Source organism: Ornithorhynchus anatinus, chromosome 4 (assembly GCF_004115215.2).
Source record: "Ornithorhynchus anatinus isolate Pmale09 chromosome 4, mOrnAna1.pri.v4, whole genome shotgun sequence".
Taxonomy (NCBI): domain Eukaryota; kingdom Metazoa; phylum Chordata; class Mammalia; order Monotremata; family Ornithorhynchidae; genus Ornithorhynchus; species Ornithorhynchus anatinus.
In genome coordinates this window covers 116,698,622-116,770,710 of record NC_041731.1, presented here as the reverse complement: position 1 = coordinate 116,770,710, position 72,089 = coordinate 116,698,622, and the positions used below count along the sequence as shown (strand labels likewise).

The following is a 72,089-nucleotide window of genomic DNA, read 5'->3' as shown; positions in this document are numbered from 1 at the left end:
CCTTTCTTTCCCTGGCTCTGGAAGGACAGGGAGTAGAGGAGGGGCACGTGGGAGCTGTGAGGAAGTGGGAAAACACTTTTAAAACTCAAGAATAGGTCAGCAGGGAGAGCTTGATGAATGCTAAGGGGTAGTGAGGGAGAGTATGGGGACAGGGCTGGGAGGGTTACCTGATCATCAGACAGAGTATTCAGGGAGAGTTGAAATGCCAGTCAGGCACCTATTAGGGAACCTAACTCAATATAATAACAATAATAATAACAATAATAATGATGAGTTATTTGTAAGTGCTTACTATGTGCCAGACACTGTTCTAAGTGCTGGAGTAGATACAAGATGCCTGTCCCACATGGGGCTCACACTCTTAATCTTAATTTTACAGGTAAGGTAACTATGGCACAGAGAAGTGAAGTGACTTACCCAAGATCACACAGCAGGCAAGTGGAAGAACCAGGACTAGAACCCAGATCCTTTGGACTTCAAGGTCCATGCTCTGTACATGAATGAGCTATATTAATAGTGATAATAATTATTATGGTATTTGTTAAGCAGTTACTATGTGCCGAGCACTGTACTAAGCTCTGGGTTAGAGACAAGGTAATCAGATGGTCCCACATGGGGCTCATAGTCTTAATCTAAGTCTTAGAGAAGCAGTGTGGCTCAGTGGAAAAAGCCCGGGCTTGGAGTCAGAGGTCATGGGTTCTAATCCCGGCTCGGCCGCTTGTCAGCTGTGTGACTTTGGGCCAGTCACTTCACTTCTAGGTGCCTCAGTTCCATCATTTGTAAAATGGGGATTAAAATTGTGAGCCCCATGTGGGACAACCTGATCACCTTGTATCCTCCCCAGCGCTTAGAACAGTGCTTTGCACAGAGTAAGCACTTAACAAATACCAACATTATTATTATTAATAATAATCCCCATTTAACAGATGAGGTAACTGAGGCTTAGAGAAATGAAGTGACTTGCCTAAGGTCTAACAGCAGTCAAGTAACAGAGCTGGGATTAGAACCCATGACTTCTGACTCCCAAGCCCGTGCTCTTGCCACTAGACCATACACCTCTATAATGGACTGAGTGTATAGTTCTGGGTAATTTTGGTAGAATTGGAGTATCTGATCTTGATTCAGGAACAAATTTTCCATTTACAACATTTTTTTCTAGGAGAATATAGTTCACAATTTAACAATCTTTGACTGAAGACACAGTTTCGGGAAGCCAATTGGATCATAAATCCAAGGGACTCCTGTAGAGGAGAAAAAAGGGCAAAGAAAGGAGAGAGCAATTTTAGTATATCTGTTCCACTCCCACAGAATGTTTTTAATGAGAGGAACTTTTGGTGAAAGAATTGAAAAGTTTTGCAGTGCACTAAATTCCATCTGAATCATCCCCCAACTAACCCATTTCCTCATCTCAAACAGTAATCAACTGTCTTGTGCAAATTTCACTTTTTCCCTCATTTTTGTCAGATTCCCCACATTTTCTTCTCATTTTCCCAGAACTGCCTGTTTGTTTGCTGTCCGACTCAGAGTTCAAGAGGCTTGGGTGATATGGTACATGAATGGACTCAAAAAAGAAATTTTTCAATTTCATATCATCCTCCAGGCAAAAATATGGTTGATTGATAGGCATTTGCTGGCTCCCTAGGGGAACGTTCTCCAAGAATCAATGCTAGTTATTCAGGGTTGTTCTTCCTTGAATTATCATTTGACCCCACCTCATCCCACTTGAGACCACTCTACTAAACAAACAAGGAGCTCCCAGTCTAAGTAGGAGGAAGAACAGGAATTCAATCCCCAATTTGTAATTGAGGAAACTGAGGCACAGAGACATTGTTACCCAAGGTCACATAGCAGGCAAATGGTGCAGCCAGGATTAGAACCCAGGTCCTCTTGCTCCCAGGCCCATTCTCTTTCCAATGGGCCATGCTGCTTCCCATGAAAATAGAGTGGTGCACCTTTTCTAGGTTCTAGTTATTTGGGGTGAGCTTTGCTCAGACATCGAAGTTAAGAGGAACAAGGTATGTCCTACTTCCAGCAGAGCATGTGCTTGAGTTGTTTTAGCATTAAGGGTGATGTTGTGTATATCAGTCAGTCAATCAACCAGTTGATATTTATTGAGCACTAACTGTATTCAGAGCAGTGTTCTGAGCACTTGGGAAGGTACAATACAATAGAGTTGGTAGTCCCAGTCCCTGCTCCCAAAAGATTTACAGTCAATGGTCTCAGTTACTTGTCAATCTAGAAGTATTTAATCTGGAAACTTCCTTTCAGGTAAGGCACAACCAGCATCTCAAATAATCATTATTACCACCTCAAAAGGAGTGTTTGATAGAAAGTGTCATTTTGGTCTTCTTTTAGATGCCTATTCTTTCTTTAAAATTCAGTTGCTCAGAAGCAGGGCCAGAAACAAAACCACTGTAGAAATCATGAGGCTGTTTTTGGCGAATGCTCCGAAAGTTGCCCGATAGGAGAAAATTTGTTCTTTGAACATTTAGCCCTGTTATGGCTCAATGACTTTGTTAGGTCAGATAAAAAACAACAGGTTAATAAAAAATATAATAGGTTTGTGTGTTTGCTTGGGCTAAAATGTTCTGGAAAAGCTTACCCTCTCTGAAAAAGGCTGAAATTAATATATACTTAGTGGGATAAAAATGTGCAAAATTAAACTCTTATTTAAGAGATTCATTTGCTCTGCCAGCTTCTTTGGGTGGTTACATCTCGTTTCGAAAAAGCATTAATAGAAAACTAGTTCTGGCTGTGGGGATTCTGTTTTTTCTGAGAAAAATGTTCTGCACAGTTCTAATCAAGTCTGAATGCCATTATATAACACTGAAAGGGCAAACTGGCACAAGAGGTACTCTGCTGAAGGGAAACTGATGGACAAATAAATGTCAAATGTCCGAGCACATTTTTTTTCTCACCTAGCAACTAGAAAGGGTGGCTCAGCTAGGCAATCAAGAGATTTCCATCTTGAAATTGGATGATACTCTACAGCAATCAATTGTAACAAATTTCAAAGCCAAGAAACTCATTAATATAAAAGGAGAGTGGATGAAATGGGTTTTAGCACTAAAGGAACACCTGTTCTCAGAGCAACAAGTGGTGCAAAGGTGCTTGGTGGTTTTTACCTTCTCTCAATAAACAGCTCATCATTTACTTTAACATGCTGCAAAGGAAGTGTGAAAACTCTCTGATTTTAGGAGGAAAGATGTAACCCTTCATAACCCAGAGCACACAAGCTCGGCTCTACATGGTAATAACAATAATAATAATGTTGGTATTTGTTAATCGCTTACTATGTGCAGAGCACTGTTCTAAGCGCTGGGGCAGATATAAGGGTAATCAGTTTGTCCCACGTGAGGCTCACAGATAATCCCCATTTTACAGATGAGGTAACTGAGACACAGAGAAGTTAAATGACTTGCCCACAGTCACACAGCTGACAAGTGGCAGAGCCGGGAGTCGAACCCATGACCTCTGATTCCAAAGCCCACGCTCTTTTCACTGAGCCACGCTGCTTCTCCGGGCAGAGAGGAGGAGGTGGTGGAGCCACTGACTGACTGAATTTTAGTTAGCTTCGGATGGGAAAGAGAATGTCCTTCATCTCTGAAACTGCCACCTGTTAAAAAGTAACAGAGCCATATGGTTTATATCTTTAACTGCATCTGTCAATCTTTTGGAAAAATAGATTTGAATAATGATGGTAGAGAAGATAGTCTGTTGAAAGAATCTGTAGTTCTGAGAAAAGTAATTGTCAAATTCTACCCAAAGCATATTTTTCCTTCTGGAAAAAAAAAGAATGGTGTGAAAGATTCTGAGGCATACTAATCAATGTGACACAATGAATTAATGGTACTTACTGAATGCTTATTATGTGCATAGTACTGTACTAAGCACTTGGGAGAGTATGATATTACAGAATTAGCAGAAATGTTCTCTGCCCATGATGAGCTTACTGTCTATAGCGAGTCTTGAGAAAAGCCAAGGGAAGTTAGGTTCATCCAGATTATCATTTGTAAAACACAGAATATATGATTGATAGGACAATGTCCATTATTCTTTTCATTTTCATCATTATATTTCATTCTATTTACATCCATTATTGTATTGCAGTAATAATAATTGTTGTTTTAATCATAGCTACTTTACCTTTTCATGGTATTAAGTGCTTACTATGTGTCAAGCACTGTGATAAGCTCTAGGGTAGATACAAGCTTATTGGGTTGGACGTGGTCTCGGTCCCATGTGGGGTTCATAGCTTTAATCCTCATTTTATAGATGAGGTACCTGAGGTCCAGAGGAAGTGAAATGACTTACCCAAGGTCACACAGCAGATATGTGATGGAGGTGGAATTAGAACCCAGGTCCTTCTGACTCTCAGGCCCAGGCTCTATCCACTAGGCCATGCTGTGGTCAACAAGAAGTTTTTCTCTTCAGATGTACCAACTCCAGAGCAGGAGTGAGAAGATTTCACATCATCTTCTATGGCTACTTTAGAGTTGGCTCATTTAAGGTCCCAGTTTGTTATTATCATTATTATTATTATTAGTAGAGTAGTAGTAGTAGTAGTAGTAGTAGTAGTAGTAGTAGAACCACTGGAATTCACATGGTCCTGGCTGCAGAGATAGCTCTTTCTCATGGACAAAATGACCGTGAATACTAAATTAGATAGAACTGAATACCAAATTCTGGTCACTATCCCACCAATCCCCCGAGAAGCAGGATGGCCTCGTGGAAACAGCAAGGGCCTGGACAGGACCTGGGTTCTAATTCTGGCTATTCCAAGTGCTTCCTGTGAAACTTTGGGGAAGTCATTTAACTTCTCTGTGTGTCAGTTTCCTCAACTGAAAATGGAGATTTAATGCCTTTTCTGCCTCCTACTTAAACTGTGAGCTCCATGTGGGACAAGAACTATGTCCAACCTGATTAACTTGTATCTACCCGAGCAATTAGAACAGTGCTTGACACTTAGTAAACACTAAACAAATATAATAATAATAGTATTAGATGGGCCTGCTGTTAAGCAGTTGTCCTGTTACTAGCCATGAGTTAGGGCTGGAGGAGAGGAATAAAGAAACAGTAAATATCTGGCCTTGAACAAGCAGTTTTTGAGGGGAGGAAAGTATTTTGATCTGAACGATTTATCTTCTTAGTTTCAAAATGTGATCAGGCTACATTCAATCCCTCTGTTTCTGAACTCCTCCGATTAGACTAAGCCCGTCAAAGGGCAGGGACTGTCTCTATCTGTTACCGATTTGTACATTCCAAGTGCTTAGTACAGTACTCTGCATATAGTAAGCACTCAGTAAATACTATTGAATGAATGAATGAATGAATATTCCCAGCCCCACAGAGTGGGGAGATGAGAGGAGCCTGTCTGGAGTCAGGGGTGTGGAACGGAGCAATGGGAGGGGGAAGTGAATACCCCAAGAAATGCAGGGGTGCTGTTCAGAACCACCCACCCTTGCCCCACCCTTTTCTATCAATGCCGAAACTGAAGCTTAGTGCTCATGGAAGAGGGTATTTTGTTAATGACTACTGCTACTATTATTTCTGAAGTAACTTTAAAGAAAGATCTTTGGCCAAACTTCCTGAGAGCTCCTTCAAATGAAGATTGTGGTTTTAGAGATTATTGTTGTATTACAACAATTTGATATGGTTTTACTGAGTTGGTATTTCCCTTATTTGGAATGTGTCAATAAAATATAAATAGAATGATTGGGGATTCACTGTAGGGACACACATAGGGTCGTTGCAATCATATTGCTAAACTATTGTAATAATGACTATGGTATTAGTTGTGTGCTTATTATAGGCCAAATACTGTATAAGTACTGGGGTAGATACAAGATTATCAGGTTGGACTCAGTCCCTGTCCCACATGGAGCTCACAGTTTAAATAGGAGGGAGAACAGGAAATTAATCTCCATTTTACAAATGACAAAACAGGTGCAGAGTCGTTAAATGACTCGCCCAAGGATGTACAGCAGCCTTGAAGGCCGAGCTGGTATTAGAACCTAGCTCCTCTAACTCTTCAGGGCACCGGGATTCTCAGCCAGGAGAATATTGGTTAAAAAGTTCAAAAACCTGTAAAGTCAGTCAGTCAATCGTATATATTGAGCACTTACTGTAAGCAGAGCACTGTACTAAGCACTTGGAAGAGTACAATAGAGAGGATGGTAGACATGCTTCCTGTCAACAACAAGTTTATAGTATAGAGGGAGAGATGGACATTAATATAAATAAATTACAGATATGTACATAAACACTGTGGGGCTGGGGGGGATGAAAAAAGGGTGACACAGAAGGGAGAGGGAGAAGAGGAAATGAGGCCTTAGGGAAAGCCTCTTGGAGGAGATGTCCCTTCAGTAAGGTTTTGAAGGAGGGGGAGAATAATTGCCTTTAGGATATGAACAAGGAGGGTATTCCAGGCCAGAGACAGGACATGGGTGAAAGGTAGGTGACAAAGACAAAATTGAGGTACGGTGAATAGGTTGGCAGTAGAGGAGCAAAGTGTGTGGACTGGGTTGTAGTAGGAGAGTAGTGAGGTGAGGTAGGAGGGGGCAAGGTGATGGACTGCTTTAAAACCAATGGTAAGGAGTTTCTGTTTGATGCAGAGGTGGATGAGCAACCACAGGAGGTTCTTGAAGAGTGGGGAGACATAGCCTGAATGTTTTAATAGAAAAATGATCTGGGCAGTAGAGTGAAGTATGGACTGGAGTGGGAAGAGAGAGGAGGCTGGGAGGTCAGCAATAAGGCTAATGCAGTAATCAAGGTGGGATAGGATAAGTGCTTGGATTGATGTGATAGCAGTTTGGAAACTCCTGTAAACTCCTGATCTATGGAAGTCAACCTGATTCACTGTGACACCGTCTTAATATACATAAACACAAATACATATATAAATCCCAGAGTGTATCTAAGCATAATACATTTATTTACATACATATGCATAATGCATGAGGGTTTTGCTACTTCAAAAAGTCTTTCCTAATTGACACACTAAAAATCCTCCCTCAGGATGCTCAGTAAAAGAAGAGTTGAGTAAACGTTATTAGCAGAGCACACTGCTAGGGGTAATGTTTGCCCCTATCCTCAAAAACAAACAGGATATAGGCCTCTCATTTCACATTCAGGTACCAGAGTGATCATTCACCTCATATTTATTGGGAATCTTGTAACTGCACCCTTAGCACTTTCTCTGAAGGTAAAATCAACCAGACCACTTTCACTGTCTGCATACTAAGTACTTCTGACAAGACACGGGTTGGAAATCAGGAAGTAGTTAGAAGAAAAAGCCGACCTGGTGTGCAATCCATGAGTATTCAATCATGAGCATTTGAGGAAGAATTTTAAGTCACCCGAAAGCGATTCCCAGGTCACCACATCTTGGCTGAGGGAACGGGTGAGGAGATGGATAACAGCAGAATAATATGCAAACAAGATGCTGATGGGTGAGTGAAGTGGGGAAGCTGGAACAATGAAGACAGAAGAAATGCTTTAAAAATAATGAGGCTAAATCTCAGGTGATGTGGCATAGCAGTTTACAGTTAGGAGATGTTAGCAGAAAATGGATCAGTCTGCTATAGAGCAATTAAAAGTGGAGGGATCTCTCCTTCTACAACCCATCCCCTGCACATGGCTCTCCTAGTGTTAACCTTCTCACTCTGCCTCAGTCTCGCCTGTCTCGCCGCTGACCCCTACCCCACATCCTGCCTCTGGCCTGGAACACCCTCCCTCCTCTAATCTGACAGTTACTCTCCCCTGCTTTCAAAGCCTTATTGAAGAAGGCACATCTCCTCCAAGAGGCCTTCCCAGACTAAGCCCCACCTTTCCTCATCTCCCACTCCCTTCTGCGTTGCCCTGACTTGTTCCCTTTGCCCTTTCCCCCTCCCAGCCCCACAGCACTTTTGTACATATCTATCATTTTGTTTACTTGCATTGATGTCTGTCTCGCCGCCTCTAGGCTGTGAACTCGTTGTGGGTAGGGAGTGTGTCTGCTCATTGCTGTATTGTGCTCTCCCAAGCGTTTAGTACAGTGCTCTGCACACAGTAGATGCTCAATAAATATGATTGAATGAATGGAGGTGGCGAGAAGATTGCAACCGCAAGAGAGAGAATCAAAAACAACTCCAGGCACTGCAGGCAATAAATACAAAGATAATAATTATGGTATTTGTTAAGCTCTTACCATGTGCCAGGCACTGTACTAAGCACAAGGGTGGACACAAGCAAATCAGGTTTGACACAGTCCTTGTCCCACGTGGGGCTGACAGTCTCTCACAAACATTTTCTAAAAAAACATTCAGTCTATGTCTCTAAAGTGCTCAAGAACTTCCAATGGTTGTCTATTCACCTCTGCGACAAACAGCAACTCCTAAATTATGACCTGCAGAGCACTCAGTCTCCTCAGTCTCATCCCCTCCTACCTAATCTGGCTGATCTACTGTGCAACCCAGCCCCAACATTTCACTGCTCTAATGCCCGCTTGATCACTCTGCCTCAATCTTTCTGCCGACATCTCAGCCATGTTCTATCTCTGTCCTGGAACTCCCTCCCCTATCCTATAGGACAGACACCACTCTGCCCACCTTCGAAGCCTCACTAAAGCCTAGTGAAACGAGCATGGGTTTGGAAACTGGGGGACTTGGATTGTACTCCTGACTCTGCCATTGTGTGACCTTGGGCACTTAACTTCTCTGGGCCTGGGTTCTAATGTCGGCTCTGCCACTTGTCTGTTGTGTGACTTTGGGCAAATCACTTAACTTCTCTGGACCTCAGCTACCTCATCTATTAAAATAGGGATTAAGACTGTGCGGCCCATGTGGGACAACCCACTAAACTTGCATCTACCCCAGAGCTTAGAACAGTTCTTGGCACATAGTAAGAACTTAACAAATGCCAGCATTATTATTATTACTTTCCCAAATGCTTTGTACAGTGCTCTGCACACAGTAAGTGTTCAATAAGTACCACTGATTGATCGATAGAGTACAATCATCCTGTCATACTTCTTTTCAGGAGTAAAACGCATACTCCTAATTGTATTTTATTGGTGGTATTTATTACAGCACTCTCTCAGAGATAACTGCTGCTAAGTTTGCTTTGATTTAACCACCCCCTTCTCTTTATCCTCAACCTCTCCAAATATTGACTGATTTGAAAAGAGTGATTAGAGTTCATTTCAATTTAGTATTTCGATAATGGCAGATGTGTTTAGCGTTGTGACGATGTAGGTCTCTAATCAGTCAGTCCAAAGAAAAGAATGGGCAAGATTACACTTTCATGCCTACCCATCAAAAATATTTAATTCTTTCAGCATTCGAATTGATTGTTGACTGATTGAAATCAGCCATCTGATGTGGCAGTGATATTGTACATATCCTTTGGTATTCACCCCTCCCCCAGCTTAAAAACAAATTAATGGTATTTGATAAGCACTTACTATGTGCCAGTACTAAGTACTGTGATAGACACAAGCTAATCAGGTTGGACAGAGTTCATGTCCCACAAGGGGCTCAGAATTTTAAACACCATTTTATAGAGAAGGTCACTGAGGAACTTTATAGAGAAGGTCACTGAGGAACAGAGAAGTTAAGTTACTTGCCCAAGGTCACACAGCAGACAGGTGGCAGGGCCAGGATTAGAGCTCAGTTCCTTCTGACTCCCAGGACTGTGCTCAATCCATTAATCCATTCTGTACCTATCCATTTGCCTTTTTTTTTTTTTATCGTTTGTCTCCCCTTCTAATTTATAACCTCCTTGTGGCCAGGAATTGTCTATGCCTACTATCTTCTACTGTGTTCTTCCCAGTCCTTAGTACAGAGCTCTGCACATGGTAAGTGCTCAATAAATACGATTGATTGATAATTAAACACATATCTACTTTGCCAGTTGATCATGTAAGCACATTTATTGTGTTTTTATATATTTTTTGTAAAATTTTGGTCAAATTTTCCCAGGTCGGTAACATGTTAATGTGCTTTATATCCTTTAGTACAGTCATTTAGACTTTGAGCCTGTTATTGGGCAGCGACTGTCTCTATCTGTTGCCGAACTGTACATTCCAAGCACTTAGTACAGTGCTCTGCACATCGTAAGTGCTCAATAAATACAATTGAATGAATGAATGCCTGGCACATAGTAAGCACTTAACAAAAGCCATAATAATAATTATTATTATTCTTTGGAAAACAAGACTTTGTTTTTCAGGCTCTTTTGCTCAATCCTCAGGTTAGAGCATTAACTGGGGCATATCAATGCACCACCCAGCATTTGGGGTTAAGAATTGCACCACGCACATGTATGATTCCATCATATTTTATTTCTCTCCAAATCTGGACATGGCACCTGGCGGGTAAAGTTAGCAATTCCAATTGGCATCTTGAAAATGTCCATTTGGAAGCAGCGTGGCCTAGTAAATAAAGTACGGGCCTGGGAGTGAGAAGGACTAGTGTTCTAATCCTAGCTCTGCCACCTGTCTGCTGTGTGACCTTGGGCAAGTCACTTTACTTCTCCGTGCCTCTGTTTCCTCATCTGAAAATGGGGATTAAGACTGAGAGTCCTACTGTGGGATAAAGCCTGTGTCCAACCCAATTATCTTGTATCTACCCCAGCACTTAGAATAGTGCCTGGCACAGAGTAAGCACTTAACAAATACCACAATTATTATCATTATTATTATTACTATTTGCTGCAGAGCCCGCAGTCACATCTACAGAGGAAAAACCCCCCAAAGTCTACAAAGCAGCCATTCATCCCATGGCTCCCCTCCTTCGGGAGGTAAATTGCCTCTGGATTTGGGAGTGCTTCTTCTGCCCTGATCGTGACCGCAGAGCAAGAAGTCAATTAAAGACAAAGCCACCCTGCTAAATCACCAATTTGGTGGCAAATAGCAACGAGTATTGATTGTCTAATGAGCCCACTCCAGCAATGTGCCTTCCCACACAGACTCTATTAAGGAAAATAATCATTGATTTCTTGCAAGGGAAAAGGTGCCAAGCACTGGGAGAGGGCTGTTTCCAGCTGGGCCCTAGGGCCTGCTAGCTAAAGGAATGAAAAGATTGGAACACTGGCAAGGAAATGATGCTTATTCTACTTTGGGAGCAAGGAGCAGTTGACATCGTTGTCTAATGGCTGCATGAGCAGGGAATGTGTCTGTTTATCGTGATATTGTACTCTCCAAAGTATAATGCTCTGTGTACAGTAACCGCTCAATGAATATGATCAACTGGATTGATGCCAAAATGTCACCCTAGCACATGCCCAAAGGCTACAGCCAACGAAGGGCTTGGACCCTGCCACCAGGCAACTGATATTCCCTTGATCAATCTATCAGTCAATCAATCAACAGATCAATCGATGGTATTTACTGAGTGCTTACTATGTGCAGAGCAGAAGAGCAGCAGTGACCAGTTAGATCTTGGAAAGAGGGGAGGGGCAAGCTTTGCTGCTATTCATTCAATCATGTGTATTGAGCGCTTACTGTGTCCAGAGCACTGTACTAAGCGCTTGGAATGTACAGTTCAGCAACAGAGCCAAAAGTCAACTCACTGGTTGTAGTATTAATAGTAGCAGTAGTAGCAGCGGTATTTGAAATAATAGTATTAATAGCAGTAGTGGTAATAAGAATAATAATGATGGCATTTAAGCGCTTACTATGTACCACGCATTGTTCTGAGCTCTGGGATAGATACAAGGTGATGAGGTGGGGCTCACAGTCTTGAGCCCCATTTTACAGATGAGGTCACTGAGGCCCAGAGAAGTGAAGTGACTTGCCCAAGGTCATCCAGCTGACAAATGGGGGAGCCTGGATTAGAACTCACGACCTCTGACTCCCAAGCCCGTGTTCTTCCCACTAAGACTAATACTAAGATTAGAGAAGCAGCATGGCTCAGTGGAAAGAGCACGGGCTTGGGAGTCAGAGGTCATGGGTTCTAATCCCACCTCTGCCACTTATCAGCTATGTGACCTTGGGCAAGTCACTTAATTCTCTGTGCTTCAGTTCCCTCATCTGTAAAATGGGGATTAAGACTGTAAGGCTCACGTGGGACAACCTGATTACTCTGTATCTACCCCAACACTTAGAACAGTGCTCTGCACACAGTTAGCACTTAACAAATATCAACATTATTATTATTAGTAGTAGCAGCAGTGGTAATAATAGTACTACCTTCTATCAACCCCAGCACTTAGAACAGTGCTTTGGACATAGTAAGCACTTAACAAATACCATAATTATTATCATTATTACTACTACTAGTAGTAAGGGTAGTAATAACAGTATTAGTGGTAATAACCTGATTACCTTGTATCAACCCCAGCGCTTACTATGTGCAAAGCACTGTTCTAAGCGCTTAACAAATACCATCATTATTATTATTACTAATAGTATTAATAGAAGAAGTATTAGTGGTAGTAATAGCAGGAGAAGTAATGGTGGTAGTAATGGTAATATCAGTAGATGTAGTAGTACGAGCTTTTATTGTGTTCCCTCTAGGTGCAACACACTGCCCTAAGTGCTTGGCAAGACAGAAAAATGATGTGCTCCCTGAATAAAGAGTGAACCCTCTAGTGGGGGGGACAGACATCAAAGTAATTTGGGTTTCATGCTGGGTTGGCATGTTTGGCTCAACTAAATGTTATTAGGAGAAGTTCTTCAAGATGAGATTACAATTCTGCCCTTTTAATGGCTAATGATCGATCTTCTTGTCTGGTTTACGAGGTGGCCCCATCTTCTGAGCAGGGGGTGGCACCCAGGGAAGAGGAAGGTGGGACTTCCCATGAAGCTCGAGAGGCAGGCCCTCAAACGGTGGCTTCCAAGTCCAGGTTTCAGAGCAAGAAAAGAAGGAAAGCACATTTGTCTCCGCTGCCCCAACACATTTTCCCAGGGTACGGAGCAGTGGCTGCAGAGAAGCAAGCGGGACAATGCGTTTCCCTCCTGTCCTGGTTCATTTTCCTGGGTTGATCCCCCAGGGGGAGGGGATGTCTGCTACTTCTGCCTCAACTGCCCTGCTTGCAACTGCACCAAGGGAGAGAGTAGGGCTGGGCCTTCGGGCCTTCCTGATCGGGGGCCCAGAGCTTAGGAGGGCTACTGCAGCCTGAGGTCCACCTCCCCAAGCTGGGCAGAGGAGATGAAATCAGAATCCTCTTGTTTGTTTCCTTTTAATTAAAATAAAATAAAATAAATCCCCGGGACCAGCAGTGGTCCAAGACAGGGGTGACCCCAGATCGGTAAACCATGTGGACACTGCCCAACCCAGCGAGGCCACCTGCGGAGGGCGGGCACCAGACCCATGCCAGATTACATCAAATGACTGGGAATTGCAGGGAGAGGTGGCTCCATTTTGTTAGTTCAACCCTTTCGCTTGGGGACTTGGTTTACTTGTTGGGCTGCCCAGACAAATTTATAAGCCGAGCACCTTTTAGACAAATCACAATCCAGTCAAGGATTCATAATTTGAGAATAGTTATTGTATATGAAACATTCACACACCCACACACACAACAAACCTTTCCTTTTGCCTATGGTTCTGCCTCTCTGGGTCTCTCTGTTGTCTCTCCTACTCAGTTTACTGTCTCTTCTACCCCCTTGCATTTGGGCCTATTACATATGCAAGGCAATAATAGATAGTTCTCTTTAACAATTTTATTTCCTTAAATTTCATTAATGTGTTAGATTGGAAATAATTTTACAAAGAACGTACACTCAGCTCAACCATAACACATTTTCACTGAGTTATTGCTAGAATGTTGGTAGTAATAATAATTTATAATAACAGAGAAGCAGCATGGTCTAGTGGAAAAAGAACAGGCTTATAAATCAGAAGACCTGGATTCTAATCCTGGCTCCACCATTTGTCTATGTGAACTTGGGCAACTTATTTCTTCTCTGTGCTTCATCATGGAGGTAGGTAGGTACCTTGTGTCTACCCCAGCGCTTAGAATAGTGACTGGCACATGGTAAGTGCTTAACAAATACAATAAGTATTATTTTCATTATTATTAATAATACCTGTTCTCCCTCCTACTTAGACTGTGAGCCCTATGTGGGACCTGATCATCTGGTACCTACCCCAGTGCTTAGAACAGACTGTGAGCTTGTTGCTGGGCAGGGATTGTCTCTATCTGTTGCCGACTCGTACATTCCAAGTGTTTAGTACAGTGTTCTGCACAAAGTAAGTGCTCAATAAATGCTATTGAATGAACAGTGCTTGACATGTAGTAAGCTCTTAACAAAAACCAAAATTGTAACACTATTTTTTTATGTTAGAATGCTTACTTTCATTAGTTGTAAAACAGCTAGTTATAAGTTTGAGTGAGATGCAGCATGGCATAATGGGCCTGAGAATCTAATCCTGGCTCCTCCACTTGCTTGCTGGCTGACCTTGGGCAGATCACTTGACAGTTCTGATCCTCATTTTTAAAATAGGGATTAAATATCTGTTCTTTCTCCCCTCAAACTGTGAGCCCCAGGTGGCGCAGGGACCGTGTCTGATCATATTATCTTGTCTCTACCACAGCATCTGCCACATAAAAAGAGCTTAACAAATACCACATTGTTCAAAAAAATAAGATGGCAAAATTGTTGGTTTGTTTTTTTTTGTTTCAAGGAACAGAATGTTGACCTTCAAACAATTGCACAAACATATGGTTCAAAATGGAGTCAGAAATGTTTCTTCTTCCCTCCCCAAGTGAATGAAGAGTTAGGGTTAGTCATTTCCCTGTACGCATGGTGATGCAATTCTTATGAGCCCTCGTCCAGCTGAAGGTACAGCCACCTCCCACAAGGAGTGTAGCAAGCCCAAGTTCAAGCAGGAGGACATATTTGAACATTTATCTGAACACTCCTCCTTTTGCTTCTCAAACAAGTATAGATGGAAGAATTTCTCCAAAGCCTCCTCCTTTAGCTTCCAGCTTCAGAAAAAGAGAATTGCATCGGAGTCAGTCGGGTACATTCACCAATCTTCATCACTTTGAGGCCCACGGGGGGATAATAATGTTGGTATTTGTTAAGTGCTTACTATGTGCAGAGCACTGTTCTAAGGGCTGGGGTAGATACAGGGTAATCAGGTTGTCCCACATGAGGCTCACAGTTAATTCCCATTTTACAGATGAGGGAACTGAGGCACAGAGAAGTTAAGTGACTTGCCCACAGTCACACAGCTGACAAGTGGCAGAGCCGGGAGTCAAACCCATGATCTCTGACTCTGAAGCCCAGGCTCTTTCCACTGAACCACACTGCTTCCCAATGAAATGAGATGAAATGAGAAATAATGGAGTGAATTTTAGGTATGTTCTGAGGTGCTCTTTTGGCTGGTGGAAAGCACGATGAAGAAAGAACAAGGGAGGGGTGCTGAGTAGACAGAGAAATGTCTCATTTCTCACCACTGGCCCATCAGGCTTCCCTCTCTCTCCCATAAGAAACCAGAATGTCTTCAAATGAAAATCAAGTTTAAGCCTCCCAAGATACACAGCATATATTAGGTATCATTTTGAGACTCTCTAATGGCTTGTCTCTGTTTATGTTCACCATGAGCAAAAGAAGCCTTTCCTCTTCCTTTCTGTCTTTGGGTATAGGAGTTTGGTTTTTCTGGTTCCTTCATCCTTTCAGTTATTTAGTAGAATGACAGAGACCAACTCTCAACAATAAACTAATCAGCACCATCTCAATAAATACAACAAAATACAGGTGTTTTAAATTAACCAACGCTTTTAAAACAGAGCAAAATACATAACCTAGCAGCTCATTTCCATTAATAATACCAATTGGTATGAAGCACTTACTGAGTACTGCATTCAATCATATTAGATAATAGCTATTCCTTATGGGCTCACAGTATTAGCAAGAGGGAGAACAGGTATTTAATACCCATTTTACAGAGGAGGAAGCTGACTGAGGAACAGAGAATCTAAGTGATTTGCCCAAGGTCAAGTAGCAGACCGATGGTGGAGCCGGGATTAGAACCCAGGTTTCCTGTCTCCCGGTCCCGTGCTCTTTCCACTAGATCACACTGCTTTTAAACAGCGGAGATGTCTAATTGCAATTAACTGAAGCAAACTTTACACTGAATAGTGGCTTCATTTCATTTCATTTTATTTGAAGCAGAACTGGGGGCTAGAGACCATGTCTTAATTTTCACGGCTGTATTTTTTTCCAGCGTTTAGTACAGTGTTCTGTGCCCAGTAAGAGTAGTAGAAATAATCTTTATTAAGCACTTACTGGGCGCAGAGCAGTGTATTCATTCATTCATTCATTCAATAGTATTTATTGAGCGCTTACTATGTGCAGAGCACTGTACTAAGCGCTTGGGATGAACAAGTCGGCAACAGATAGAAACAGTCCCTGCCGTTTGACGGGCTTACAGTCTAATCGGGGGAGACAGACAAGAACAATGGCAATAAATAGAGTCAAGGGGAAGAACACCTCGTAAAAACAATGGCAACTAAATAGAATCAAGGCGATGTACAATTCATTAACAAAATAAATAGGGTAATGGAAATATATACAGTTGAGCGGACGAGTACAGTGCTGTGGGGAGGGGAAGGGAGAGGTGGAGGAGCAGAGGGAAAGGGGGAAAAGAGGGTTTAGCTGCAGAGAGGTGAAGGGGGGGTGGTAGAGGGAGTAGAGGGAGAAGGGAGCTCAGTCTGGGAAGGCCTCTTGGAGGAGGTGAGTTTTAAGTAGGGTTTTGAAGAGGGGAAGAGAATCAGTTTGGCGGAGGTGAGGAGGGAGGGCGTTCCAGGACCGCGGGAGGACGTGACCCAGGGGTCGACGGCGGGATAGGCGAGACCGAGGGACGGTGAGGAGGTGGGCGGCAGAGGAGCGGAGTGTGCGGGGTGGGTGGTAGAAAGAGAGAAGGGAGGAGAGGTAGGAAGGGGCAAGGTGATGGAGAGCCTTGAAGCCTAGAGTGAGGAGTTTTTGTTTGGAGCAGAGGTTGATAGGCAACCACTGGAGTTGTTTAAGAAGGGGAGTGACATGCCCAGATCATTTCTGCAGGAAGATGAGCCGGGCAGCGGAGTGAAGAATAGACCGGAGCGGGGCGAGAGAGGAGGAAGGGAGGTCAGAGAGAAGGCTGACACAGTAGTCTAGCCGGGATACAACGAGAGCCCGTACTGAGCACTGGGAGAGAATAAACAAGTGGAAATTAGACCTGGTCCTTTTCCCTAGGGGGCTCACAATCTAAACACTTAATAAATATTACTGCTCCTACTATCATTCTATAGAAAGAAGAGAGGCTAAAAGGAATAAGAGATTGAATTAGACAAAAGGTATTCCTAAAGGCTGGGGAACCATCTCAGAGTCGGAATGACTTCAACCGTTAGGGGAAATGTAGAGAATGATGATGATGATAAAAATATAATAATAATAATGTGACCTTGGGCAAGTCACTTAATGTCTCTATGCCATAGTTACCTCATCTGTAAAATGGAGATTAAGAGTGTGAGCCTCATGTGGGATATGGACTGTGTCTAACCTGATTAGCTTGTAGCTTCCCAAGGGCTTAATATAGTGCCTGGCTCATAGTAAGCACTTAGCAAATACCATTAAAAATAAATAATAATAATGAGGTATTTAAGTACTACTCTACGCCTAACTGTGCTACAGCTGGGATAGATGCAAGATAATCAGTTCTGTGCCTCCATCTCCTCTATCTCACCCCTGACCTTTTTCTCATGTCCTGCCACTGGCTTGGAACGTCCTCCCTCCTCATATCTAACAGACAGTTACTCTTCCCTCCTTCAAAGTCTTATTGAAGGTGCATCTCTTCCAAGAGGCCTTCCCTCGCTAAGCCTTCCTTCCTCTTCTCTCACTTCCTTCTGCACTGCCCTGACATGCTCCCTTTATTCACCCCCCACCCAGTCCCACAACAAGTAGTTTACTTATTTATATTGATTCCTGTCTCCCCCCCCGCAAGACTTTGTTATGTTGTTATATTTATTGTTATATTGCACTCTCCCTACTGCTTAGTACAATATTCTGCATACAGTAATCCCCCAGTGAATATGATTGAGTGACCGACAGGTCAGAAACAGTCCTTATCCCAATTGGGTATCGCAGTCTTAGAAGGGAGGGGAACAGTTATTGAATCCCCATTTTACAGGTGAGGAAACTGAGGCACAGAAGTGACTTGCCCAACGTCATGCCGCAGGCCAGTGATAGAGTGGAGACTTTAGAACACAGGTCCTCTGACTTCCAGGTCCGTGCTCTTTATATTAGGCCACAGAAAACTTGGTTTTGCTGTAAAATGGGAAACAGTGAGTGTTCTGGAGGTGGAATAAACATCAATGTTCCAGTGCCAGGTTTTTCCAGTTCTTTTAATCCCAGTACAAATATATGCACAAGTCTCATGTTTAGCAAACATGATCAAAGTAGGCATAAGGGAGTTGAATAAAAATGCAGAAGCATAGTAAGTAAACGAATGGCCCATTTTGTCTTATGCTGTCGATTCGTTTCCGACCCGTAACGACACCATGGAAAAATCTCTCCCAGAATGTCTCACTCTCTATCTGTAATCGCTCTGGTAATGTATCCACAGAGTTTTCTTGGCAAAAATACGGAAGTGGTGTACCATTGCCTCCTTCCGCACAGTAAACTCGAGTCTCCGCCCTCAACCCTCAACCCTCTCCCATGCTACTGCTCCCCAGCTTGGGTGAGTTTTGACTTGTAGCAGAATGTCTGCCACTCGCTAGGCACTGGCCAAGTTGGGAATGGAATGGGTAGGCCTCTGCTTGACTCTCCCTCCCGTAGCCGAGACTGGTAGAGGACTGGAAACTCTCCAGGTGTGACCCTGAGAGGGGGTCCATTTTAGGTTAAGATAATATTACTCTAAACGAATAAGGGATCCATTCAATAGGTCACTGTCCTTGCCTACCCATTTCACAAATCAGCAGAGGCTCCATGTCTTGATTGACTGTCTCTCTATATCTTTTTTAATAATGTTGGTATTTGTTAAGCGCTTACTATGTGCCGAGCACCGTTCTAAGCGCTGAGGTAGACACAGGGGAATCAGGTTGTCCCACGTGGGGCTCACAGTCTTAATCCCCATTTTACAGATGAGGTAACTGAGGCACCGAGAAGTTAAGTGACTTGCCCAAAGTCACACAGCTGACAAGTGGTAGATCCGGGGTTCGAACCCATGACCTCTGACTCCAAAGCCCGTGCTCTTTCCAGTGAGCCATGCTGCTTCCTATCTGCTTTACACTATCTTCTCTGATCTTTTTGTTTTAATGGTTCCTGTTAAGCACTTACTACGTTCATTCATTTGTATTGAGTGCTTACTGTGTGCCGAGCACTGTACTAAGTGCTTGGAAAGTACAGTTCAGCAATAAAGAGAGACAATCCCTGCCCCAAACGGATTTATGGTCTAGAAGGGACTGTATTCAGACTATACAGTTCATGGATACAGTCTATGTCCCACACAGAGCTCACAGTCTCCATCCCCATTTTACGGAGGAGGTAGTTGAGGCACAGAGAAGTGAAATGACCTGCCCAAAGTCACACAGCAGGCCCATGGAAGAGCTGAGATTAGAACCCAGGTCTTCTGGATTCCCAGGCCCGTGCTCTTTCCATTAGGCCACGCTGCTTCTCTATCATTTGCTCCTCAGACCTCGATATGTATCAGAACCCTTAACAGTAATGCTGTGCAGGACTTTGGAGAAAGGATAGATAGTGAGGACCGTGGAAAGAAGGGTTGAGAAAGAGGGCAGGCTTAATCACACTTCTTGTACGAACTTTGTTTAAGTCTAGGACAGTTACAAAGCTCTTTTGGGACAACTTCATTTTCTTCCCACATTTTGCTAATCCGCACTGGGAGATATGAGAAGGGTTCAACACATTCTGAAATTTAAAACCTGTCATCCTATTAAATTCTTTCAAAATGAATAATTGATTGTGCTCTATGTGAGGTGGATTCTTCATGACAAATGAAGCACCAACAGTTGTGGAGTCAGTCAAAAAGGAAACTTCAGAAATGTTACCAAAACCTGTGGTCTATAAAGTTAATACTGTGCTCTGACTGCCCAATCAATCAATCAATGCTATTTATTGAGTGTTTTTTTCTGTGTGCAGAGCACTGCACTAAGTGATGGGGAAAGTAGCAAGAGAAGCAGCATGGCCTATGGGAAAGAGCAAGGGTCTGGGAGTCAGAGGACCTGTGTTTTAATCCTGGCTCCTCCACTTGCCTGCTATGTGACCCTGGGCAAGTCACTTTCTTCTCTATGACTCAGTTCCTTCATCTGCAAAATGGGGATTCAATACTTGTTCCCTCTCCTACTTAGCCTGTGAGCCCCACATTGGACCTGATGATCTGGTCTACCCTATTGTTTAGTACAGTGTTGGCACATAGTAAGTGCTTCACAAATACCACAGTGATTTTTATTACAATAAATCAGAATGGGTAGATGCGAGGACTGTAAATAATTGAATTATCTTGAGGCTCCTTGAGATTCATTTTGGTAATGTGAAATATCTGATTTATTCAGACTAGGTCTCAAATATCTGGATAAGCGTATGCCCAAGCACAGATATAAAGCAATCTGCTTCTTCTACAGTACTCTTTTCTACCTGAGAACTCTAACTGCAATTTCCCCTTTTTCCAATCAAATCACCAATTCTTTAATCAAAGAGCCACAGATAAGGAATTTTATAAAGGCAATTTCACCTCAGTGTTGGCAGTGGAACAGCTCCTGTTCTTGAAGGGAGCTACCTAATGGTTCTAATCCCTTACCAATAGTCAGTTATCTCTTGACTTATTTATTTGTGTTTTTATCATTTATGCATATTCTCTTATTCCTTTGTCTTCAGTGTGTTGGCAAAATTGGGTCCACTTATCTTCTCCCTTCAGGATCAAAGCTCCTCAAGGATATGTACCATATATTTTCCTTCCACCGTATATTCCCACCACATACTCCAATGCTCCCCCACTGAAGGAACTCCAAAAATTCTGTTGATTGTGAGGAAATCCTTCACATGAATTGTTATTGGGAAACAGTAATAACAAAAGTAATGATAAGGAGTAACGTTGTTACTCACCCCAGCCACACAGTACTTATGTAAATCTTCTTATACTCTACTATTTCCCTTAGCTGTAATTATTTTAGTCTCTTACCTCCCCCTGAAGACTGCAAATTCCTTGTGGTCAGGGATTGTGTCTACCATTTCTGTGGTATTGTAACAATAATAATAATAATACTACTGAAAAGCTCTCGGGAGACTACAATACAACCGAATTAGCAGACACGATACCTGCCCATAATGAACTTACAGCCTACTTAAACAGGGACTGTTGGCTGATGTTAATTTAACCACAGTGCTTGGCACACAGTAAGTGCTTAGCAAGTACCAAAATTATTATTATCCTTATCATCATTCTAAATGCCCCAAAGTGGGGCAGTTATGTGAGCAAATACCATAAGACACAATGCACGCTGAAAAAAACTCAATTCCTGTCTTTTAAGTGTCTTTTTCAAACCTTACCAGGGATCTGTCAGCAGTTCTCTTCCCTTGAATACACATTTCATTGTGTGCTCAATGTTGGGTTTTGGTGCACTTCTATTTCCTTCTCGCTTCCTCCATTGTGCCGGGGAGGAAGCAAAGCGGAGGACAAAAATCCCTCCAACCTTAGCTGCCTCAGTGTGCAGGGAGCTCTGCCAGTCTTCTCTTTGGTTTCTGGGAATACAGTGAGTGCTGAAGATTGTCTGTTACACACGAAACAGGACTCTGAGGTCCGTGTGGGACGGGGACTGTGTCCAAACTGATTAACTTGTATCTGTCCCCGTACTTAGAACAGTGCACGACACATAGTAAGCACTTAACCGATACAATAATAATAATAATTATGATAATGATGATGACATGAGGCAAACTGGCTTCTTCAGAAGCCTACACAATGATAGTCTTTATTCACTTTCTCCATTTCCCTGGCTGTAATGGCATGAAGTATTCCTCCTGAGCTTAAAGGACATACTATTGCTGCTCAGTTGGTTTTGACAACTTTTTTTAATTGGGAAAAAGTCACAAAATAATATACAGCCTGTGGTACCTTTGCACCACCAAGTTTTAGCAAAGAACTTAGAATGCACATTATATTTATCCCTTTCCTAATCCCATCCAGGTACCACAACATGATTTTCTGGCACTGTCAGCAAGTCTCTGCTTCCCACTTGATTCAGTGCAATCATTTAATTTGAGGATACCTTTTAAAGTCATGACTTGGCCTTTGCATGTATAAGTTCACTGAATGCCTGTACTCTACCTGTTGAAAGGCAACCCACATAAAACTCCTTATCCAAGGGAAAGTTGAAAGTCCAGCATCTGTCAACTAAGATAAATGATATTTACTTCTCAAAGAGGAAAGGAGCAGTACTATGATAACCCGCTTTACATAAAACATAGATGTCAGAACCCAGGCCACATGGGCTGCCCCAATTAATACAACAAAGTGTTTCTCTTTCCATCCAGATAAGCCCTAAAAGAGCTTTATTGTTGTTAAAGATGCACTTCAATTACAATGTCAAAGATTCTTGAGATCCTAGTTGAGTAATATTAGATAAATCCAATAGATTAACAGAACAATGAAATATAAACTGTCCTACCGCACATGAAGTGCAGGATTAGGATATTATGACTGGTTTGAAAGTTATTCATACACATAATCAATTTGCATTACCGGTTACAGTTTTTGGAGGAAATAAGGTCCCATCCAGCCCTATAATATTTAATTTTTTCTTTAGTGAAAAAAAGTCCTTAGTATTCAATATAGTATCATCAAATCTGAAAGTTCAACACAATTGTAATGATCAAAAATGCTTGAATTTCCCAAAATTAGAGTTGCAATTCTGATTTTTGATGATTTTCTTTTCAAGAAGCAAAGACGTTGAGGCATATTCCATGTGCATATTCAACATATTAGAGATAATTAAGTGAAAAGGAGATATTTACTCCTCAGATCAAATATCTAATGAATTTTTCCATTTCTAAAAAATTACTTCAATAACAACATAAAGTGTTTCAAAATCCATCTGCAGACTTTATAAAATTGGCACCATTACTAAAAAGGGAGACAACTTTGCATTGAGATATTCCCAAATACCCCCATCACTTATAAAACCCAGAGCAGTGGAGTGTGGATTGAATCTTCAATTCTGTCATAATGAAAACTTTCACTATAAGTTTTTCCTAGAAAGTTGCTAGGGAATTAAGGAGAGTTCCTCCAATCAAGTGAGCCCATTTGGCGATACGTGACATAATGTCAGAGGAAACTCTTTGCTGTAAGCATGCGGACTCAGCCAGTCCCTTTAAGAACACAATTCCCATGACGGTATAGAACCGGGAGAATTGATTAAAATGAAAAATCTGTAAGGCAACTTTTAAACTCTGGATTAATTTGGAGGAAAAAAAAGGGAAAAGTTCAATATTAACCCATCCTGTGACACTTTCCGTCCCAATTTGGTTTCCAATGATTTAACCACAAAAGAAAAAAGTCCTTAGATTATTTTCTTTTAACTTTTGTATCCTTTCCTCTAAAATTAATAAAAAAGGGGGGAAATTTGGTTTTAGGACCAAAGAGGACCAACTCTCCAGTGAACCCCCACTGTTTCAATGATTTATAAAATAGTTTGCAATGCTCAGTTCTGACCCAATCCACCGAAGAAAGTTCATCAGAAAACTGCTTGGATTCATCACATGTTCAACTCTAAATGGGAAAGATACAAGAATACCAGATCATTGTTAAGATATTCTCCTTTCCTGAATAGTTTTGGCACCTATGGGAAATAGAATTATCAAGCTGAGTCCTTACATCCTTCTAGCAAGATCCTTCTTGGAGGTGTGCACACTGGCATGCTGTAGATGCCTAAATTCACAGTAAGGTTTAAGACTACTGGATGTCAAAAGCAGTTAGCATGCAAGTTGGTTAAGTGTTCGCTTTCATGCTCCTGTCTGTGTGACTTCGTCTGACATTGAGATAGGCTGCCCTTTCTGTCCACTTTTAGAGCAGCAGGAGATAGCATTAGCTATCTGACAAAACTTTTGCAGAAGGATCCTCCTTAGCAGCAGATAAACCCAGGGGTCCAAGATCTGGTTCAGAGAAGCCAAGCGGATCGCCATTAAGAACAAATTGCATTCTTTCTGATTTTCCACAGGCTGAAAGTTGTTGAAAGGGCAGGGCTCCATCGATGATTGATTGAAGATCATTTTCAACATCATGATCTAAGAAGGTGATAAAAGAAATGGTATTCAGCCACTCCATGTTCTTCTGAGAGAAAGCACCCCTCCCCCTGCCTCAGCAGGACCATTTGCACCCACAGAATAAAGCTCAGAATCACAAAAAAAGAAGCAACGTGGCCTAGATGGAAAAAGCATAGCTCCAGTATTCAGAAGTCCTGGGTTCTACTTCTTATGGCACCACTTTTTTAAAATAAAGGTATTTCTTAAGACTTACTATGTGCCAGACACTTTACTAAGTGCTGGGGTAGATACAAGCTAATCAGGTCAGGCACAGTCCATGTCCCACATGGGGCTCACAGCCTTAATCTCCATTTTACAGATGAGGTAACTGAGGCACAGATGTTAAGTGACCTTAGGCAGGTCACAGAACAGGCAAGTTGGAGAGGAAGGATTAGAACCAGGTTCTTTTGACTTCCAGGCCCCTGCTCTATCCATTAGGACACACTGCTTCTCACTATTCTGCTGTTTGACCTTGGGAAAATAACTTGATTTATCTATGCCTCAATTACTTCAACTGAGATGGAGATTAAATCCTACTCCCACCTACTTAGACTACGACCCCCATGTGTCCAACTCGATTAACTTGTATCTATCCCAGAGCTTAAAACAATGCTTGGCACAAGGTAAGCACTTAAATACCATTATTACTATTATCATTATTAGATAATAAGCAGTGAGATAAGGAGTGTGGCTTAGTGGAAAGAGCACGGGCTCGGGAGTCAGAGGTCATGGGTTCTAATCCCGGCTCCACCATTTGTCAGCTGTGTGACTTTGGGCAAGTCACTTAACTTCTCTGTGCCTCAATTACCTAATTTGCAAAATTGGGATTAAGGCTGTGAACCCCAACTGGAACAACCTGATAACCTTGTATCTCCCCCAGCACTTAGAACAGTGCTTGGCACATAGTAAGCACTTAACAAATACCATAAATATCATTATTATTATTAAGGTGGTTCCAACATCTTTCTGAGTCACAGAGACAGACATGGGGGCGTTTGAGAGGGTTTCAAATCCAACCAAGGATTATTACTATTGTTATTATGATGTTTGTTAAGTGCTACCTATGTGCCGTGCCACTGTACTCAGTGTGGAGGTGGATACAAGTAAATCAGGTTGGACACGGTTCCTGACCCAAGTGGAGCTCACAATCTCAATCCCTATTTTCCAGATGAGATAACTGAGGCCCAGAGAAGTGAAGTGACTTGCCCAAGGTCTCACAGCAAAGAAGGATTCCTCTCTTGGAGCACAGTGGAATGCTGGGGTGCTCTGGATCAATACTGTGAGGGTCCCTTAAGCAGGTTGTGGCCTGGATAGGACAGGATCAAATAGGATTTGATGCTATTGATGCCTGTCTACTTGTTTTGTTCTGTTGTCTGTCTCCCCCTTCTAGACTGTGAGCCCACTGTCGGGTAGGGATTGTCGCTATCTATTGCTGAACTGTACTTTCCAAGCCCTTAGTACAGTACTTTGCACACTGTAAGTGCTCAATAAATGTGATTGAATGAATGGATAGAGCTCCCCAGACCTGCCCTGAACCCCCAGTACCTGTACCTGTGTGTCCCACTCCTTTGCTCATAATCATAGTAGTATTTGTTGAAACCAACATGACCTACTGGAAAGAGCATGAGCTCAGGAGACAGAGAACCTGGCCGTGGCTCAGTGGAAAGAGCACGGGCTTTGGAGTCGGAGGTCATGGGTTCGAATCCCAGCTCTGCCACTTGTCAGCTGTGTGACTATGGGCAAGTCACTTCACTTCTCTGTGCCTCAGTTACCTCATCTGTAAAATGGGGATTAAGACTGTGAGCCCCACATGGGACAACCTGATTCCCCTGTGTCTACCCCAGTGCTTAGAATAGTGCTCTGCACATAGTAAGCGCTTAACAAATACCAACATTATTATTATTATTATTAATTTTGGCTCTGCCACTTGTCTATGTGACCCTGGGTAAGTCACTTAACTTCTCCATGCCTCAGTTTCTTCATTTGTAAAATTGAGATGTGATATCTCTTCACCCTTCTACTTAGACTGTGAGACCCTTGTGGTACAGGGACTGTGTGTCTTGCCTGATTATTCTGTATCTACCCCAGTGTTTAGTACAGTGCTTGTCACACAGTAAGCGCTTAACGAACACCACAACTGCTATCACAATTGTACTAATTGCCAAGTCTGTGCTAGACACAGGGATAGACACAATATAATCAGATCAAAGAACAATCCCTGTTCCAGGTGGGCCTCACAGATTAAAAATGAGGCACTCAGAGAATATGTGAGTTGCCCAAAGGTCACCCAGCAGGCAAGTGAGGGAGCTGGGATTAGCCTTCGGCTCTCCTACCTCCCAATCCCGTGCTCTTTCCAGTAGCCACACTGACTCCGTTAGGGAGCCAGGGGACTATTTAACACCATAAACCGGGCATATGTGCTTGGGAACCAAACGGTCGGGGAGAAATACACATTCCCAAATCAGAGCAGTGACTCCTTTAGGTCTTTCTTTGCCAAGTACCGTCATCTCTTCTCTGGACTTGTCACACTTAGCACATCCTATGAACAGAATGAGAGCTGGAGAAGCAAAGGAAGAAAAAGAAAGAGAGAGAGCATTGTTTTTCAAATTTGAAACTGATTCCACTGATGGTGAGATTCCATCCTCATCACACTTTAGGAGGTGGTCAAAAAATCGGCAATGTGGTCTATATTGTAAGCACATAAAGTTTGTCTTTTGCTCGGCCACCTGCAGCATCTGTTGTCAGATCGTCCTACAGCCTCGGCTCACAAAAACAATGAATTTCTGCATGTCAGGCTAGTCTGTCTGCTGCAGGAATTTCCTATAGAGAAGGCCCACAGCTGAGTGAACTATTCCCCTAGTATAAAAGATGCACTTGAGAGATGCCCTAAATCCTTCCAAAACCAACCTGCAAGCACTGAAGAAGGACCTGCAAAAGTTAAGGTTCCTCCCGAGAAACCAGATCCAGATCAAATCCAGGCTGGGGCTTAATCAAATTTAGATTCCAGCCATGTTAAATTACTTAAATCTTAGTGTCGCCTCTTCCTCAATAAAATTATCATTTGAGCAGGTGTAAATGAACAGAAACTGTAGAGCTCAAGAAGGGTTCTACCAGAATGTGATCTATCAAATAACATGCATTTTCTCGATGATAAATAACAGTAAACAATATAACTCAAGCAGTGTGGCATAGTGGAAAGACCAGGGGCTTGGGAGTCAGAGGACATGGGTTCTAATCCCAGCTCCACCACTTGTCTGCTGGGTGACCTTGGGCAAGCCACTTCTCTGTGCCTCAGTTACCTCATCTGTAAAATGGGGAATTAAGACTGTGAGCCCCATGTGGGGCAACCTGATTACCTTGTATTTACTTAGAACAGTGCTTGGCACATAGTAAGCACTTAAATATTATAATAATTATTATTATTATATCTTGAAAAAATCCAGACTTCCTTCTGTATTACTGGAAAACTCTCTTCTGTAGAAAACAAATGATGAATAAAGCTGAAATAATCAGGGATGCATTTTTAACCCAGTGAGCCTAAATATAACATCTCATAGGTTTTATAAGGGTTTCAGTATTAAGTTTTCAAAATAGTCCAGGGAAAGAGGCCAAAGATCATTCTTTTCTTATGAGTGTGGCCAAGTGGAAAGAGCATGGGCGTGGGAGTCAGAAGATGTGGGTTCCAATCCCAGCTCTGCCACTTTATCTGCTGTGGGACCTTGAGAAAGTCACTTAACTTCTCTGTGCTGCTTATCTCATCTGTAAAATGGGGATTAAAAGTGTGAACCCCACGTGGGACAACCTGATTGCCCTGTATCTACCCCAGCTCTTAGAACAGTGCTTGGCACATAGTAAGCGCTTAAATACCAAATTTGGGAAGGTTGTACATGATCACAGAAGCCACTAATGGAATATAGATCAAATAATGAACAGTAATTCTTCTCTTCCAGATTCTCAGCTCTGTACTTAATTGCCCAGGCTAAGACCTTTCCAGCCATGTCATCGGACACAATGGGACATGAAAACGACTTCACAATTGCTTGCATTCTACCTGTTCTGAACTGCCTGTTGACGTACTCCTAAACAGCATTTAGTGACTGTCTGCCGTGGCAGACACCCGTCACGGTAATACGAGTTTAGGGAACACACAGAATAAGTAAAAGTTAGGATTCCAACTGTTGAGCAGCTTGAAATCTGAAACACGGAGCTTTTCTGCAGTTTTAAGATGACGCTGCTGATGGTGAGATTGCAACCATGATTGGGACTGTTGCTGAGTGCAAATGAATCAATCAATGGTATTTACTGAGCGCTCGCTATATGCAGAGCACTGAAGTAAGAAGTAAGTACTAAATCTCTGGTCCAGTTTGTTCTTGAGATTACAGTAGGGCACCTTTTGGGGGTAAGATGGCTCAGCATCGAAGGTTAACAGGGCAAGCAAACGTCTGTCTACTGCCAGCAGGATATATATTTCCATTGTTTTGCAGTAGCGTTGATGGTTTGTGCTGAGCAATCCCCACTATTTTGCTCAATCTCCCTCTGCCCAGCGGCACTGAATGCAAGATAGCTGGCAGGGAGAACGGGTGCAGTCTGTTGGCGCAAACCAGATGATCACTGAGACCTTAAAAATCAGCAAGCGCACCATGCCCTCCCCCATTTTTAAAGTTAATTCTGAGGACCTCAGAGGGGCTTAGTATAAGATGGGTAGGGTGAGAAAAGACACTTGCACTTTCTGAGAAAAACAGGGGAAACAGGGGAAACAGGGAAACGGGGAAAAGCAAGCACAGGAAGCAAACCAAACAGAACAAAACCATCAACCTCAAGAACAGAAATGAGTAAACAGTCAGAAGAATATAAGCAATGCCATTACTGGGCATGACCCACGCTCAACCCAGCCTTGTCTCGGACAGAGGCCAGAGATAATTCTTAAGAGAAGAGTGTGTATTTGGCCTCTTTGGCAACCAACGACACAGGGATGTAGCAACATTTAACATTCCTAACTTTTCCCTCTAATAACCCAGTGCTTAGTACACTGCCAGGCACATAGTACGCGCTTAACAAATACCAAATACCATAATAATTATTATTATTAGAGGCCTATCATCCACATAGCAATCTAACCTTTCTTCAACCTTTTAACCTCCTGAACTTTCTAACATCCCTATCACTCCTCACCCTCAACCGCCAATCATGAAAATCTCATCTATGCAAAACCTTCATTTGTTAAGTACTGCCTAAAATGCACTGACTTTTGACTTTATATTTATGCAAAAAGATTTATTCGGTACAGTTTATTAAAATAGAATGTTGAGGTTTCTTTTTCCATCTCCTTTAATTCCTTCGAGGATGGGTTTCATACATTACATCCCTGGTTCAACAACCTCCAAAAGGAGACATTTCAGGAAATTTCTCATTTATAATGCAGCTGCAGATCACCACAGCAGCACTCTTAGCAGCTGTTGGCTCAGCTTATTAATTCAACTCGGCGATTTCTTCCAGAAATCAAGGGTAATGGGACTGCAGAAACCAGATATGTGCGATGGCAATAATACCGTTGTTTCTAGAGCGCAGGTCCAGTGTCTTTTTCCTAGAAAATGTTTTGAGTTCTGAAAACAAATGTAATTGGGTTTGGTGAGAACAACTGTGGGGAATTTCTCTGGGCAGCCATGTGGTCCGAGCTACTGTTCTGTACCAACCTCCACCTCTGTTGTCGTCTGCCCCGACGGAATAGAGTACTGTGAGAGGGGGCAAGGCCAGAGGGGTCCACTGGTCTCCCTCTGCTAGGAAGCAACCAAAATCTAACCCGGCTTTTTGCTCACAAATACTTAATAGTGATAATGAAAATAATAATAACGGTATTTGTTAAGCGCTTACTATGTGCCAGACACTCTACTAAAAGCTGGGATGATACAAGAAAATCGAGCTGGTGACCCAGGAAGAAGCAGCGATCCTTTCTATTTCGATCCCCTGCTGACACACACTGAGGCCATTGCTTCACGAGTTTAATGTCTGCAGATGGCCCTGCCTTGAATCCCTTCTGAGATCATCTCCCCTCAATGCAATTTGTCATAAATTGAATTACAGTGTCATGTTTTCATTATTCCATTTATTAATAACTTCCTATGAACATGAGAAGTAGCATGTCTTAGTGGATAAAGAACAGGCCTGGGAGTCAAAAGGACCTGAGTTCTAATGCCACTTGTCTGCTGTGTGACCTTGGGCAAGCCACTTAATTTCTCTGCGCCTCAGTTACCTCATCTGTAAAATGGGAATTGAGTCTGTGAGCCCCACGTCATCTATAAAATGAGGATTAAGAGTATGAGCCTCATGTGGGAAAGGGACTGTGTCCAATCTGAATAACTTCTATCTACCCCAGCACTTAGAACAGTAATTGGTACATAGTAAGCACTTAAATACCATTATTATTATTATTATTATTTAACTAAGAGCAGGGGTGAAATGCAAGCAGCTGTTGAACTGTTGTTACAGGGCTGGGTCTGACCTACTGGAAAGAGCACAGACCTGGAGGTTAAGAGACCTGAGTTTTAATCCCAGCTCCACCACTTCCTTGCTGTGTGATCTTGGGCAAGTCACTTCACTTATCTGTGCCTCAGTTTCCTCAATTGCAATACAGGGATTAAGTATCTGTTTTTCCTTCCTACTTAGATTGTGTCCTACCCAATTGTAATAATAATAATATTAATCTTGGTAATTGTTAAGTACTTACTATGTGTAGAGCACTGTTCTAAGCACTAGGGTAGATACAGGGCAATCAGGTTGTCCCATGTGAGGTTCACAGTTAATCCCCATTTTACAGATGAGGTAACTGAGGCATCGAGAAGTTAAGTGACTTGCCCAAAGTGACACAGCTGACAAGTGGCAGAGTCAGGATTCGAACCCATGACCTCTGACTCCCAAGCCCAGGCTCTTTCCACTGAGCCATGCTTCTTGTAGTTACTCCAGTGCTAGATCATTGGTCTCTCCAGTGAGAGACCATTAGTATCCCCATTTTACAGATGAGGAAACTGAGATCCAGATTGAGTCAAGTGATTTGCTCAGGGTCCCACAGCAGGCCAATAGTAGAACTGAGAGGAGAATCAGATCTTCTGACTCTCAATCTTTGCTCCTTCCACTGGACCACACTGCCTCAGGTTAAAAGCACTTTAGCGATCTTTGGGCCTTATCAATCAATTAATGGTATTTATTGAGCACTTATTCTGTGCAGAAAACCGTACTGCTTGGGAGAGTACAATATAACACAGTTGGAAGGCACATTCCTTGCCCATAAAGAGCTTATATGACACTAAAGTCTCTGTGGGGCATAGTTAAAATTGAGGGTTAGTTCATGGAAATTAATCTGTGGAGATGGCGAAGCTGGCTGGAAGCCATAGATGCTCTTTCTGTAAGGATTATGTTTTCACAAATTATTCCTCTGAAATTACTATTTATAACACATCTCCTTTGGCACGTCAGTCATCGACTCCCTTGCTTTAGCCTCCACAATTCCCAGCGTGGCCTGCAGAAAGTTTCACTCTGGAAGTTTCACTAATGGAAGGATTGTGGGCCCGGGAGTCAGAGGACCTGAGTTCTAAATCCCAGCTCTGCTAATTGCTTGCTGTGTGATGTGGGGCAACTCACTTAACTTCTCTGTGACTCAGTTTCCTCAATTGTAAAATGGGGGTTAAATCCTACTCCCTCCTACTTAGACTGTGAGCCCCATGAGGGACAGGGACTGTGTCCAACCTGATAAATTTATTTAAAAAAAAAATACTGTAAAAAGTGCTGTTATGGTACTCATGATGATTGTTGAGCATCCACTGGAATAAGGCAATATACTAAGCATTCTCCTCTCAGGATCGCACCTGGAGAGTTTCCAGTACTCTACCAGTCTCGGCAACAGGAGGAAGAGTCAAGATGAGGCCTACCCATTCCATTCCTAGCTTGGCCAGTGGCTAGTGAGTGGAAGACAATCTGCTACAAGTCAAAACTCACCTGTGCTGGGCAGCAGCGGCACGGGAGAGACTCGAGGGTGGAGACTCAAGTTTACTGCATGGAAGGAGGCAATGATAAACCACTTCCATATTTTTACAAAGAAAACGTCATTGATACACTACCAGAGCGAGTGCAGAAGGAGAGTGGGGCGTTCTGGGAGAGATACGTCTGTGGTTTCCGACTCGACGGCGTAACACAAGACAAGACTAAGCGCTAGGAAAAGTCTGAGAGAAGGAAGGGACTACTCTAGCCTACTTTGTGCCAATCAGAAAGCTGTAGATCCTGGCATCTCTGTGGGCTTCCACGAGACTGATTCCTTGGGGTGAGTTTACAATTTTGACTCCTCCCCAGGTTCTGCAGTTCTGTTGAGGATTTTCATAATCTCTGGTAATTTAATAAGAAAGCTGCTTCAACTCCAGGTCATTTAGCAAGTTTCAGCTACAGGCTTAATCCAGTCAGCAAATCCTTCCCTAGCCTTAGCAGACCTGTTTAAAGTGAGCTCTCTCTGGATGATGATGACCCAATGCCCCATTCTCTTAAATATTCTGCTTATTTGATTAACCGGCCCCTACCCATTACCTGCGACTGAGTGTGGGATAACAGAGCTTTCACTGGTTTCTCTAAACTCTTTCCTGGTCTTGAGTTGCCTGGCCCATTGGGTTGACTAAACTGAGCCAAAAACAAACTCTGGGTGGGCCCAGGCTGCTGGGTCTTCTGGCTTCTCTTCTAACTTGGAATGGACACAGCATAGCTCTGAGGCAACCTCTCATAGAAAGAGCAGGGCTTAGTGGATAGAGCATAGGCCTAGGGGTCAGAAGGACCTGGATTCTAATCCAGACTCTGCCATTTGTCTGCTGTATGATCTTGGGCAAGTCACGTAACGTTTCTGTGCCTCAACTGTAAAATTGGAGTTAAGACTGTGGGACAGGGACTGTGTCAAACCTCATTAACTTGTATCTACCCCAGAACTTGAGGCATAGTACGCACTTAACAAATAGAATTAACATTATTATCTGCAATCTTATGGCCATTCCTTGGAACCGAAATCTCCCAGGACCCCTCAGCTCCTGGATTGGGCATGCATAGCATCCTCCCCTTCCTGGAAGGGGCTCATTAATCAATCAATCATATTTATTGAGTGCTTACCATGTGCAGAGCACTGCACTAAGCAATTGGGACAGTACAGTATAAGAGAGTTGGTAGACACATTCCCTACCCACAACAAGCTTACAGTCTAGAAGGATTAAATCCGCCTCTCTTGGACTTAGACTGTGAGACCCAGGGGTGGATACATTTCTATTAACATCTGCCTCCCTCTCTAGACCATAAGCTCGTTGCAGGCAAGGAATGTGTCTGTTTATTGTTCTTTTGTACTCTCCCAGGCATTTAGTACAGTGCTTTGCACTCAGTAAGCACTAATAAATATGATTGACTATCTTTTATTGACCCCAGTGCTTAAACAGTGCTTGGCACAGAATAAGCAATTTGCAAATGCCACCATCATTATCAGAAGCAGCAGCAGCAGCAGCAGCAGCCGCATCCACTTGGATGTCCTGCAGAAAATCAATCAACCGATGAATCAATCTAGGCTATTTACTGAACACTTACTGAGTGCAAAGCACTGGATTAAGCGCTAGGGAAAGTATAATAAAATAAAGAGGTAGAAATGTTCCCTCCCTACAAGGATCTTACAGTCTAGAGGGAGAGACAGATATTAAAAAAAATTGCATTAAGGGGAAATAGTCGAATTTTATGATATGACCCAAAGTGCTGTGGGGCCCAGGTTGAGTGACAAACTGCTTAGGGAGGACACAGCCAAGTGCATAGGTGATGCAGAGGGGAAAGGGGGATAAGGAAAATGGGGGACTTAGCAAATTGGAAGAGATGTGATTTTAGGAGGCTGTTGAAAGCTGGGCAAGTGGTGGACTGTCGGATATAAAGGTGGAAGGAATTCCAACCCCATGAGAGGACATGGGCAAGGGGTTGGCAGCGGGACAGATGTGATCAAGGTACCAAGAGTAGGTTGGTGTTAGAGGAGCAGAGTGGGTGGATTGGGTTGCAGGAGATCCCTGAGGTAAGGTGGGAGGGAGAGAATTGGTTGAGTGCCTTAAAGCTCATGGTAAGGAGTTTCTGTTTGAAGCGGAGGTGGATGGTTTTTGAGGAGTGGGGAGATATGCACTGAATGCTTTTTTAGAAACATTCTAAAAACTTTTTTATAAACTTTATTCTGGGCAGCAGAATAACGTATGGACTGGAGAGAGAACAAATGTGGGACCAAGGAATCAAGGGAATCAAGGGAACTGATCTCCCCAAGTAAATACACTCCTCCTCCTAATTTCCCCCACCGAGTTAATAACACCATCATCCTCTCTACCCCAGCAACCTTGGTGTTATCCTCAACTCCTCTCTGTCTTTTAATGCTAACAGTCAAGTCCACAGCCAATCTTGCCAGTTCTTGCCACACATCTCCCAGTTCAGGCCAAACTGCTAGTAGCCTGATACAAGTTCTGGTCATATCACAGCTAGACTATTGCACAAGCGACCTCTCTGGTGTCCCTGCCTCTGGCTTCTCCCTCCTGGAATCTACACTATGCACTTCTACATGGTTTATCTTCTTAAACCACCTTAAACTACATCTCTCCTCTTCTCAAAACCTCCTGCTGGTTTCCTGAATCTCCTTATCAAACAAAAACCCCTCACAGTTGTCTCCTCAGAGTTGAAAGCTTGATGTGGGCAGGGACTGAGTCCACCCACTCTGGGAGTTTATTGAGCCTAGGAGTCAGAAGGACCTGGGTTTTAATTCTGGCTCCACCACTTGTCCGCTGTGTGACCTTGGGCGATCCACTTCACTTCTCAGTACCTCAGTTCCCTCATCTGCAAAATAGGGATTCAATACCTGTGTTTTTTTATAGTGTTTGGTAAGCACTTACTACGTGCCAGGCACTGTAGTAAGCACTGGGGTAGATACAAGATAATCAGGAAGGACACAGTCCGTGTTCCACGTGGGGCTCACAGTCTTCAACTCCATTTTATAGGTGAGGCAACTGAGGCCCAGAGAAGTAAAATGACTTGCCCAAGGTCACCCGACAGACACGTGGGACGCATAGCCTTAATCCCCATTTTCCGATGAGGTAACTGAGGCACAGAGAAGTTTAAGTGACTTGTCCAAAGTCACACAGCAGTCAAGTGACCTCCTCCCAGCCCCAAAGCACTTATGTACAGATCTGTAATTTTATTTACTTGTATTGATGTCTGTCTCCCCAACTCTAGACCGTGAGCTCGTTGTGGGCAGGGAATGTCACTCTTTATTGTTGTATTGTACTTTCCCAAATAGTTCAGTGGTCTGCACATAGTAAGTACTCAATCAGTATGACTGATTGATTGACATGTTAATCAGGTTGGACATAGTCCCTGTCCTACATGGGACTCAGTCTAAGTAGAAGGGAGAAAAGGTATTGAATCCCTACTTTATAGTTGAGTAAACTGAGGCACAGAGAAGTTAAGCGACTTGCCCAAGGACACACAGCAGGCAAGTAGTGGAGCCGGAACTAGAATCCGGGTCCTCTGACTCCCAGGCCCATGCTTTTTCCATTAGGCCATGCTGCTTCCTACTCCTATTCCTAAGCAGCACTTTTGTATATTTACTTACTAGATTGTATATTCAATTATTTATTTTGACTACTCCTGTAAATATTTGTATGTTTCCCTGATTAGAGTGAAAACTACTTCTGGGCAGGGAACATGACATTTCTTAATTCTGTACTTTCCAAGTACTTAATAGAGTGCACTTCACTATGCTGGTGCTCAATAAGCTCTAATGCAAATACTTCTACATGTGGTTCATCCATTCCCAGAAACTATAAGCAGACACTTACACTTGAATAAATTGAGTTGAATCATCTAGGCATTTCTTGGTGCTGGGCAGTTCAGTCTGGGTTATAATGGGTCTCTACCAGACAATCATATTTTTGTTGACTCCATTTTTTAGTAAATGTTAGGCACGCTATTCTGAGGCAAGCCTAATGGTTAGCGCCTCTCTCTCTCTCTCTAATAATAATAATGGTGGTATTTGTTAAGTGCTTACTATGTGCAAAGCACTGTTCTAAGCGCTGGGGGGATACAAGGTGATCAGGTCCTCCCACGTGGGGCTCACAGTTTTAATCCCCATTTTACAGATGAGGTAACTGAGGCACAGAGAAGTTAAGTGACTTGCCCAAAGTCACACAGCTGGCAAGCAGTGGAGCTGGGATTCGAACTCATGACCTCTAACTCCCAAGCCTGGGCTCTTTCCACTGAGCCACGCTGCTTCTCTCTCTCTCTCTTACACACACACACACATCGGCCTTCCAGGTGCCACAAACCTCATACACACACACACTGGCCTACCTCTGAGCCTGCTCCCAGGAACCTGACCTCAATCAGTGGCATTTACTGAGTGCTTATTATGTGCTTTTAGACTGTGAGCCCATTGTTGGGCAGGGATTGTCTCTATTGCAGATTTGTACATTCCAAGCACTTAGTACAGTGCTCTGCACACAGTAAGCACTCAAATATGATTGAATGAACGAATGTGCAGAGCACTGTACTAGAGCTTAGTACAGTGCTTGGGAGAGTATAATACCATGGAATTAGCAGACATGTTCCCTGCCCATTACCAGCTGACATTAGCATGTTGGCCTGATGGACGGAGAGCATCTCTGGCTACCTCTTATCCCGTTCCTACTTCCTACCTCCTCCAACTCTGCTGCTGACTTGGGCACTTGGATGTCAATTGGGCCAAACAGGAAGCACATCCACAAGGATGCTCTATAAACGGCCAGCGGTCCGGTCTTCAGAAACCCCAAGTGTGGGCTCAAGGCAAATAGGCCTCAAGCACTACCAAATCACAAGCTACTAGCCTCCCCTCAGTTCTTGGAAATGAGCTGACTAACCTAGGGTGTAGCTGAAACACCTGGGATTTTGCTTCCTCCACAGCTGCCCTGCAGGTTACCTAGTGAAAACACATTATTCAAGTTGACCATAGGTAAAGGGAAAGGGATCGGTTCTTCTCAGGCCACCCTGCCTAAGCAAATGACCAAGCAGTGTTGCCTGGGAGTCAGGATATCTGGGTTCTAATCCTAGCCCTGCCAATGGCCTGTTGTGTGACCTTGGGCAAGTCTCCTAATCTCTCTAGACCTCAGTTTCTTCACCTGTAAAATGGGGTCAGGAAACCAGCTTTCCCTACCTGCCCAGACTCTGAGGCCTGTGTCCAATCTGATTATCTTTCAACTGCCTCAGTGAATAGCACACCCCAAGTGCTTAATAACTACCGCAATTATAATAACAGCCACTATATATCCGATCCTCCCCAGAGTAGAATCCATATTCTCAACAAAATTGCAGTGTGAACTGTATTGATCAAGCACCTTTCTCTGAAATTATATAAATGATCTATATTAATAATAATCATAATAATTCATTAAGCGCTTGTTTTGTGCCAAATACTGTTCTAAGCACTGGGGTAGATACAAGGTAATCAGGTTGTCCCACGTGGGGCTCACAGTCTTAATCCCCAATTTACAGATGGGGTGACTGAGGTCAAGAGAAGTTAAGGTAAGTGCTCCAAGGTAAGTGCTCCATAAATACGATTGCCTGGCTGACTGACTGACACTGACTAAATCCTAGGCTCTTACTGTGAAACTCCTTGAGGGGACACACCACACCTTCTCTCTCCTAGGTCATCACTGGCCCACAGAGTCTATGAAACTGCTCAGGACACACCATCACCCAGGTAACACTGCTCATTGACTGTGGGCTTCGAACCTGACTGGCCAGTTTAGTATTTCTAAGATCTTAATTCCTTCACCAACTGAAAGCTCTGAGCCCTTTGGCAGCCAAGGGAGGATACTCTTTACAACTAAGTAGTCCTCTTCCTCTCAATTCTGGCCCTAGATTAGTCATGGGATATGACAAAGGGTATTTTTTTTTTAAAAATTAGGGGCTAGATCAATCCTCCAAATCCCTGTACTCATATGACTGGGAGAGGCCTGGGAAAGGCAGAGGATTGCAAAGGGCTTTCTCAAAGTTCAGGGGAGAAGCAACATTGGCCTAGTAGAGAGACCCCAGGCCTGGGAGTCAGAGGATGTGGGTTCAAACCCAGATCTGTTACTGGTCTGCTGTGGGACTTTGGGCAAGTCACTTAACTTCTCTGTTCTTCAGGTACCTCATCTGCAAAAGGGGGAGTCAGTGAGAAGCAGCATGGCTCAGTGGAAAGAGCACAGGTTTGGGAGTCAGAAGTCATGGGTTCGAATTCCAGATCTGCCACTTGTCAGCTGTGTAACTGTGGGCAAGTCACTTAACTTCTCTGTGCCTCAGTTACCTAATCTGTAAAATGGGTATTAAGATTGTGAGCCTCACGTGAGACAACCTGATGACCCTGTATCTACCCCAGCGCTTAGAACAGTGCTCTGCACATAGTAAGCACTTAACAAATACCAACATTATTATTACCTGCTCTCCCTCCTATTTAGAGTGTGGGCTCCATGTGGGACCTGATGATCTTCTATCTACTCCAATACAGTTCTTGGCATAGAGTAAGGGCTTAAATTCCACAAGTATTATTATTTAATTCCTTAAATGCATACTTTCCCTTATTCTATTTCCCCTTTCTGCAACTTATTTAAATGTCTGTCTCCAAACATGTATACCAACTCTATTGTGTTGCTAGACTTCCAAGTGCTTAGCACACAGTAAGTGTTCAATAAATACCACTGATCAATTGATTATTGAAGTAGCATTCCTTCTCACAACTCATCCAGTTCCATGATTTCACTGGTCATCTCTGCAGGTGACCCCCAAATCTACATCTCTGGCCTTGTTCTATCCCATCTCCTGCTTTAAAACAGACCATCTCAGCTCTCCTGTCTCCATATTATCTTCATCTGGAAGATTCCCATGCAAACCTGCTGAATGTATCTTACTCAGGACTCTCCTGTCTCCAACCCACACCTCATAATTTCCCCACTGCTGTGAATTCCCTTCTCCCTAAGTTCCACTGAACGATATTCTGCCTTTTCAAAACACTAAAAAAAAAAAATCAGGTCCTCCAAAAAAAATTCACCGTTAACCATGTTCTTGAAACTAGTGTGCAAGCTTATTTATTAAATTGCTTTTTTTGGGTGGAGTTTTGTTATCATTTAAGCATCAATCATAGAGCAATTTGTGTGGGCATGTCTCCCTCCATTGCACTATAAACTCCTAGAAGGCAGGAAGCCTGTTTTTTATTCCCATTGGATGATCCCAGGCTAAGTGTTCAGAACTCTGCATACCGGTGATGATAAGAAACTCACCAAACCAAATGAAGAGATAAATCCAGGAAGCTACAAATAGGAAAAGGCAAATAATATCTGAAGGGCATTTTAGTGGGGCTGGAAGATCTAAGTCAACTTGGGATGAGTCCTGGAAGGCTGTAGATCTACCTTGGGTCACCTTCCTTGAAAAGACTGTTACAGGGAACCGCATTCATTCATTATCTCCCAAATCAAAACCGGGGCCTCGTGACTTCTACCAGCTTTCTTTGTGACTAAAGAGCAGATTGTTGATTATAAATAATGGGGCCCATCCTCTTAAGCTGGGTTTCAGAGAGCAAGAGGATGATGTTTGAAACATTACACGACAAATGGGAAACAAGGGATTCAGGAGGGGGACCAGAAGGGGGATCTGAAGGGGGATCGCTCTGGAGCCCCAGTGCAGAATTGGGTTAATAATAATTAATGATATTTATTAAGCACTTACTGTGCATCAGGCTTAAGTGCTGGGGTAGATACAAGCAAATCAGGATGGACACAGTCCCTGACCCAAGTGAGGCTCCCAGTCTCAATCCCCATTTTACAGATGAGGTGACTGAGGCCCAGAGAAGTGAAGTGTCTTGCCTGAGGTCACAACTTAGACAAGTGGCAGAGTCGGGATTAGAACCCATGACCTTCTGACTCCCAGGCCCTTGCTCTATCCCCTACGCCGTGCTGCTTCTCACAGGTTGTCCCGTGGGATTCTCTCCTCCGACGAGGTCAACACTGAGGCAGCGGTGACAGCTGCCCTGACATCGCACCGCTGCAGAAGGGCGGGAGGCAACCTAATAATATGACAAGCGACGTGTTAAACGCTAGGGTGGAATCAAGAAGATCAGACCAAGACCAGACACAGTCCCAGTCCCTCATGGGGCTCCCATTCTAAGAAATGGGATAAGCAAGAATCTATTCCCCATTTCACAGTTGAGGAACTTAAGGCTCAGAGAAGTATAGTGACTCTGCCCAAGGTCCCAAAGTAGGCCAGTAGCAAAGCTGGCTGACACTAGAACCCGAGCTTCCTAGCTTTCATCTGTAAAGTGGGTCTCTTCCTCTCCCTCAAATTTGCCAGTGCAGACCCACTGGGTGGGAACAGCGGCCCTGCTGCCACCCTCCTACTGGCCACTCCACTGCCACCTTCCAGCCACCCAAGTTCTGAATAATAATAATATTTGAAACATTACACGGTATTTTTAAGCACTTATATGTGCCCAGGAACTGTGCTAAGCTCTGGGGTTATACAAGCAAATACAAGCAAGTCCCTGTCCCACATGGGGCTCACAATCTCAACTTCCATTTTCCAGATGAGGTAACTGAGTCACAGAAAAATGAAGTGAGTGACTTGCCCAAGGTCACACAGACCAAACACAGGGCAGTCACGTGTCCCGGCCGAGAAGCAGTCACTCACACCCTTCAACCCCGTTCCCGCGAGGGTGGGTAAACAAGCTCTCAACCACTTAGGACAGACCACCACCTGGCCACAAGCCCAGGGGAGAACTGGACCCAAACTTCCCAGCCAAATTCTCCTCCACATTGGATTTGCTGAGGGTGGGGCGAGTACATGCTTTTGCGGGGAAGCACTTACTGCAGGCTTGTGTAATGCTCATCCTGGGTGCCCAGCTTCCCCAGGGTGCCGATACAACCCAGCCCTGTTCTGTTCCCCCCTTTAAATGCACCCAAGAAACCCCCATCCCTGACTTCAGTCCCCCGTTAGTGATGCCCCATCATCCACAGGGAGCTGAGGGGTGACTCCTAAATGGTGCGGTCAGCTGACAGAGTACACTTAACGCCCTCCCGACTTGCAGCTGGACCAGACCCCTGGGCCTCTAGAAATGACATCAGGGAGAACTGGCATATGGATAATTCAGATGGTCTAGAAGGCAGAAGTTAAAATCATTATCTAAAAAGAGTTTTATTCTGGATTTGGGGAAAACTGGAAGGAAATCAAGTCTACATGGCACAGTTGGGTTGTCCCATGGAAAGATATTTCCGGAAAGATGGACATTAAAATGTTCTTGTCTCTAGTGTAGTTTCTTTCTCCTCACTCTGACTGTTTTTTTGCTGTTGACCTGACAGTCAATCAAACAACAAGAAAAATAACAGGACTTGGAGTCATGGGACATCCCCTTAACACCCAAAATGTTCATAAGACCAATGGTCCATTTGGCCCGAATTCTGCCATCATCAGTGGCCCCAAAGGATGCTGGAAGAAACATGCTATGTGATACACATAAAATAATGAACTCACTTATTATTTCTCCTCTTTAGGAATGCTGCCTCAACTAATTTTAGTTTCAGCACATCTAAATTCTAAGGGTTTTTTTTCCAAATAACTGCTGTTATAAAACCATCACTATCTATATTTTTATAAACAGAGATGAAAACTTCTACATTTATTTCTAGATTATAAACTTGGTGACAGTTTTGATGGATAAAGTTTAAAAGCAAATGCATTTAGGCAAAATGAAAATGAGCTCAAAAGAGCCACAGTAGCACTTTGAGAGGACTAATTATTTTTAGCTGACATCAGATACTTCCAAATTAATTGTATTTCAATTCTTGTCTGCAAAAGACTGAAAAATAAATCTTGTCACCCAGATTCACTGATTAGTTTTACTAGCCCTTTATTAAGATCCTTGGAAAGTTTAACGTATTGTGATGTGCCATGGCAGTGCGGCCTAGTAGAAAGGGCACGGAACTGACAGTCAGAGCCCTGGGTTCTTAGCTCCACCATTTGCCAGCAGTGTGACCCTGATCGAGTCACTTAATTTCTCTGAACCTCAATTTCCTCACCTGTAAAATGGAAATTAGAAAAAAAAAACTTCCTCCCTCCATCTTCATCTGTAAACCCTCTGTGGGCCAGAGACTGCATTCAGTCTGATTATTTTAAATCTACTGCAGGTCGTAGCACAAAGTAAACAATAAATACCATCATTATTATTCCTACTTAGCGACAGGGCTGGAACAAACTAAGTGTTTAATAAATGCCATCGTTGTACTATTACTGAGCACAGGGCCTGGCACAAAGGAAGTGCTTAATAAATACCATCTTTGTCATTATTATTATTACTTAGCAGAGCAATGTTTGCTTATTCACTGCTAGCTCCAATCCCAAGGGAGAAAGGGAAGGGAAGCCGGTTTTGTTTAAGGGGGTGGGAGGGAAAAGTATTAGGGGGGTGTCTCTTTCTAGGGTGCTGGCCTGTGGGCTAGGTATCTCGAGATGAGCCTGCTGCTTTGTTTAGGATGAGCCCGGGGAGGGGAGGGGCAACCAGAACTGGGAGCTGAACTGGCTTGAGAAGATTCTGATTGTTAAGAGAGAGAGAGACAGAGACAGAGAAGTTCCACTACTCCAGTGAATGTACACAGTCACACGTTTGAGTAAGTTTCCCTAACAGCAAACTAACTTCACCTTGAGTATTTAGGGTGGGAATGAGTGTGACCCTCACCGAGGACGTGGGAAGCATCAGAGATCACATCAGAGCCTGCGGCTCCGTGGCCGGGGAGAGCACGCCCACAGATTGTGTGTCAGGAAAGGTGCAGGAGACGGGGCGAGTGGGGAAAGGGCCGGAGCCAGGGCAGGAGCAGAGGTCAGAGTAGGAACAGGAGACAGGGCCGGAGTAGGGGATGGGAACGGGGGGTCAGGGCAGGGGGCAGGGCCGGAGCCAGGGCGGGTGCAGAGAACAGAGTAGGAGCAGGAGACAGGACCAGAGAAGGGGATGAGAACAGGGGACAGGGCCGGAAGACGGGACAGGGCTGGAGCAGGGGATGGGGCCAGAGACAGGGCAGGTGCAGAGGACAGGGTAGGAGTAGAAGACAGGGCCAGAGTACGGAACGGGAATGGGGGACAGGGCTGGAAGATGGAATGGGGTCAGAGCAGGGGATGGGACCAGAGTAGGGGACAGGGCTGGAGCAGGGGACAGGGCCAGAGCCAAGGCAGGTGCAGAAGACAGGGTAGGAACAGGAGGCAGGGCCAGAGTAGGGGACAGAAACAGGGATGGGACCAGAAGAGGGGACAAGGATGGAAGAGGTGACTGGTCTGGAGCAGGGGACACGGCTGGAACCAGGGCAGATGAAAAGCCCAGGGTAGGAAGAGAAGACAGGGCCGGAATAGGGGACGGCAGCGGGGGAGAGGACCGGGGCAGAGGATAGGGCAGGGACAGGAAGAAGGACCAAGACACAAGGCATGAGGCAGGAGCAGGAATAAAAGAAAGGGCCAGATCAGAGGATGTGGCAGGGATGGGGTCAGAAGCAGGGGACCGGGCAGGGGCAAGCACAGGAGCAGGTGCCAGGCACCCAGCATGCAGCAGCAGGAAACCCACCCCAGCTTCACCTGTCCATTCATTGAATTGTATTTATTGAGCGCTTACTGTGTGCAGAGCACTATACTAATCTCTTGGAAAGTGCAATTAATCAATCGACCAATCAATCGTTAAGGAAGCGCCATGGCCTAGTGGATAGAATACAGATCCGGAAGTTAGAAGGACCTGAATTCTAATCCTGGGTCCATCACCTGACTGCTGTGTGACCTTGGGCAAATCATTTCACTCTGCTATGCCTCAGTTACCTCAGTGGTAAAATGGGGATTAAGACTGTGAGCCCCACGTGGGACATGGACTGTTCAACCTGATTAGTTTTTATCTACTTCAGTGCTTAGTACAGTGACTAGCATACAGTCAGCTCTTTATACCATAAAAAAAAAATTGAATGCTTATTGTGTGCGAAGCACTGAATCCTAAACACTTGTAGGAGTGCACTACAACAGTATTGGTAGACATATTCCTTGCACACAAGGATCTTAGAGTCTAGAAGAGGAGACAGCCATTAATAAAAATAAATGATGGATATGTGCATGGATGCTGCGGAGCTGAGGGTGAGGGGAATATCGAGTGCCTGATGGGTACAGTTCCAAGTGCATTGGGGATGCAGAAGGGAGAGGGCTTAATTGGGGACGGCCCCTTGGAGATGTGATTTTAATAAGGTGGGCTTTTAAAAAGGTGGCTTTGAAGGTGGGGAGAGTGATGGTCTGGCATACTTGGAGGGGGAAGGACTGCCAGGAAAGAGGAAGGATGTGGGGAAAGGGGTCAGTGATGAGATGGAGGAGATAAAGACTCAGTGAGCAAGCTGTCACTAGTGGAGAGAAGTGTGTGGGCTGGTCTGTAGTAGATCCTTGGCACAGTGGATAGAGCATGGGCCTGGGACTTGGAAAGTCACGGGTTCTAACCTCAGCTCCTCCATTTGTCTGCTGTGTGACCTTGGGCAAGTCACTTCACTTCTCTGTGCCTCAGTTACCTCATCTGTAAATTGGGGGTTGAGACTGTGAGCCCTACGTGGGACAGGGACTGTGCCCAACTCAATAAAAATAATAATAATTATGGTATTTGTTAAGCACTTACTATGTGCTGAGCACTATTCTAAGCGCTGGGGTACATAGAGGGTAATCAAATTGTCCCACATGGGGCTCACATTTTTTAATCCCCATTTTTGCAGATGAGGTAACTGAGACTCAGAGAAGTTAAGGGACTTGCCCAAGGTTACACAGCAGCAAGTGGTGGAGCCAGCATTAGAACCCACGACCTCTGACTCCCAAGCCCGTGCTCTTTCCACTAAGCCACGCTGCCTCTCTATTTGATTTTCTTGTATCCACCCCAGCGCTTAGTAGAGTGCCTGGCACATCTTAAGCGCTTAACAAATACCATCATCATCATGATCCATGAGGTAAGGTCGAAGGGGGTGAGCTGATTGAGTGTTTTAATATCAGTGGTGAGGAGTGTGTTTGATGCGGAGGTGGATGGGCAAGCACTGGAGATTCCTGAGGAGTGGGGAGATAGAAGTGCTCAGCATAGTGCTCTGCAAACAGTATGCGCTTAATAAATACTATTGATTAAATGAATGAATATGGACTGAACTTTTTTAGAAAAATGATCTGGGCAGCACAGTGAAGTATGGACTGGAGAAGGGGGAGACAGGAGGCAGGGAGGACAGCAAGGAAGTAGGATGAGTTCTTGGAGCAGCACAGTAGCAGTTTCGATGGAGAGAAAAAGGGCGGATTTTAGCGATGTGGTGAAGGTAGAACTGACAGGATGTGGTGACATTGAATATGTGGGTTGAATGAGAGAGGAGTCAAGGTTAAGGCCAAGGTCTCGAGGCTTGTAAAACAGGCAGGATAATGGCACTGTCTACATCTGTTCATTCTTTACACCGAATACCTAATGAGAGAAGGCAGATTGGATGAAAATGAACAGGGAGTAAAGATTGGAGGGATTATCCACCAAGGATTGCGGGGCAATGTAAATATAGAATTCCTAATAGCTAGAGATGGACTGTATACCATCCCTGGCATTTCCTTCAATATCTCAGACTTCCTCTCCGGGATCCACGATGGTTGACTCACCCATGAATTTATCTACACTCCTCCTGAACCAGGGTATGGGTGTCAGGAGGCTCCAAATCTGCCCCTGGCCACCAAGGGATCACAAAGATTGGGCTCCAATTAAGGAACAGAGCAAAAAGATGGGCCTACTTTTGAATGTCAAGAAAGCAAAGAACATGACAACTGGAAGTTTTAACACATTTGTAGTAGACGGAGAGAAGATTGAAATAGTTGACAGTTTTTCCCTCCTGGGATGGATAATCAAGAATAAAGGCACTAGTAGCCAAGAAATACGCCAAAGATTAACGTTAGGAAGACTTGCTATGAAGAGCCTGGAAAAAGTCATGAAGTGTGCTGATGTAACAATCGTCACAAAAATATAAATTGTCAACTCTATGGCGTTTCCAGTGACCATGTATGGATCCAAAAGCTGAATAGTGAAAAAAACAGGATGAAAAAACCATCGATTCCTTTGAAATGTGGTGTTGGAGAAGGCTTTTGCGAATACCATGGGCTGCCCAGAAAACAAACAAATGGATTTTAGAACAAATTAAACCAAAGTGGTCTCAGGAGGGCCAAACGACTCGATTAAGATTAGCATATTTTGGACACAAAATCAGGAGGACTAATTCTCTGGAGAAAACACTAATGCTAGGTAAAGTCCGGGGAAAACGTGGAAGAGGCAGACCAGAAGCTAGATGGATAGAGACCATAACAACCATTACGGAAGAACTGTTAGAAAGGTTGTGGGTAATGGCAGAGGACAGGACATTCTGGAGAAAGTATATCCATGGAGTCGCTACGAATCTAAAATGACTCGACAGCACTTAATAATAATTGACAGCGATGGACAAGTCATTCATTCATTCATTCATTCATTCATTCATTCATTCATTCGTTCATTCGTATTTATTGAGAGTTTACTATGGGCAGGGCACTGTATTAAGTGCTTGGAAAGTACAATTCAGCAATAAAGACTATCAAGGAGAGGACAGGGTTTCAGTGGGAAGATGACTTCTGCTTTGGACATTTAGTACAGTGCTCTGCACATAGTAAGCGCTCAATAAATACTATTGAATGAATGAATATTTATTTTGACGTGTCGATAGAGATGAGATATCCCGCCGGCAGAAAGAAGGGTGAGACTACAGAAGAAAGATGTCAGCCTGGAGAGGTAAATTTGGGAATTACCTGGGTGGTGATGGTAATTGAAGCCATGAGTGTAAGTGAATTCTCCAAAGGAATGGGGGAAGATGAAGACTAGAAGGGGACCCAGCAATGAGCCTTAAGGGACCCCCATTGACAGAGGGGAGAAGGCAGAGGAGGAGTCTGCAAAAGATGCTGAGAAGTGACAGAGAGGCAGGAGGAGAACCAGGAAAAGACAGTGTCAGTGAAGTCAAGGTTGGATAACGTTTCCAGGAGAAGGAGGTGGTCCACAGTGTTGAAGGCAACTGAGAAGTAGAAGAGGATCAGGATGAAGTTGAGGTCACTGTATTTATCAAGAAAAAGGTCACTGATGAGCTCAGAAAAGGCGGTCTCCCTGGAATGAAGGGGGCAGAAACCAGATTGGAGGGGGTCATGGAAGAGAAGAAGTGTAGACAGCAGGTGTAGACAACCTGCTCAATGAGTATAGAGCGGAATTGTAGGAGGGAGCTGGGGTAATAACTGGAAGGAGGCCCCAACGGCTTCCCTCAGACCCATGGGGGCCAGTGAGGGGCTGCAGTTGATGGACCAATTCCGTGAGTCTTTTGGGTGAAGGCAGGACTGTTATCGAGAGCGCTTCCCCTCCTACTCCATTCCTCCAGTTCTGTCTCTACCAAAATGGCTTCCATCCCTCAGTTGAACTACAGACAGTACTGGAGCCCAATCTTTGTGATCCCTTGGTGGCCAGGGGCAGATTTGGAGCCTCCTGACACCCATACCCTGGTTCAGGAGGAGTGTAGATAAATTCATGGGTGAGTCAACCATCGTGGATCCCGGAGAGGAAGTCTGAGATATTGAAGGAAATGCTAGGGATGGTTTACAGTCCATCTCTAGCTATTAGGAATTCTATATTTACATTGCCCCGCAATCCTTGGTGGATGGAGCTCGGGCCTGAGAGTCAGAAGGTCAGGGGTTCTAATCCTGGCTCCTCCACCTGTCTTCTGGGTGACCTTGGGCAAGTCACCTCACTTATCTGGGCCTCAGGTATCTCATCTGTCAAATGGGATTGAGACTGGGAGCCCCATGTGGGACAGGGACTGTGTCCAACCTGATTACCTAGCATCCACCCCAGTGCCTAGAACAATGTTTGGCACATAGTAAGCCCTTAACCAGTACCGGTATTATTCTTTCCATTATGACTTTCATGTGTGACTCCCCTGTAAGAATGATAGCTCCTTGTGGGCAGGGAATGTGGTATTTGCTTGTTTTGTATTTCCCAAGCATTGACCCCCACTGGGCACTCGAAAAATACTACACTACTAATACTATTACCACCAGCACCACTATTATTATACCATTTTGCCAAGTATCCTATTGCCATGCTGTACCTGTTATATTGTTATACTCTATCTCCCAAGTGGTTAGTACCCTGCTCTGCACCCAGTAAGTGCTCAACAAATACAACTGATTAATAAATATAATTGAGTGATTGATGGTCTGTCCCAGAGAAGGAAGCAGTGGGGGTCTGATCCAGTGGTGGTGTGGATCGAGCTGCTCTGTCTTGTCTTACGCGGTCGCGTAGTCTCCGACCCATAGCGACACCATGGGCACCTCTCCCTCAGAACACCCCACCTCCACCTGTAAGCGTTCTGGTAGTGTAGCTATAGAACTCTCTCGGTCAAAATAGGGAAGTGGTTTACCAGTGCCTCCACACAGTAAACTTGAGTATCCGCCCTCGACTCTCTCCCGTGCTGCTGCTGCCCGGCACGGGTGAATTATTTTTTAAAAAATCCCTGGGAACAGATGAGGGCTCCCTGAGTCTCCGCAGGCTTTTGAAAAGTTTCTTCTCTAAACATCCCAGGAGAGGTCTGTATTACTCCGAGAAAGCTTCTCTCCCAGCCCTCTCTCTCTCTCTCACTCCCTCCACGATCTCCAGTTCTGTAGCCTCTTACTTAGACGAGCAAAATAGAGGGGTAAACAAGAACGAGTTGGGAAGAAAGAACGCCAGATAGTTTGGAAGACTTTGTCAGGTAGAGACTCTCCACTTCCAACTTATCTTTGATTTTTCTTGCTGCAAAGAATGTTGCACATTTCCCCCAGCCTGAGGGAGATCAGTGCTGGCTGTGAAATTCCACTTGTCCTTTCTCAATACCCTCTACTCTATCTGTAATCACCTATGTAAGCACCAAGCGATACTTTGGTCTGATATCCCCACCTTTCACTTATTTAAAAAAAAAACCAAAACCCTCCAAAGCATTATTACCATCCAGTTTTATCTGCACTTTTTCCTCCATGCTGAGGGCCTTAATTTACATTACAATACAGAAACAGCGTGGCTTAGTGGAAAGAGAAAGGGGTTGGGAGTCAGAGGACTTGGGCTCTAGTCCCTGCTCCTCCACTTGTCTGCTGTGTGACCTTGGGCAAGCCACTTAGCTTCTCTGTGCCTCAGTTACCTCATCTATGAAAGGGGGATTATGACTGTGAGCCCCAGCTGGGACAACCCATTACCTTGTATCTGCCCCAGTGCTTAGAACAGTGCCTGTCACATAGTAAGCGCTTAATAAATACCATACTAGTAATAACCGTAATAATTAAAATATTCTCAGCAAAGAAGAATAAAGCCCTTTTTTCACTGAAAAAGTTCGAGTGCTCACGGAAATCAGAAGTAAGAAAGAGGCCGTTTGATCCACAATCTCTCCACTTCCTTCCTTCTGATAATAATCACGATACTTGTTAAGCACTTACTATGTACCAGGAATTCATTCCTTCAATCATATTTATTGAACACTTACTTTGTGCACAGCACTGTACTAAGCACTTGGGAAAGTACAATACGGCAATAATAATACAATACAGTGCGATATAATAATAATAATAATAATACAGCAATCACTGTTGGCTTCAAAGCTCCCCATCACCTTACCCCCTACCTCACCTCCCTACTCTCCTTTTACAGCCCAGCCCACACAGTCTGCTCCTCTGCCGCTCACCTCCTCAATGGGCCTCGATCCCACCTGTCCCGTCGTCGACCCCTGGACCACGTCCTGCCTCTGGCTTGGAACGCCCTCTCTCCTTACCTCCGCCAAACTAGCTCTGTTCCCCCCCTTCAAAGCCCTAGAGAGCTCACCTCCTCCAGGAGGCCTTCCCAGACTGAGCCCCCCTTTTCCATCGCCCCTACTCCCTCCCTCTGCCCTACCCCTTTCCCCGCCCCAGAGCACTTGTGTATATTTGTACACATTTATCATTCTATTGATTTTATTAATGATGTGTATATATCTATGATTCTATTGATCTCTTTTGATGGTACTGATGCCTGTCTACTTGTTTTGTTTTGTTGTCTGTCTCCTCCTTCTACACTCTGAGCCCACTGCTGGGCAGGGATTGTCTCTATCTGTTGCCAAATTGTATTTTCCAAGTGCTTAGTATAGTACTCGGCACATAATAAGCACTCAATAAATGCGATTGAATGAATGAAAGAGAGACAATTCCTGCCCACTCCTAGCTCACCGTCTAGACGGGATTAAAGGCATTGTACTAAACGCTTCTAGAAGGACCTTCTGGTGGATACTCCAGAAAGGGAGCTAAGGTTGGGATGCGGTAGAGGCAGGCACAGGACCTTGTGAACTAGGGACTGTCTCTATCTGTTGCCGAATTGTACATTCCAAGCACTTAATACAGTGCTCTGCACACAGTAAGCTATCAATAAATACGATTGAATGAACTCTTCATTCCCCTCTGGAAGACCCTGGCGGGGAACAAGCCATCAACAGTATTTACAGAGCACCTACTGTATGCAAAACAGTCATACTTATTGTGCGCTTACTGAGTGCCCTGTACTAAGCGCTTGGGAAAGTATAATGCACACATTTCCTGCTCTCAACAAGCTGACGGTCTAGAGGGGGAGACACACTGTACTAAATGCTTAGGAGACTATAACAGAGTAAGAAGTTCTAATCCCTGCCCTCAAGGAGTTCAAAATCCAGCAGAAAGGAGGCAACAGACACCCCCTTGCTTGCAGAAGAAGCTGCTGGAGAGCTCGACTAGGAAACAAAGAGTCTTTGCCCAATTACTCTCCTTAAAGTCCAACAGCCCCCTGCCCCTGGACAAGAACAAACTCCAGAACCAGGAAAAACAGCTGTGAATCAAAATTTTTCATTTGCCTCAGCAAGGCTTAGCCCTTCATTTACCAGGAACCAAAGGATGACTCTCATGCAGATTTCAAAGACAAGTCTTCTTCCTGCAAGACATGTTCATTAACCCAGGATTTGGGGTAATGTTATAAAATAAAATTTACTGTTTGTAATTGCTACCCAGCCCCCGGCCCCCAATAGAAAAACAAACTAATACCATCACCATCACTTCAGGTCCTGAATTTGTCAAGTAGAATATAAAAAGTTTCATTTTTTATTACAGATATTTTGCCAAATAAAGGCAGGAATTGTTCAAGGCAAATAATTCTGCCTCCACAACATTATTGTTTTCGATACTAAATTTAGTAACTTTCACTAAAATCTCTTGGTTTCCTGACTGTGGCAATACACAGGAAAGTTATTACCCAGGAAGAGATTAGTAAGAGCTCACCGGACATTCTTTCACCAAATAACCGGCCTTCGATTTACTAGTTTGTTGTGGAGTGCAACACTAAATAGCGAAAAGCAAATGGTGTTGGTTGGGAATCAGAGTTTAATGATTTATCGAATGCAGATGAATAAACAAATAGGTCATCATTCCCACTAACTCCTCATGGGCAAGTGCAAGTTTCTTCCTGAGCAGTTTTGAAGGGGACATTCCTCCCACAAAATTCAGATTCGTTTCAAAGTGTTTTTTTCCACACTTCACTGTATGCATGGTTTATATTTATATCGAGAAGCAGCGTGGCTCAGTGGAAAGAGCCCGGGCTTGGGAGTCAGAGGTCGTGGGTTCTAATCCCGGATCGGCCGCTTGCCAGCTGTGTGATTTTGGGCAAGTCACTTAACTTCTCTGTGACTCAGTTACCTCACCTGTAAAATGGGGATTAAAACCGTGAGCCCCACATGGGACAACCTGATCTCCTTGTATCTCCCCCCGGCTCTTAGAACAGTGCTTTGAACATAGTAAGCTCCCCCTCCCTTCAGGCTCGCATCTCCTCCTGCCTCCGGGACATCTCCACCTGGATGTCGGCCCGCCACCTAAAACTCAACATGAGCAAGACTGAGCTCCTCATCTTCCCTCCCAAACCCGGTCCGCTCCCAGACTTCTCTATCACCGTGGATGGCACGACCATCCTTCCCGTCCCGCAGGCCCGCAATCTCGGTGTCATCCTTGACTCGTCCCTCTCGTTCACCCCACACATCCTATCCATTACCAAGACCTGCCGGTTTCACCTCTACAATATCGCCAAGATCCGCCCTTTCCTCTCCACCCAAACGGCTACCTTACTATTACGGGCTCTTGTTATATCCCGGCTAGACTACTGTGTCAGCCTTCTCTCTGACCTCCCTTCCTCCTCTCTCGCCCCGCTCCGGTCTATTCTTCACTCCGCTGCCCGGCTCATCTTCCTGCAGAAACGATCTGGGCATGTCACTCCCCTTCTTAAACAACTCCAGTGGTTGCCTATCGACCTCTGCTCCAAACAAAAACTCCTCACTCTAGGCTTCAAGGCTCTCCATCACCTTGCCCCTTCCTATCTCTCCTCCCTTCTCTCTTTCTACCGCCCACCCCGCACGCTCCGCTCCTCTGCCGCCCACCTCCTCACCGTCCCTCGGTCTCGCCTATCCCGCCGTCGACCCCTGGGTCACGTCCTCCCGCGGTCCTGGAACGCCCTCCCTCCTCACCTCCGCCAAACTGATTCTCTTTCCCTCTTCAAAACCTTACTTAAAAATCACCTCCTCCAAGAGGCGTTCCCAGACTGAGCTCCTCTTCCCCCTCTACTCCCTCTGCCATCCCCCCTTTACCTCTCCGCAGCTAAAGCCTCATTTTCCCCTTTTCCCTCCGCTCCTCCACCTCTCCCTTCCCATCCCCACAGCACTGTACTCGTCCGCTCAACTGCATATATTTTCGTTACCCTATTTATTTTGTTAATGAATTGTACATCGCCTTGATTCTATTTAGTTGCCATTGTTTTTACGAGATGTTCTTCCCCTTGACGCTGTCCTATTAATTTTATTAATTATTAATTAATTAATTAATTAATATTACTGCCCTATTAATTTGGTAGATATTTTCAGCTTTGTGAGAAGTCTTAAATGGTAAGGCATGAGCTCAGAGTAGTACGATGAATGCACATTTTTATTCTCACTCCCTGTTTTCTCATCCATTTATTCATTCATTCAATCATATTTACTGAGCGCATACTGTGTGCAGAGCACCGTACTAAGCACTTGGAATGTACAGTTTGGCAACAGATAGAGACAATCCCTGCTCAACTATGGGCTCACATTTAGCATTATGGCATCAGAAAGCTGGTCTCCAGTGAATTGCAACTGTTTTGTAATTTAAGCTCATTGCGTTTGGTGTACCTAAATTATCAAACAATCTCTGGGAGCATTATTTTGCAGGTTTCCAGTTAGAAATATGACAACATGTCATACTGAGAAGCAGGGTGGCCTAGTGGCTAGCAGCATGATCTAGTGGAAAGAGCATGGGCCTAGGAGTCGGAAGTTGTGGATTCTAACCCTAGCATCTGCCACGTGTCTGCTGTGTGACCTTGGCACATGTGTTCACTTCTCTGTGCCTCGGTTCCCTCATTTGTAAAATGGGGAAGAAGACTGTGAGCCCCATGTGGGACAGGGACTGTGTCCAACGCGATTACCTCGTATCTACCCCAACACTTAGAATGGTGCTTGGCACATAGACAGCACTTCACAAATACCACAGTCATTATTATGACAGAGAATGGGCCTGAAAGTCAGAGGATCTAGTTTCTACTCCCCTTCTCCTCCACACCTTATCTCACCTTGGCTTCATGGTTTCCGTCCTCTCCTGGTTCTCCTCTTACCTCTCTGGCCCGTCATTCTCGGTCTCCTTCGCAGGCTCCTCCTCCCCCTCCCATCCTCTAACCGTTGGAGTTCCTCAAGGGTCAGTTCTTGGCCCTCTTCTGTTCTCCATCTACACTCACTCCCCTCGGTGAACTCATCCGCTCTCACGGCTTCAACTATCATCTCTATGCAGATGACACACAGATCTACATCTCTGCCCCGTCCTCTCCCCCTCCCTTCAGGCTCGTATCTCCTCCTGCCTCCAGGACGTCTCTACCTGGATGTCTGCCTGCCACCTAAAACTCAACATGACCAAAACTGAGCTCCTCATCTTCCCTTCCAAGCCCGGTCCTCTCCCTGACTTCCCTATCACCGTGGATGGTTCAATCATCCTTCCCCTCTCTCAGGCCCGCAACCTCGGTGTTATCTTTGACTCGGCTCTGGTCAAAGCCCACCCCACACATCCGATCCGTTACCAAGACCTGCCGGTCTCACTTTTATAATATCGCCAAGGTCCGCCCTTTCCTCTCCACCCAAACGGCTACCTTACTTCTACAGGCTCTCGTAATATCCCGGCTAGACTACTGTGTCAGCCTTCCCTCTGATCTCCCTTCCTCCTCTCTCTCCCCGCTCCGGTCTATTCTTCATTCCGCTGCCCGGCTCATCTTCCTGCAGAAACGCTCTGGGCCTGTCACTCCCCTTCTTAAAAACCTCCAGTGGTTGCCTATCGACCTCCGCTCAAAACAAAAACTCTTCACTCTAGGCTTCAAGGCTCTCCATCACCTTGCCCCTTTCTCTCTCTCCTCCCTTCTCTCTTTCTACCGCCCACCCCGCACGCTCCGCTCCTCCGCCGCCCTCCTCCTCACCGTCCCCCGTTCTCGCCTATCCCGCCGACGACCCCTGGGCCACGTCCTCCCGCGGTCCCGGAACGCCCTCCCTCCTCACCTCCGCCAAACTAATTCTCTTCCCCTCTTCAAAACCCTACTTAAAGCTCACCTCCTCCAAGAGGCCTTTCCAGACTGAGCTCCCCTTTTCCCTCTGCTCCCTCTACCCGCCCCCCCCTTCACCTCTCCGCAGCTAAACCCTCTTCTCCCTCCTTTCCCTCTGCTCCTCCCCCTCTCCCATCCCATCCCCTTAGCACTGTACTCGTCCGCTCAACTGTATATATCTTCATCACCCTATTTATTTTGTTAATGAGATGTACATCACCCTGATTCTATTTGCTATTGTTTTAATGAGATGTTCTTCCCCTCGATTCTATATATTGCCATTGTTCTTGTCTGTCTGTCTCCCCCAATTAGACTGTAAGCCCGTCATAGGGCAGGGACTGTCTCTATCTGTTTGTACATTCCAAGCGCTTAGTACAGTGCTCTGCACATAGTAAGCGCTCAATAAATACTGTTGAATGAATGAATACTCCCTTCTCTGCCATTTGTCTGCTATGTGACTTTGGGCAAGTTAGTTAACTTCTCTGTGCCTCAGTTCCCTTATCTGCAATATTTGGATTCAGTCCCTTTTCTCTTTCCCTCCCACTATGAGCTCCATGTGGGGCAGGGACTGTCTGACATGATTACCTTGAATCTACCCCAGTGCTTAATGTAAGCAAGACACATAGTAAGCACTTAGCAGATACAACAAGTAATTATTATTACATCAAATATATATACACAAATATATATATATATATGTATATGTACACACACACACACACACACACACACACACACACACTATTTGAGCATCTGTGCCCTTGGAGTGAATGTTGTTTAAATGGGCTTGTTTGGACACTTTTTTTTCTGAAGCTGACAGATAAAGCATTTAGAATCCTGATTTTTCTTTTTGCCAAGGAAAAGTTGTTCTAATAATGTTAAAAAGATTAATCCATCCAAGGTGATTGCAAAACCCTTGAGGCCAGGTTGTATCTCTGACTTCTATTTTATGGTACTCTCCTAGCTTAACATAGTGCTCTGCACACACTAAATTTCGAATAAATATTATTGCTTGATTGATTTTAGCTTTAATTATCCTGTATCATCATTTTCTCTTAGTTCATTAATGCTAATAGACCAAAGGGAAGGGAGGGGGAGGGGGAGGGGCGAGAGAGACACCTCCTTTTAACACCATTAGTGTGAAAATTTGATTTCTGGAGTTTCTTCCGGTATGATTCCAAGATTACACAGGAAAAAAAAGGAAAAGGAAGATTGCCAGCTTCTTTAAAAAACCTAAGTGATGGTACCATGGCTCTTTCTGAAGTGAACTGGAAATTTTGCTTCTCTGAGAAGGAAGAAATACTGTCCCCTCTCAGGAAAAGGAAAATTTCCCAGAGTAGAGATTACAATGTATTAGCTAAATACAATTTACTTTTTCTGAAGGACTGGCTTTCTTTTCACAGACCTCCTATCAGATCAATTTACTGAGCTGTTTTTGTTTGTTTGTAATCTTCCCAGCAATATCAAAGACATGTAATGGAAGGACTAACGGGGTGTTGCAGAATGCCCCAAAATTGCGGAAAAGGCCATGTATATGCCTCTGTGGTTTTACTACGTCCTTTAATGAGACTCCTACTGAGTAAGGGGCTTGAAAAATCAATTATAGAATGGGAGCTGCAGCTCTCAAGGGTGGCTTAGTAGCAAGAGCACAGGCTCGGGAGTCAGAGGTCATGGGTTCTAATCCCGTGCGATCCTCGGCGAGCCGCTTTGCTTCTCTGTGCCTCGGTTACCTCACTGGCAAAATGCGGGTAAAGACTGTGAGCCTGTCGTGGAACCACCTGATTACCTTGCATCTACCCTAGTGCTGGGCACTTAGTAAGCGCTTAACAAATACCATTGTTATTGTTGATTTAAAAGGCTTTGATTTAAAACTGCAAAGTATAAAATCCAAACCAAAGCCCTCATATTTTATTCTCAAGAAGGGAAAAGTCATTCTTAGTCACTTGGTGTCTTGCTAAAGGGTGAAATTGCCTTTCGACGGTTCCCTGCAGGTCCTGAAGGGGAGATGCTGGGCGCTGGGGGCTGCTGGTCTTTGTAAAATCTGCAGGAGCGAGCGGGATGCCACACGGTTCACCAAGATCTGCTGAAGTTCCTGGGATGCCATACGGTTCTCCTCTCTACCTTCAGACTTCCTTCTGGTTTGCCCTCACCCCTAGGTCAGAGGTCAAACGGTTCGGAGGTTTGGATCTTTTTCACATCCAAGCCCGGAAAGGTCGCCGGCCCATTGGGAGCAGTTTTGGCCAGTTTTAAGGCTCCCTGCTGGGGTCGCCTCCAGGTGACCCCTGGCTTCATTCCGCCCCAGGCCCTACTGGTCTCAGTTCAGTCCTGGAAGCAGCCTCCCATCTGGGCCCCGTGTCAAGGCCAAGCCACTGCAGGACGCGGGGATGGCCGGGTCCCTCTCAATCCCCTGGGACAGCGTGGCCGGCCAATCCCCAATTTACTCACAGGTGAAGCGTATTTGGTATCGCGGCTCCTCCCCGGCCACTCTCCCAAGCGCTCAGTACAGGGCTCTGCCCACAGTAAGTGCTCAAGACTTAGACCGTGGCTTAGTGGAAAGAGCACGGGCTCGGGATTCAGAGGACGTGGGTTCTAATCCCGGCTCTGCCACTTGTCTTCTGTGACACCTTGGGCAAGCTGTTTCACTTTCATTCATTCATTCAATAGTATTTATTGAGCACTTACTATGTGCAGCGCACCATACTAAGCACTTGGAATGTACAATTCGGCAACAGATGGAGACAATCTCTGCCCAGTGATGGGCTCACAGTCTAAGCGAGGGAGACAGACAAAAACAAAACAACATAATCACGATAAATAGAATAAAGGAGATGTACACCTCATTAACAAAATAGATAGGGTAATAAAAATATATACAAATGAGGTTACCTCATCTTGTAAAGTGGGGATGAAGACTGGAAGCCCCACGTGGGACAACTTGATTACCCTGTATCTAGCCCAGTGCTTAAAACAGTGCTTATACTGTAAGCCCATCAATGGGCAGGGACTGTCTCTATCTGTTGCTGATTTGTACATTCCGAGAGCTTAGTACAGTGCTCTGCACATAGTAAGCGCTCAATAAATACTATTGAATGAATGAATGCTTGGTACACAATAAGCGCTTAACAAATGCCATAATTATGAGAAGCAGTGTGGCTTAGTGGAAAGAGCATGGACTTGGGAGTCAGAGAACGTGGGTTCTAAACCTGAACAGTGCTTGGCACGTAGTAAGTGCCTAACAAATACCACTATTATTATCCTGCCTCCACCACTTGTCTGCTCTGTGACCCTGGGCAAGCCACTTCACTTCTCTGTGCCGCAGTCACCTCATCGGTCAATGGGGGGTAAAGACGGTGAGTCCGACGTGGGACAACCTGATTATCTTCTATCTACCCCAGTGCTTAGAACAGTCCTTGGCACATAGTAAGCACTGAACAAATACCATCATTATTATTATGATCCTGCCTCTGCCACTTGTCCACTGTGTGACCCTGAGCAAGCCGCTTCACTTCTCTGCGCCTCAGTCACCTCATTGGTAAAATGGGGATGAAGCCTGTGAGCCCCACGTGGGACAACCCGATTACCTTGTATCTACCCCAGTGCTCAGAGCGGCGCTTGGTACATAGTCAGCGCTGAACAAAGACCATTAATATTGTTATTGTTATTAATAAATACAATGGACGGACTACTCAGCGGCTTCTGCCCGTGTACCCATTCTCCCCTGAGACTTCCCAGCGCTTACTACACTGCTTTGCATTCAGTAGGCGCCTAAGGCCTTACTCCAACCAAAAAACATCAGTTTTCCATCTGAGCGCTCTTCTCTCTCCAAACAGGCTGAAGGGGGTGCGGACCTCCTTCCACCTAGCCTCTCGCTCTCATCCAGTCTTACTCACTGCGCGCTTACTGTGTGCCGAGCACCGTGCTAAGCGCTCGGTAGAGTGCACTATAACAATCAACAGACACATTCCCTGGCCCCAGGGCTGTTCCACACTAAGCACACGGAAGAGCAACTCCCTACCAGAAGCACGGGGTGTGAGTCAAGTAACTTGGGCTCTCAAGTCAGCTCTGCCCCTTGCCTGCCAGGTGACCTGCCTCGCATTCATCGTCCGTTCCCCTTCTCACTGTGGCTCAGGGGGCCAGTGGCCGACCGGATAATCTCCTCTCTACCCCAGGGCTTGACAGAGTAGCTACTTGCCAGCAGATACCCACCCACCCGGCAGACCCCCACTCACTCAGAAGTCCCTCCCAGCAGACCCCCACCCCCCAGCAGACCCCCACCCCCCCAGAGAGAGACCCACCCTGCAGACACCCTCCCAGCAGACCGCCCCCACCCAGACACCCACCCAGCAGACAGCCACTTACCCAGCAGAGACCCACCTATCCAGCAGACACTCACTCAGCAGACCCCCCCAGAGAGACACCCATCCACCCAGCAGACCCTCACCCCCCAGAGAGACACCCACCCGGCAGACCCACCCACCCAGCAGACCCACCCTCCCAGCACTCACCCAACAGACCCCCTCCCCCACAATCAGACCCCCCCCCCACTCACCAGAGACACCCACCCAGAGAGGTACCTATCTCCCAGAGAGATACCCATCCAGACCCATCAGACCCCCACCCCCCAGAGAGACACCCACCCATCAGACCCCCACCCCCCAGAGAGACACCCACCCAGCAGACCCTCACCCCCCAGAGAGACACCCACCCAGCAGACCCCCCCCTCGCCCCCAGAGAGACACCCACCCAGCAGACCCTCAGGCAGTAGAACCATCAGCCCCCCCACCCACCGACCGGCCTCTCCTCCCACCCCCGGACAGAGGGACGGAGCCCGCCGGCCAGACCCTTGCCCCCGCCCCCGGGCCGGGCTCGTACCAGGAGGGGCGTCCAGCAGACGGAGAGGACGCACATGATGCCCATGAGCTGGATGACGGTCTCGGTGGTGATCCTGCCCCAGCGGGCGCCGGGCTGGGTGGGGGTCCCGGGGGGGCCCTTGGCCCCGGCCCCGGCCCCGCAGCGGGCCACCACGGCGCGGATGGTGGCCAGGTTGCCGGCGAAGGTGACGGCCAGGGCGGTCAGGCCGAGGCCGGCGAAGGAGGCGGCGAAGAAGCGGCGGCCTCGGGGGGTCCGGCCCCCTTGGGGCTGCCCCCCGGCCGTGCTGATGAAGCACCAGGTGCCGGGCCACTGGACGCCGTACTGTCCGACGCCGACCAGGGGCAGCAGGGCGAAGGCCAGGCCGGCCATCCAGGCGCCCAGCAGCACGGCCCGGGGGGTGCCCCCGCGCAGGTGGGCGGAGTACCAGTGCGGGGCCCCGATGGCCAGCGCCCGCTCCACCGCCATGGCCCCGGCCAGGAAGAGCGGGCACAGCCCGAAGGCCGTCATGCTCAGCCCGAAGAAGTCGCAGAGGCGGCCCGACGGGTCCAGCCAGTGCCAGCTCTGGCCCGACAGGTAGACGGCGATGACCACCGGGCTGGTGAGCAGCTGTCCGGCCAGGTCGGTCAGCGCCAGCCCGCCGATGCCCAGCAGGAAGGAGCGGCGCCGCCGGCTCTCCCGGCGCCGGTAGCTGCGGGTGACCAGCAGCAGGGCCAGCGTGTTGCCCGCCAGCCCGGTGACCATCATGGCCAGCGGGATGGACACCGACGAGAGGGAGGAGCCGGCCGGAGACCCCGGGCCCGCCGACCAGTTCCCGGCCTGCGAAGCGTTGGGCCGGCCGCCGGCCGGGGAGGAGCCCGTCGCCGACTTCATGGCGACGGGCCGGGCCGAGGGGCCGGGCTCTGACCCATGGCGCCGGACTCCTCTGACCCCCACCGCCCTCCTCCCACTCCTCCTCCGCCTTGTAGCCGGCCCCGGGGCGCGCTGCCCCGCGCTATAAGGCCCGGGGGGGGGGGGGGGGGGCGGGGCCCGCGGGGAGGGGGAGGGGGGCGTGTCAGCCCCGCCCCCCCTCCGGCCCCGGGACCACCCCCCCCCCAGATAAGGGTCCGGCCGCCTCCCCTCTCCACCCCGGGACCCCCGCCCTAAGGCGTCCTTCTGTCCGCCTCCCTTTCCAGGCCGTCCCGAGTTAAGGGTCCTTTGGTGTCCCTCCCCGGGACCCCCCGCCCTAAAGCTCCTTCTGTCCGCCTCCCCGGGACCCCCGCCCTCAGGCTCCTTCTGTCCGCCTCCCCGAGACCCCCACCCTCAGGCTCCTTCTGTCCGCTTCCCTGGGACCCCCGCCTTAAGGGGTCCTTCTCCCTTTCCAGGCCGCCCCGAGCTAAGGGTCCTCTTTTGTATCCTTCCCCGAGACCCCCGCCCTGAGGGTCCTTCTGTCTCCTTCCCCGGGACCCCAGTGCTAAGAGTCCGTCCGTCTGCCTCCCCGGGACCCCCTACCCTAAGGGTCCTTCTGTCTTCCTCCCCGAGACCCCCCCGCCCTGAGACTCCTTCTGTCTCCCTCCCCGGGACCCCCACCCTGAGACTCCTTCTGTCCGCCTGCCCGGGACCCCCATCCTAAGGGATCCTTCTGTCCGCATCCCTTTCCAGGCCGTCCCGAGCTAAGGGTCCTTCTGTCTTCCTCCCCGAGACCCCCGCCCTGAGGGTCCTTCTGTCTCCTTCCCCGAGACCCCCGTCCTGAGGGTCCGTCTGTCTGCTTGATTCTATTTATTGCTATTGTTTTTATCTGTCTGTCTCCCCCGATTAGACTGTAAGCCCGTCAAAGGGCAGGGTCTGTCTCTTTCTGTTACCGATTTGTACATTCCAAGCGCTTAGTACAGTGCTCTGCACATAGTAAGCGCTCAATAAATACTACTGAATGTATGAATGACCCCCGCCCTAAAGGTCCTTCTGTCCACCTCCCCGGGACCCCGGTGTTAAGGGTCCGTCTGTCTACCTCCCCGGGACCCCCGCCCTCAGGGTCCGTCTGCCTCCCCGGGACCCCCGCCCTAGGGGTCCTTCTGTCCGCCTCCCCGAGCTCCCCCGCCCTAGGGTCCTTTTTTGTCCGCCTCCCCGGGACCCCAGTGCTAAGGGGTCCTTCTGTCCGCCTCCTCGGGGCGGCCCGGCCTCGCCCGGACTGAGGAGGGAGAAGCTCCCCGGCCGGGGAGGGGGTCTGGATGCGGAGCTGCTCGCCCTTCCAGTCCCCGCGGGTGGCCGGCCGGGGCTTTGCGCCCCAGAGCTGTGCGCCCCGGAGGCTGTGTGCCCCGAAACCATGAGCTCTGGAGCTGTGCGCCCCGGAGCCTGTGCGCCCCGAGCTGTGTGCGCCCCAGAGCTGTGCGCCCCGGAACCTGTGCGCCCCGAGCTGTGGGCGCCCCTGAACTGTGCGCCCCGGAGCCTGTGCGCCCCGAGCTGTGGGCGCCCCAGAGCTATGCGCCCCGGAGCCTGTGAGCTCCGGAACCTGTGCGCCCCGAAGCCTATGCGCCCCAGAGCTGTGCGCCCCGGAGCCTATGAGCCCCAGAGCTGTGCACCCCAGAGCTGTACACCCCGGAGCCTGTGCGCCCTGAGCTGTTTGCCCCAGAGCTGTGCACCCCGGAGCCTGTGCGCCCTGAGTTGTGCCCCCCGGAGCCCGTGCGCCCTGAGCTGTGCGCCCCAGAGCTGTGCGCCCCGGAGACTGTGCGCCCCGGAGCCTGTGCCCGAAGCCTGTGCACCCCACAGCTGTGTGCCCCGGGGCCTGTGAGCCCCAGAGTTGTGTGCTCCAGAGCTGTGCGCCCCGAGCTGTGAGTCCTAGAGCTATGTGCCCGAGAACTGTGCGCCCCGGAGCCTGTGTGCCCCGGAGGTGTGTGCCCCAGAACTGTGTGCCCCAGAGCTGTGCGCTCCAGAGCTGTGCCCCTCGAGCTGTGAGCCCTAGAGCTGTGTGCCCCGGAAATGTGCGCCCCGGAGCTGTGCACCCTAGAACTGTGCGCCCCAGAACTGTGCGCCCCGGCGCCTGTACGCCCCAGAGCTGTATCCCCTGGAGCCTGTACGCTCCGAAGCTGTGCACCCCGATCTGTGTGCCCCGGAGCCTGTACGCCCCAGAGCTGTGCGCCCAAAGCTGTGTGTCCCGGAGCCTGTACGCCCCAGAGCTGTGCGCCCCGGACCGCGGGGGCGAGGAGAGGGGCACTGCCCGCCGGGACCGTCCGGTCCTGCCCCTCCCCGCCGGGCGAGACCGAGGCCCAGGATGCCCCCGGGACCCTCGAAGGCAGAGCGGGCCGGAGGAGAGGGGAGGGCAGGGCAGGGCAGGGCAGGGGCCAACCCCTCCTCCCCCAAGGGGCGCCGCCGCTCAGGACCCCCGCGGGATCGAGGTTTCCGGAGCCTTGTTAAATTTAGAGCCTTTATTTAAACACCTCGGGATTCTTCTCCCCCCATCGAGGATAAGTCGATTAGACTGTAAGCCCCTCAATGGGCAGGGGCTGTCTCTATCTGTTGCCGATTTGTACATTCCAAGCGCTTAGTATAGTTCTCTGCACATAGTAAGCGCTCAATAAATACTATTGAATGAATGGATAAGTTCCCGACCCTCCTTGTGGGCCGGGAATGGGTCCGCCTGTGCGCCCCGAGCTGTGGGCGCCCCAGAGCTATGCGCCCCGGAGGCTGTGCGCTCCGGAACCTGTGCGCCCCGAAGCCTATGCGCCCCAGAGGGGTGCACCCCGGAGCCTGTGCTCCCTGAGTTGTGCGCTCCCAAACGCTTAGTACAGTGCTCCTGCACTGCCCAGCACCTAGTGAGCGATTAATACCATTATTATCATTATCGTTATTATGAATAAGCCCTCAATAACTACCACTGACTGATGCCAACCTCCAGGCGCAACCTTTGCTGAGCCGTGGATGTGCCTGAGCTTCCAGTGGGTGGAGGTGGTCTGGAAGGACAGTGGTTTTCTTTCACATTCCCGATTTCATACTTAACGTGCAAGTGTATTCATTCATTCCATCGTACTTATTAAGCGTTTACTGGGTGCAGAGCGGTTGGGAAGGTACGCTACAACAGTAGTGACAATCCTCACCCACAATGAGCTTGCAGTCTAGAGGGTAGAGTGAATCATGGAAATCCGAATTTGTCTTCGGATACCTATACACAATTTTTATTTTTTAATGTTTGGCCCTTCTTTTGCTTACCCTGTAACTAATTCCGAACGTGAGGAAGGAGTATCTTCAGCCTTTCACTGGGTGAACCCCCAAGCGGCTTGTGATTTTATTGAGGGGAAAAAAAGCCCAGATTTAATTTAATTTTAGTGATACTTTTAATCACAATCCAATTCACAATCATCTCGTATCGCTGTGTGAATTGGCCACCTATGCGTGCTCCTTTGAGTTCTTGTCATTTTTATTACCCTGGAATGTGGTTCCACGTTTGGGAATGAGCCCTAGACTATGGAATTGTGGAAAGGGACAGACTCTCATTATTCATTCAATCGTATTTAATAATAATGTTGGTATTTGTTAAGCGCTTACTATGTGCAGAGCACTGTTCTAAGTGCTGGGGTAGAAACAGGGTGATCAGATTGTCCCACGTGGGGCTCACAGTTTTAATCCCCATTTTACAGATGAGGGAACTGAGGCTCAGAGAAGTTAAGTGATTTGCCCACAGTCACACAGCTGACAAGTGGCAGAGCCGGGATTTGAACCCCTGACCTCTGACTTCCAAGCCCGGGCTCTTTCCACTGAGCCACGCTGATTTATTGAGCGCTTACTGTGTGCACAGCATTGTACTAAGCGCTTAAGGTACAGACTCTCATTATGAATTGTGAAACGGGTAAGAAGTGACCGAGTTGCGCATTTGAAAGGTTTTAGACACAGGTTGATTAAAAAAAAAAGTCTCCCCTTTTTTGATGTGTGTTGAAATTAATCTCGAACTCATCGTTGAAAAAAAATGAATGTTTTTACCTTTCCAGAAAATCGTAGTCATTTTTGAATAGAATCCTCACCTCTGATGCAAAAGCCGCAGACTCGGCCGTCCCCTGAAGCATCAGGAACGCAGAGTTGGATTGGATCTGACATGTCATTTATTCCTTAAAATCTAGACTGTTTCATGATACGTAGAGCCTAGGAAAGCTAAGCTGAACTCTCTGGTGCTTTATTTTCCAAGTCATCCTGTTCGATTTCACAGATTGTTAGTATTTCTCTGCTGCAGGGTTCACTTAGAAGCAGCGTGGCTCAGTGGAAAGACCACAGGCTCAGGAGTCGGAGGTCTTTGGTTCTAATCCCGACTCCGCCACCTGTCAGCTGTGTGACTTTGGGCAAGTCTTTTGACTTCTCGGTGCCTCAGTTAACTCATCTGTAAAATGGGGATGAAGACTATGAGCCCCACGTGGGACAACCTGATTACCCTCTATCGACCCCAGCACTTAGAAGAGTGCTTGGCACATAGTAAGCGCTTTACAAAAACCAACATTATTATTATTATTATTTTGGTTCACTTTTGGGCAACTTAATGACACAACCACTACCAAGAGTTGGTCAGCTAAAATTATATACTTTTTAACGGTACTCATTATTATGTTAATTAAGTGCAGTTGAGGAAACTGAGGCACAGAGCTAGTAAGTGATTTGCCCATGGACACACAGCAGATGCGTGACCCCCCAGGCCTGTGTTCTTTCCACTGTGCAACACTGCTTTTAAGTAGCACCGTTCTCCTTTACTTTCCTTCACGTTAGGTGTATCCTGTGGCAGTCCAACGTTTAGTATGGTGCCTGGAACATAGTAAGCGCTTAACAAATACTACAGTTATGCTTCTTTGTGTTACACGACATGCTCTGAGGTGAAATTCTCAAACACTGGGTGTAAAAGGATCAGAAGCCTACAGTCTTTTCACTAGTGGAAGTGCCCAGGATTGGGAGTCAGGAGTCCTGGGTTCTTGTCTTACCTTAGGCCTCGTCTTCCACCCACAGCGACGCCATGGACGCATCTCTCCCGGGAGGCCCCACCTGCCACTCTATGACCGAAGCCAACAGCTGAACTGGTCTAGGCCTCCTTCCTCATCTGTTCAAATGGGGCTAAGCACCTGAGCCGCGCTTGGGAGAGAGGCTGCGTCCAATCTGCTTATCTTGTATCAACTACAAGATACTACTTCTCTTGTATCAAAGAAGCAGCATGCCTCAATGGAAAGAGACCAGGCTTGGGAGTGAAAGGTCATGGGTTCGAATTCCGGCTCTGCCACTTAGCTGTGTGACTGTGGGCAAGTCACTTAACTTCTCTGTGACTCAGTTCCCTCATCTGTAAAGTAGGGATTAAGACTGTGAGCCTCACGTGGACAACCTGATTACCCTGTATCTACCCCAGCGCTTATAACAGTGCTCTGCACGTAGTAAGCGCTTTACAAATACCAACATTGTTATTAACTACCTAAGCGGGCACGTAGTAAGGGTGTAATAGATGCCATCAAAATGACCGGTTTTTTCCTTTCCCTCATCAACTTCCTTGTTCTTTCTCCTAGAATTTATTCATTCATTCATTCATTAGTATTTATTGAGTGCTTACTGTAAGCAGGCACTGTACTAAGCGCTCGGAATGTACAATGCGGCAACAGATAGAGACAGCCCCTGCCCAATAAGGGGCTCAAAGTCTAAACTTGAGAAGCAGCGTGGCTTAGTGGAAAGAGCCCGGGCTTGGGAGTCAGAGGTCATGGGTTCAAATCCCGACTCCACTGCTTGTCAGCTGTGTGACTTTGGGCAAGACACTTCACTTCTCTGTCCCTCAGTCCCCTCATCTATAAAATGGGGATTAAGACTGCGAGCCCCACATGGGACAACCTGATCACCTTGTATCCTCCCCAGCGCTTAGTACAGTGCTCTGCACATAGTAAGCGCTTAACAAATGCCAACATTATTATTATTATTAAACAGAGGGAACGGTGGGCCCAACTTCAGGCTGATGAGCAGTTTTCGGGCCGCCACCTTTCTAGTTTTGTGCTTACTTTCTCCCCGAGGAGGCACCTTTTTGAATTCATTCATTCAATCATATTTATTGAGTGTTTTCTGTGCAGAACACTGGACTAAGTGCTTGGAAAGTACAATGCGGCAACAGAGAGAGACAATTTCGTACCCAACAGTAATGACTGAGATGCCTTTACAGTTACACACTTCACTCAGTTTCAGAGAAGCAGCATAGTATAGTGGACAGAGCACAGGCCTGGGAGGTAGAGGGTTATGGGTTCTAATCCTGGCTCCACCACTTGTCTGCTGTGTGACCTTGGGCAAGTCGCTTCACTTCTCTGTGTCTCAGTTACCTCATCTGTATAAAATGGGGATTAAGAGTGTGAGCCCCATGGGGGATAGAAACTGGATCCAACCTGATTATCTTGTATCTACCCCAGCGCTTAGAACAGTGCTTGGTACGTAGTAAGCGCTTAACGAGTACTATAATCGTTATTATTATTAAATCACTTCTAGGCTTAAACTAACTGGGACACTGGGGTGGGATGGGCAGGGAAAACACTGGGTGAGCACTCACCCTAGCCAAGAGGTTGGCTTGGCCTTCTTCCGGCACGGAGCGAAGCTGAGAGGGAGCTGCCCATGGTACTTGGCCCAGGGGGATATATTCCTGTGATTCCCGACATGATGGGGCTTCCTCCAGGATTCCCTTTCCACCTCTGCACACAGACCAGCTCCAGTCAGCCCAATCCCAAGGCAGAGGCTGCCACCTGCTGAGGACCTGGAAAATTCAGCTCGGCCTCCAGCTGGGCTTTTTGATTTTTCCTACCTGCACTCCTCCGGCCCCATCTTGGGCTGAGATGGGAAGCCATCCTCAGTCAAGTTGGGAAACATTCATTTACTCATTCAATCGTATTTATTGAACGCTTACTGTGCGCAGAGAACTGTCCTAAGCGTTTGGAAAGTACAGAATAGGAAAAAAGAGAGACAATCCCTGCCCGGGTTTACAGTCTAGATGGGAGGAGACAGACATCAATACAAGTAAACAGGCATCGTTAGAAATAAATAGAATTATAGATGTATGCATATATACAGAAGTGCTATGGGTTGAGGTGGCGGGGAGAAGAGCAAAGGGAGCGAGTCGAGGTGACGCCGAAGGGAGGGGGAGCTGAGGAAAAAGGGGCTTAGTCTGGGAAGGCCTCTTGGAGGAGGTGAGCCTTCAGTAGACCTTTGAAGGGGGGGAAGAGTGATTGGCAGATTTGAGGAGGGAGGGCGTTTCAGGCCAGAGGTAGGACATGGGCCAGGGGTCGGTGGAGAGACAGGCCAGATGGAGGCACAGTGAGAAGGTTAGCATCGGAGGAGTGGAGTATACAAGCTGTGACGTTGAAGGAGAGAAATGAGATGAGGTAGGATGGACAGCTTTAAAACCAATAGTGAGGAGTTTTTGTTTGATATGGAGGTTGATAGGCAACCACTGGAGATTTTTGAGGAGGGAAGTGGCATACTCTGAACGTTTCTGCAGGAAGATAATCCGGGCAGCGGAGTGAAGTAATCATAATAATAATAATGATGGCCTTTGTTAAGTGATTATTATGTGCAAAGCACTGTTCTAAGCGCTGGGGTAGATATAAAGTAGTCAGGGTGTCCCACATAGGACTCACAGACTTCATCCCCCTTTTACAGATGAGGGAACTGAGGCCCAGAGAAGTTAACTGACTTGTCCAAAGCCACACGGTGATGAGTGGGATTAGAACCCATGGCCTCTGACTCCTAAACCTGGGCTCTTTCCACTAAGCCACGCTGCTTCTCCATGGACGGAAGTGGGGAGAGGCAGGAGGTTGGGAGGTCAGAAAGGAGGCTGATGCAAGTAATCTAGTCGGGATAGGGTGAGTGATGGTACTAACACGGTAGCGGTTGGGATGGAGAGTCCTACTACTGACCTGGAATGCCCTCCCTCCTCACATCCGTCAAACTAACTCTCTTCCCCTCTTCAAAGCCCGAGAGCTCACCTCCTCCAGGAGGCCTTCCCAGACTGACCCCCCCTTTACCTCTGCCCCTCCTCCCTTCCTCATTCCCCCTCGTCCCTTCCTCTGCTCTACCCCCTTCTCCTCCCCACAGCACTTGTGCATATTTGTATATATTATTTATTACTCCATTTTATTAACGATGTGTATATATCTACGATTCTATTTATCTATTTGGATGGTATTGATGCCTGTTTGTTTTGTTTTGCTCTCTGTCTGCCCCTTTTAGACTGTGAGCCCATTTTTGAGCAGGGATTGTCTCTATCTGTTGCCAAATTGTACATTCCAAGCGCTCAGTACAGTGTTCTGCACACAGTAAGCACTCAATAAATATGTTTGAATAAATACGATTGAAGAAATAGGAAAGGGTGGATCTTAGCAATGTTGTGAAGGTGAGACCAGCAGGATTTGGTGACCGATTGGATCTGAGGGGTGAATTCATTCATTCATTCAATAGTATTTATTGAGCGCTTACTATATGCAGAGCACTGGACTAAGCGCTTGGAATGTACAATTCGGCTATGGGAGCACAGAGTCAAGGATGACACCAAGGTTATGGGTTTGTGAGATGGGAAGGATGGTTGTGCTTGCCTACAGTGAGGGGAAAGTTAGGGAGAAGACAGGGTTTGATGGGGAGCTCTGTCTTGGACTTGTTGAATAGCAGCAGCAGTAGTAATGATGGTAAATGTCCACAAAGGAAGATGTCCCTGTACTAAGCGCTAGTCCCCTAGTCTGTAAGGTCATTATGGGCAGGGAATATATCTGTTACACTGTTATATATTGTTGCATTGTACTCTCCCGAGCTCTTAGTATAGTGCTTGGCACATGGTGAGTACTCAATAAATACAATCGATTAATTGGGAAAATCCAAAAATAAAAGCCAGACATGTTCCCTGCCCACGAGGAGCTTACAGAAGATTTTTCACATCCACAGACAGCCTGGTACTTTCGGTAGCCCTTCCCCCTATGGGGAGCCCCCCCCCCACCACCACCCAAGTCAGCTGGGGTAGCCAACCGGAGGGTGGCTCTGGTTTCTTTAGATTGGGCAACCATGAGCCAAAGACCAGACAGCCAGAAAGATGTGTTCTGCCTCTTGATTGGGTATACTCACATAGCTGGAGCCCAGCAAGTAAGCAAAGGAGGGGGTCCCAGTCCTAATCAGCAGAACAGGTTCTGCAGGGCTCCGTCTAAACGCCTACAACCAACAATAGCAGCAAGGCCTCTTATATACGAAGCCCCCTCATACCAGTTAGCCCTCTCCGTGTTCCCAGGAGGTCTATCTGATTGAGACAGTTCCCGTTCCACAACCTTGTAGTGGAGCAGCTCTGTGTCCTTGATGTGGGTTGCTCAGGCGGAGGGAGGGGGTGAATTCACGGATGGGGCACTCTTCCCACACCCCCTGAGAGAGGGAAAAAAATAGAACCAGTGTTTCATTCATTCAGTCAGTCATATTTCTTGAGAGCTTACTGTGTGCAGAGTTCTGTACCAACCGCTTGGAAAGTACAGTGCGGCAACAGGTAGAGACAATCCCTACCCACTAACAGGCTCATAGTCTAGAAGGGAGAGACAGATAACAAAACAAAATAAGAAGACAGGCATCAGTAGAAAAATATGGAATGCTTCACAAATCAATTTTAGATAGCTCAGCTCTGTTTTCCTAACGCAAAAAGGAGGCTTGAGAATTTTGTGAAGACCCTGGCCTCCACATCGATTTGATTTTACCTTGTAAAAATGACTGACTACCCAAACAATCAATCACTCCATTGAGTCCTTACTGTGTTGCAGAGTACTGTACGAAGTGCTTGGGAAAGTACAATACAACAGAGTTGGTAGACATGTTCCCTACCCTCAACCAGCTTGCAGTCTAGAGGGGGAGACAGATTATTCAAATAATTTATTTATAGGATTCCAATAAATTCTTCTAATTTCTTCTAAATTCTCCTTCAAATAAATAAATGAGTGAATGAATCCACTCATTCAAATAAATAATTTACAGATATTTCCATATTCATTCAATCACATTTATTGAGCGCTTACTGTGTGCAGAGCACTGTACTAAGTGCTTGGAAAGAACAATTCGGGAACATTGCATATGTGCTGTGGGACTGGGGGTGGAGTGAAAAAAATCAAATGTCCAAAGAGTACAATTCCAAGGGCATAGATGACATAGCTTGTTGTGGTCAGGGAATGTGTCTGTTGGTTGTTATATCGTACTCTCCCGAGCATTTGGTACAGTGTTCTGCACACAGAAAGCGATCAATAAATACGATTGAATGAATGAATGAGTGAAGAAGGGAAAGGGAGTTGGAGAGAGGGCCGGCTTAACTGGGGAAAGCCTAGTGGAAGGTCTCCTTAGTCAGGCTTTAAAGGTAGGGAGAGTGGTGGTCTGCTACGTGTGGATGGGGAAGAGTGTTCCAGGCCAGAGGGAGGATGTGGGAAAGGGGTCAGTGATCAGATAGAAGAGATCGGGACACAGTGAGTGAGCTGTAGATAAAGGAACGGGCTGGGCTGATCATCTACTCATTTGTGTGAAGCTAGAAAAATGGAGCTGAGCTATCTACAACCGATGAAAAACCTGGTCTGTTCCTCTTAAACTCTTAGAAGGGGAGAAGCTACCCAAAATATTATAATTATTATTATTATTATGGGAGTGGAGTGGGCTGACCATCTACTCATTTGTGTGAAGCTAGAAAAATGGACCTGAGCTATCTACAACTGACGAAAAACCTGGTCTGTTCCTCTTAACCTCTTACAAGGGGAGAAGCTACCCAAAGTATTATATTATTATTATTGTTATTATGGGAGTGGGCTAGGCTGATCATCTACTCATTTGTGTGAAGCTAGAAAAATGGGCCTGAACTATGTACAACTGATGAAAAACTTGGTCTGTTCCTCTTAACCTCTTACAAGGGGAGAAGCTACCTAAAGTATTATTATTATTATGGTATTTGTTAAGCGCTTAGTATGTGCCAAGCACTGTTCTAAGCACTGGGGAAGATACGAGGTAATCAGGTTGTCCCATGTGGGGCTCACAGTCTTAATCCCCATTTTACAGATAAGGTAACTGAGACACAGAGAAGTGAAGTGGTTTGCCCAGGGTCACACAGCAGACAGGTGGTGGAGCCGGAATTAGAACCCACGTCCTCTGTCTGACTCACAAGCCCGGGATCTTGCCACTAAGCCACGCTGTTTCAAAGTAGTAGGCTATTGGTGGATGTGAAATGCCTTCATAAACTCCTTGTGAGCAGGAAATGTGTCAATTTTGTAC

At 46.1% G+C, this 72,089-nt stretch overlaps 1 protein-coding gene and 2 non-coding genes across 3 annotated transcripts; 1 reads left to right on the top strand and 2 right to left on the bottom strand.

Moving 5' to 3' along the window:
* Positions 1-18,657: 18,657 nt before the first annotated feature.
* LOC114811402 lies at positions 18,658-18,795 on the bottom strand. The gene has a single exon (XR_003759106.1). It is a non-coding gene; the product is annotated as a small nucleolar RNA SNORA7 (small nucleolar RNA).
* A 3,644-nt stretch (positions 18,796-22,439) lies between these two features.
* Positions 22,440-60,807, bottom strand: PTGER3 (prostaglandin E receptor 3). Its single transcript, XM_029064113.2, has 2 exons — positions 59,865-60,807; positions 22,440-24,205 (listed from the first exon to the last, which is right to left on the bottom strand). The coding sequence occupies exons 1-2, from the start codon at positions 60,732-60,734 to the stop codon at positions 23,924-23,926; spliced, it is 1,152 nt and encodes a 383-aa protein (XP_028919946.1). The 5' UTR covers positions 60,735-60,807; the 3' UTR covers positions 22,440-23,923.
* LOC114811439 lies at positions 32,065-32,202 on the top strand. The gene has a single exon (XR_003759142.1). It is a non-coding gene; the product is annotated as a small nucleolar RNA SNORA7 (small nucleolar RNA).
* Positions 60,808-72,089: the final 11,282 nt, after the last annotated feature.

Bases quoted from the DNA above. Each gene is read 5' to 3' on its own strand.
- PTGER3 (XM_029064113.2), bottom strand. From the start codon at position 60,734: ATGAAGTCGGCGACGGGCTCCTCCCCGGCCGGCGGCCGGCCCAACGCT. The intron at 24,206-59,864 runs GTACGAGCCCGG...TCACCTTCTTAG, and splicing joins TCTGCTGGACGCCCCTCCTG to ATCATGATGTTGAAAATGAT.